This window comes from Helianthus annuus, chromosome 8, assembly GCF_002127325.2.
Source record: "Helianthus annuus cultivar XRQ/B chromosome 8, HanXRQr2.0-SUNRISE, whole genome shotgun sequence".
In the NCBI taxonomy this organism is placed as follows: domain Eukaryota; kingdom Viridiplantae; phylum Streptophyta; class Magnoliopsida; order Asterales; family Asteraceae; genus Helianthus; species Helianthus annuus.
In genome coordinates, this window is record NC_035440.2 from 4,896,351 (window position 1) to 4,968,439 (window position 72,089).

At 33.2% G+C, this 72,089-nt stretch overlaps 4 protein-coding genes and 1 long non-coding RNA gene across 5 annotated transcripts in view; 1 reads left to right on the plus strand and 4 right to left on the minus strand.

The window, feature by feature from the left end:
- Nucleotides 1-5,890, minus strand: part of LOC110869449 (probable pectinesterase 29) — a 6,599-nt gene extending 709 nt beyond the window's left edge. The window contains exons 1-4 of the mRNA XM_022118701.2: nt 5,451-5,890; nt 4,310-4,344; nt 380-532; nt 72-287 (exon numbers count right to left, since the gene is read on the minus strand). Of these exons, the coding sequence (XP_021974393.1) occupies nt 72-287; nt 380-532; nt 4,310-4,344; nt 5,451-5,733 (687 nt within the window). The 5' untranslated portion in view covers nt 5,734-5,890. The remainder of the gene's footprint in view (nt 1-71; nt 288-379; nt 533-4,309; nt 4,345-5,450) is intronic.
- Nucleotides 5,891-9,936: 4,046 nt separating this feature from the next.
- Nucleotides 9,937-11,312, minus strand: LOC110870768. Its single transcript, XR_002553223.2, has 2 exons — nt 11,251-11,312; nt 9,937-10,222 (listed from the first exon to the last, which is right to left on the minus strand). It is a non-coding gene; the product is annotated as an uncharacterized LOC110870768 (long non-coding RNA).
- Nucleotides 11,313-14,972: 3,660 nt separating this feature from the next.
- On the minus strand, nt 14,973-21,442 carry LOC110871849 (26S proteasome non-ATPase regulatory subunit 1 homolog A). Its single transcript, XM_022120602.2, has 4 exons — nt 21,274-21,442; nt 20,445-20,905; nt 15,920-16,055; nt 14,973-15,377 (listed from the first exon to the last, which is right to left on the minus strand). Exons 1-2 carry the CDS (start codon nt 21,403-21,405, stop codon nt 20,477-20,479), a joined length of 561 nt encoding a protein of 186 aa, XP_021976294.1. The 5' UTR covers nt 21,406-21,442; the 3' UTR covers nt 14,973-15,377; nt 15,920-16,055; nt 20,445-20,476.
- A 27,271-nt stretch (nt 21,443-48,713) lies between these two features.
- Nucleotides 48,714-49,205, plus strand: LOC110869448 (probable calcium-binding protein CML46). The gene has a single exon (XM_022118700.1). The coding sequence runs from the start codon at nt 48,714-48,716 to the stop codon at nt 49,203-49,205; it is 492 nt and encodes a 163-aa protein (XP_021974392.1).
- Nucleotides 49,206-54,320: 5,115 nt separating this feature from the next.
- Nucleotides 54,321-56,978, minus strand: LOC110871848 (transcription factor CSA). Its single transcript, XM_022120601.2, has 3 exons — nt 56,336-56,978; nt 55,289-55,669; nt 54,321-54,889 (listed from the first exon to the last, which is right to left on the minus strand). Exons 1-3 carry the CDS (start codon nt 56,625-56,627, stop codon nt 54,450-54,452), a joined length of 1,113 nt encoding a protein of 370 aa, XP_021976293.1. The 5' UTR covers nt 56,628-56,978; the 3' UTR covers nt 54,321-54,449.
- Nucleotides 56,979-72,089: the final 15,111 nt, after the last annotated feature.

Here is a 72,089-nt window from a genome sequence, read left to right on the forward strand (position 1 = left end):
TAAAACAGAGGACTTTCAGCGACCCAAACAGTTTCATAAAAAAATAATAATAATCTTTGTACTTTAATCACCTCGTATATAGATTGACCGGACCCCATGATGAAATCAACCGCACCTCGTATCGAACACAACTTAAAGTAATGTCTACCGGCATCATCCCACAAAGTATCTTGAACACCCATGAAACCGCAACGATAAAAAGCCGATTTGTCACCGGAGATCTTTGCCGCAACCGCGGGCATAATGGGGTTGTGGCCATTGCTTGCCAAAGGGTAGTTGTAAGAATTCTGATCAAACAACAATAACAATAATTAGTTAATATTAAAATAAATATGTTTAAGACATAAATTAATGTAGGACAAAAGTGTTGTGTGCGTACGATGAAAGTGATACTCTTGACAACAACATTGTCAGCTTCCGAAATAAAAGTTGCATCGGTTTCAATGGAGTTATGGCCATTCCAAACAACATATGTTTTTCTTTTTCCACCTCCTTTTAGATAAATCATTGGTTTATCATATGGGATTTTAACCTGTTCACTACACAAATATTAAAACAAAATCATTAAAAAATTAAAAAATCCATAAAAAGATAATAGATAACTTCCGGTTTGCTCCATGTGGTTTGGTCACTTTAACGGTTTTACCCCAATTATTTCAAAACGACCATTTTCCTCCTTGATGTTTCGATCTTGTCGTCAGCTTGCTCCCCGGCTCTAACTTCTTCCATATTATATGTTATAATGTTAACCGGAAGGGAATTTTGGTAATTTCAAGTATAACGTAAGGGTGCTTGGATCTTGTATGTTAAATTGAAATTTCAAAAATGCCCTTTCAGTTAACATACAATATGGATGGAGTTAGAGCCGAGGAGCAAACTGGTGACAATATCGAAACATTAAAGAGGAAAGTGACCGTTTTCAAATGATTGACGAAAAACCGTTTAAGTGACCAAACCAGAGAGAACAAAACAAAAGTTAACTCAAAAGATAATATCGCAACAACACACTATTGAGACACAACTAACATGTCCACTCTCCTTAAAGATAAATCATGTATGTTTATCATATGGGATTATAATCTTTTAACTAAAATGATATTTATAAAATCTTAAAAAAACAAATGTTTGTAAATCCTTAAATTGAGTGCTTAACGCCAAACAAAAACCATTGACACTAGGGGTGTTTATGAGCCGAACCGAACCGAACGGAGGTCTGCTCGTGCTCGGTTCGGTTCGGATTTAGGAAATCGAGCGGAAATCTTATGCTCGTGCTCGGTTCGGTTTGGAACCGAGCCGCTCGGTTCGGTTCGCTTTTGCTCAGTTTTATTTAGCATTCATACACAGCCATTCATTCACCAAAATTCACCAACTTATATGTCTCACACACACATAACAATTTAACAAAATACAAACATAAAAAGTCCCACAAAAATAAACACAAAATGTCATCCAAATGTTTAATGTTTACGAACATCTAAAATGCAAAATAACTTCAAAGACCTCTAATTTTGAATGGCCGGCGGACAGTGATGCTTGCGGACGAGGGATCTGGATGGATGTGAGAGAGATTAGGGTTTTTTTTTTTTTTTGAACTGAAGATATGAGGATTCTAGGGGCTGGATATGTTACATGTTTATTATATTTAATAAATATAATATATATATATATATATTTAATAAATATAATATATATATAATAATAAAAATAAATTCGATCAAAAACGAACGAGCGACGAGCGAGCGTACCTATGCTCGTGCTCGGTTCGTTTTTAAACCGAACCGAGCTGCTCGGCTCGGTTTTAACCGAGCAAGGAATCGAACGAGCAAATTTTCGAGCTTTTTCGAACGATCGTCGAACGATCTTCGAGCGCCGAGCAGTTTGGACACCCCTAATTGACACACTATTCAGACTATTCAGACATCATTAACATGTCCTTTTAGATAAATCATGGGTTTATCGTATGGGATTTTAATCTTTTCACTACAATAATATGTTTAAGATTTTTACATATATCCCCTTGGTAAAAGGCTTTATTACATATTTACCCAACCCGTTAAATTATACCCTTATACAATTAGCAACTTGGGTTATGTTTCATTTGTTTAAAAATCACACCCTTTTATTTTACTCACACCCTACAAAATTTTATTCATTATATATTATATATTATATAATACTATAAAAATTAACCTAAGACGCAATGGTTTGAATCACACATCTTCAAAAAGTCACAACCCTTCAAACTACTTTTAAATATATCAACCAACTTGAGGTTTGTACCCCTTCGTTTAAGTTGTGTTGATTAGAAATTATATATATATATATATATATATATATATATATATAAGTTTGTAAATTGTATCTCTTCAATTAAAAATTGTGTCGGTTAGAAATTAAGACCTAACAAAATATTGTCATTTATAAGTTAAGAGACGCCACGTTTGAACCATCACCTATGTTCATGAAATGGTACGTCTCATCTTTTATTTAAAACAAAACACATCACAAATTCCGCTCCGTTTGCACGCATGTTCAACACAAAAGTGATGCCGGTTTGAGACGCCCTACCGACCGTTTCGTCACTCTTTTTCTCTCTTTACCAAATGCCACTTCAAAATAATCTATTGAATATAATCTGAAAACAAACCCTTCTCATTCCTTCATACTCCATTCCAAATCATCAACCACGTTCCATTCTCAGTTCATCAAAACTCATCGCAAACTAGAACCAAATCATCATTCGCATTGGCCGTCATAGGTGACACTTACAAATTTTGCGAAATCGACTCAATCATACGTTTTTACATGCTTATTTATCGACTTTGCATCTCAATTAGTTTAACAAATCCGATAAATCGTTCATTTTATATTTGTTATAAAATTGGATTATGCCTTGTTAAAATCTGGATATATTATTTATTAAGTAATTTATTTATATAAAAATCCTTAATACGATGATTATCAGAGCGGTTATCACTTTTGGGAAGGAGAAAAAATTGAAGGCTCTTTAATTGAACAAGAAGGAAGCAGAAGTCAGTTCTGATCATTCGAACATCAGAGGGGTGTTTGGTCTTTTGAAGATCAATCGAAAAAGGTAATGATTATTACTTATTCATTGACGCTCAGAAGAAAATAGGGCCATTTTTCTGTTGTTCATTAAAAATAAATACTTAAAAAATGACTTTTGCTAAAAAAAAAAAAAAAAAAAGTCGCATGTATTTGTGGATTATTATTGCTTTTGGCAAATCTAAAATTAAGAAGTCAAATACACGTTTGAAAGGTGTTCAAATTAAAGATTCTTTTGATTTTTTAAAATACTAACAGTAATTGTGTTTTAAGTTTGAAAATTGTCTACAGTTAATCAAGGAAGGAAAATAACAAGATGTTGGATGAGGATGAATGCTCGGCTGTCACAAACAAGAGGAATTAGGGTAACAATTCCGATTCATACGATTAAATTATATACCATTAGCGTGTTTAATATTTCTCCTTTTTTATCTGCATAGACAGGTTAGTATTGCGTTAAAATTTGTAAACATTTATTGACCAATGCGAATGGTGAATTTCGCATCCCATATTTTCTCCTTTTTTCATCATTCCATTTTGGCCGTTTTTTGTTCCTTCTTAACAGGGCCGGCCCTAGAGGTGGGCGAGCCGCACTCTCGGCCGAGGCCCGTTTTTCCAAGGGGCCCTAGATTAAAAAAAACAAATATATTTTATATATAAATATTTCTAGCTGCAGCTTAAACATAAAAGTAGTATGGCTTGGTGGCTCATGCGCTCTATTCTCAATTAACATGGCCTGGTTCGATTCTTATTTTCAATAACTAGATGTAACTTTTTTGTTAATTTGATTTTGGTTAGCCTAGTGGCATCTTGGTGGTGGGATAAGGCTTTGGGACCAATAGGTCCTGGGTTCGATTCCTACAAGGGGGGTTTTCCCATGTTTATTGGGTTTCCTCCTGAATTGGTGTGGCATTATGCCTAGTGGAGATGGATATGATCGGGTGGTTCCTCTGGTGGCACGATGATACTCCAGTGGTCCGTCAGTGATCCAAATTTGCCGTTCAAAAAAAAAAAAAAAATTTGATTTTGGTTAGCACTGCTTTGTTAATGTGGAATCACTGAAATGTTTTCCTAAAATATTGATTTTCGTAATTGCCATAATTTATTTTATTTTTAGTAAACTAAACTTAATTGAAAATATTAATGTATTTGGTTTTTTATTAGAAAAATATAAGTTCGAAAATCAAACTATAGAAACTATATTAATTGTTGAGTAATAAAAATTTTGAAAAGTACTTTATACAAGAGATTTATCAAGTTCCCGTAAATAAGATATTTCTGAAAATAAAAAACAACCTAAAATTATATTAAAAAAACAACTTTTTTTATATAACAGTCGGAAAATATACACAGTTGCATAAAATTGAATTATAATACACCTAATAATTTTGATTAAAGAAAATACTACTATTCACTAAAATGTTACTCAAAATGAAAATACCAACACAATAGATTAATGAAACTAATTAAAAAGTAAACGAACACCATTAAGAAATATATCAGCCAATTTGTTATCAAGAAGGTTAGCTATTACGCTATATTATTCTAATAATATGATTTTACTATGTGTATTGTTATAATGTTAATCGTCGTTTAAAAAATAGTTTATTACTTCGTTAGGTGGTAAGGGCCCTTTTTTCCTTGGTGGTACAGGGTACTTAAATTCTCAGGACCGGCCCTGCTTCTTAAATCACCTAAACTAAAGAATTTTCGCATCCCATACGACTCAAGAATATTCCTTTTCCATTTTGGCTGTTTTTCTTCCTACTTAAGTCACTTAAACTAAAGAATTTTCGCCCCCCATACGATGATACTAAAGGCTTTTATAATCAACACCCCGCCGCAACGCGCGGATAACGTCAACTCGTTAATTACATATTTCACCTTTTCATATGAAATTACTCTATTACCCTTTTCTTATGTCTATCCTCCTACACATCAAAATTCAAACGACTGTTCTTCTCCTGGTTCTCCTTCCCTTTGGCAACCCTACACATGTTCTCTTTCCCCTTCGCAAACCCTACACGGGTTCGACTCCTACAAGTAAGTCGGTTTGTATATCGGTTTGTTTGGCCAAAAATTAACCCTACACTTGTTACGAGGTCTGGTTCGTAGGGCAAAAAAATGGTTTCTTTGTTGAAGCTACCAATGTGTAGGGCCCTGGATTGTTTCTAGAATACCATACCATTTGAGAAACTAAAGCACTCTCATTATATTATTTTAAGTGATGAGAAATTAAAACAGAAGACCATAAGGAACCAAATGCTAAGTTGAAACCTTTCATTACTGGGATTTTTAATACATGGGATTTGTTAAATTTACTCACAACTATGCTTGTAATTTTTGTAAGTGAAAAAAAATGAAAAGCAACATAAATTAGTAACGAAGAAAAAAAAAAGAATAGAAAAAAAAAACATACTTGTAAATGCCAGTTTTGACATAAACACAAATCCATTGCATATTATCAAAAGGAATGGCATCAATGGCAGACTGAATAGTGGTGTAGTTCCCCCCACCGGATTGATCAACAGTGATGGTTTGATATTTTGTCGCCGCTGCCGCTGCTCCGCCGCTAACCCACGATGGTGGTGTTTGTACACCACCTTCTGATCCTCTCAAACAGATGAACAAAACTAGAACAAGTGCAAATCTTGCAAGAATTGACATGTTTATAGTTTATGGGATTTAAATGTTTAGTTGTTAAAAAGGTTTTTATAGTCTTTATATAAAACGAGAAGATTGAAAGGTTTTTATAAATGTAAAGTGAATAATAAACGATTACTTTCTTGTTTTAAAATGATTTAATTAATGAAGATTTTATTTAGAGGAGATGTCAATGGAAACATATTAAGTTTCTTTAAATAATTGTTTTTCTTAAAACAGAGAGTTTGTTATTTTCATTATTATCTATATCTATACTATATAATAAAAGAAACTAATAAAAGACACTTGTCATTATTTTAGACCATTCTTATTGTAGATAATTATTATTTAATTTAAATTATTAAAATTACAATTGCATATAAATGATACGATATCTTAAAGCTTTTTAAATTTTAATTTAGATAAAATACGATATCTTAATTATTTTAAAATAAAATAAAGTAATAAACACAATCGAACTCCACATGCAACATTATCGAAAGACAGCATGTTGAGTTATTATTTGTTTGGATTTGATTCACTCAAAGCTTTGTCCCAATTCTGCGGTATTCATAAAGCCTCTTTGGGGGCGTTATATGACACTTGTCATGCAACGTCACACATGAGTTTTATGGGTCGTTATGTCACTAGAGCCCGTAGTCATAAATCCCCTGCCTCATCATTACTCAATTAATTAATTTTCAATTTTCAATTTTTTAATTAATTTCTAACTTTTTTAAATTATAAACCAAGTTTTCTTCTCCAAAACTTTCAGGGACCAAATATGTTTTAAAAACTTTCAGGGACCAAATGTGTTTTAAAAACCAAGTTTTAAAAACCAATTTAGATATTTGAGAAAGTGCAAGGACCAAGTGTGTCTAACCCAAAAACTTTCAAAATCAAAAATCGCTTCCTGTCTTCTTCTCTGATTTTCCGGCCAACTTTCCTATCTTCTTCTCCGATTTTCCGGCCAATACCGCCTTCAATTATACATATGTATGTATATTATATATGTGTGTGAGTTAGGGGAAAAACAAGAAAAAAAATCAAACCCAACATCACGCCGCTATGAGCATGGCGCCACCCACCAGTTTGACCCCCATAGCGCCGCCCGTCGTGGTGTTCGGGGCGCTATCCATCAAAAAAAGTCACACACCACGCCCCACTACAGAGGGTCTTAACGAAGAACAAGCTCATTTTTCACATTATTTTGTATTTTTTAAGTGGTAAGAGAGGGTTTTGTTAGTCAACGTCCATTGGAAGCCAATATGTTAACAATTGGGACAACCGGTGGTTATTTTTGAAATTGTAACTGTTAGCGGCCAACGATGAATAGTTAGATTATTAATATCCAATTTTTTTTTTTAATTCAACGTTTCCCAAGTTTTGTGGGTGTGAATTTTGATGACTTTGTTTTTTATTTTATAATTTTAGGAGGTTTATCCCATGAAATTCAATGTTATTATTGACAACTTATGAATTTATCATGTATGTTCAATCAAAACAATCAAGAGTAGATTAAAAATAATAAGTATTTACAAATAATAATTTATATCGTTTTCATTAATCAATCCGTGTAACACACGGGGCCATAACCTAGTTATTATATATAGGTGTAACATTGAATATTTATTTTTGCTTTAGTAACACTATTTTAATAGTCTTTATATAACTATAAACTCGAATAATTTGTAAATATAACTATAAACTTGAATAAAAAAATAAACAAAAGTTGTACTGTTTACACTAACATGAGCCAACAAATAGCATTTTATGTTGCATCAAATTTAACATTACTTTTTTTATTTTCAACCTTTTAAAATATAAATCAAATAAAAAAAAAATTATATTTCGTTGGATGTTTTATAAATATGGTAATTTTCAACAAAATTATTACTTTCTCTTACGTTACAAAAAAAAGAATGATTACTATATATTGAAAGAGCGTATGTATTCAGTCTATTACAAGGTAAGGAAAAACCGAGATAGCAAAAATCATTATAAATAATTATATGATATTTCATATTTTCATATTTTATTTGTCATGTCTAATATTCTATAATCATTAAATACATGAAATTATTTTATATATCTTCTTTAAATTCGCGATTATAGCTTAAATATCTTATAAACACAAATTTGACTCACTTCTATTATTTTTATTATATGCTGAATGTTTATTAAATAAAAAATAAAAAAATATTACTTTCGTGATTTTATAAAAAGTAATATATTTAAGAAAATAAAATTGGAATTTAATAATTGTTGGACGAAGTCAAAGAATAGTTAAAAATAGTATCGTCTTGATCATAGCTTATTATAAACCATAAAAAAAGCTGTAATTGTATAACGTGTGATTTAGGAATAAATTATGGAGATATACATGGAAAAGTTATTAATTATTAATATTATATGATTGAAAAAAAAAGTTACTCGATATTAATTTATGTTTTCAATATATACATGGAAAAAAAAAAAACTAAATACCTGCCTATTTGCTAAATCTACGACGGTAAAATGGGATTTGTTTCTAAAATTAAAATCAGAAGAATTGTCACATAATCAATGGGATATTTCTATACAAAACTTTATAGCCGTTTATTTGTATGTTTATTAATTGTCACATAATCAATGGGATATTTCTACATAAAATTTTATAGCCATTTATTTAAATGTATATTTTCAGTGGCAGATAGATGCAGGATTTTATTCTAATGGGTTCCTTTTGGTAAATTTCTCTTTAATTCTCACTAATTTTTTCTAAATTCTACAAAGTTCCTACTAATTTTTTTTCCGTTTTTTCCAAACGCACTATGTTCCTGGGAACCCACAAATGTGGGCTGGATTCGCCCCTGTTTATTTTCAACAATATTTTTAAAACTGGACCTACCATCGAGCTCGCCATCTTATCAGTTCACTAGCCGGATTGATCGGATAACATATACATAATTTAATATAAATATGTATAATAATTATATTAACGAAATATGAAACTACTTTTATCTTAGGCATGTTACATATATTTGCAACGTTAACAAAATATAAATGTTGAAATAAACAATATCTAGCATGAAATTGTAAATTAGTCAGTGAGATTTGTAACCCATCAGTTCAAATGGACCGGTGATGTAGCAAGTTCCTAGACAGAATAGATAAACACCTTTTCTTTATTTGTTAAATATATCTCTCGGCCTCACTTTGTTAAATCAGTCACATCATCTCTTTACTTTTACTCACAGAACATATATGAAGTATAATAATAAGTACATTTAGCCTCACCCTATCTTATATTCTTATCAAATATGTGACGAACATGTAAGATAACTCCCCTTTAGTTCTTTCGTTGAAGGAAGTTGTTTCTTTGAAGTGTGTTTTTGGTTAAAACTAAAGTGTATCAACTTTTTAGATTCAAAGTTCTTTTTCATTTGGTTAAAATAAAAGTGTATTAACTTTTTAGATTCAAAGTCCTTTTTCATTATTGTTTTTAAACACGGTTGATGTAAATATATATGGTAAAAAAAAGTATGTAATGGATGTAAAAGGTAATATATTTTTTAAAAAAACAAAAGGTAATATTGAACTTTTAATAGGTTTTGCTTCTTATTTTTTAATTTCTGTTCTTGTATAAACTAGAAATGGGGCGACAGGTTTTCCACCTCGCTTCTCTTCGTAGACACTATGGCATTCTTAGGGATGACAATCAAACACGATGGATAAACTCGAAATATCTAAGTTAGGTTTGTGTTATTGTAATCGGGTTTGAGATTATTTATTTATTATTTTTTTTTGCAGGTTTTGGGACGGGCTTGGGATTTGGTGATATACACCATTTACCCACCACATCTTCACCAACCCGATTATATATCCGATATAATTTCATTTATTTTTTTAAAATACGTATATGATATATCTAGTTCTTCTATTTGTATTATGGATATGAAAAGTCACCACCAAAAGGCGTATACACATTTACTTGTAATCTTATGATGAAACCATTATGGAACATCTAGATTTTCAATTTGTTATCTTGTGCTAACATCTAGCATTTTTTATATACATTTAGGTATTTTATAGGCGTTGTAGTTATTTGATGTAATTTTATAGTGATAATGCTAAACGTAATTGATTAGTAGTTACCCAATAGATATCCGACAGGTATAGCCCAAGTATACCCAGTGGGCAATACCTGATGGGTATTTACTCAAATGGCGGCCGAAAAAGTGATCATAGTTGGTAAAAAGCTTTCACATGAAATGTAAAGAGATAAAAGAGTAACTAAACAAACACAATCTGTCTTGACAAAACATCAATGGGAAATACCTACACTTGACTCGGTTACAACGTTCTCCAGCGCACCACATAAACCCCATGAATGTAACCGGCTAACTCACTAGATGCAACTGTGTCGACTGAGATCAAATCAAACCGACTAGAACAGTGATCATGAGCTGTATTCAAACGGCTGGGGTGGTTGAGGCTCATCATCCACAGCCATGGCGGCAGCATCATCCACCTGTTGGATGCATAGTAAAAGATTTTACATTTTGTTTAGGAGTGCAATTTTGACCGATTCACTTACAAAACGCGGTTGATATGAATTTTAATGAGTAAAATGCCATTTTCATATTTGAGGTTTGGTCAGTTTTGTGACTATCGTCCAAAGGTTTGTTTTTCCGCATCTGGATTCAAAAGGTTTGAAATCTTGTCGTTTTCATCCGTCTCGTTAACTCCATCCATTTTTCTCCGTTAATTCAGGGGTATTTCCATCCATTTGGTTAACTTAAAGGGCAATTCGGTATTTTTCATCGGTTCTCGGACTTTTTACATAAAGTGAAAAAGGCGAAAGGACGAAAATACCCCTCGCTTAACAAAGAAAAATAGGTGGAGTTGATGAACTAGATGAAAATGACAATATGCGGAAAAACAAACCTGGGACGAAAGTCGGAAAACTGGCCACACCTCAAAGACGAAAATGGCATTTACTTGGGGGTGTGAATTTTTTGACACGACCTAAAAACACGACACGAACCTAACACGAATATCGCGGATTTGGGTTTAGTCTAAATGAGTTAAGGGTCAGTTTCAGGTTGAGCCCATGAACCCGTTTAGCTAAAGGGTTAAGTATCGGGTCAACCCGGTCGGGTTGACCCGTTTAACCCATATATATTATATTATATTATGTTTTTTTATAATATGTTTTATGTCATAAATTAAATTAGGTGTGTATTTTATGACATAATTATAACTTAATTAGAAAAATTGACATAAGATTTTATAATTTAAATGTAATTTTATTATATACATTTGTGTTTTTTTGTAGTAAATTTTAATTTTAATATATTATTTCTGGGAAAAAAATAAAAAAAAAAATCGGGTTGGACGGGTCGTTTTTTGGTCAACCTGCAAATATTCAGTTTGTGTTCGGGTTCATATGTATAGTATAACATGATTTTCGGGTTCGGTTCAGTTCGGGTCGACCCGCCAACCCATGAAAATGACCCGTTTAGCACCCCTAATTTTACTCAATTTTATTATCCATACCTGCATCGAGTCGGCGTCCTTTTCACCGGAAGCTTTCCCTTTGCCGGAACTGGATGAGTCAGCAGCACCGGTCAACTTTTCATAATATTCTAACAATAATATTATTTTTTGTAATCATGTTTTGCTTGCAAGATGTTCATAGAAAGATTGAAAATTTACAGTTACCCGACCTGTCCGGCAGCTTTTTTACCTAGACCCGGTCAAACCGTTAAAAAGTAAACATCTATACTATATAATAAAAGAAACCACTTAAGGGACACTTGTCATTATATTAGCCAATCTCTTATAGATAATTATAATTATAATTTAATTTATTCTTATTAATTTTAAATAATACTCCTACTAAATATTATTTATTTTAATAAACGAGCATTTGAATTGTGAATTGTTTATATAAGTGTTTAAAAATAACAATTCATTGATAATCACTATATAAATATATATGTGTTGTTGATTGGTCGATTATTTATAATTAGTATATATGTATGATTATAATAATGTATATACAGCAATTTGATTGCAAAGATTACCTTAAATATTTAACAATTCATTGATAATCACTATATAAATATATATGTGTTGGTGATTGGTCGATTATTTATAATTAGTATATATGTATGATTATAATAATGTATATACAGCAATTTGATTGCAAAGATTACCTTAAATATTTATGAAATATTTATGAAGTGAACAAAAACCTAACACATATATCTACTAATACAATCACATAATAATTTATAAATAACAAAGATAAAGATGATGAGTTGGCCGTCAAAGTTATATATACAAATATTCAAAGATTATTTATGTATATGTATATAATTATTGAAACATATCTAATAAAATAAAAAAACTAACTTTTAGACATGTGTTATTCATTGAAGGTATCTCAAATCTATACTTTTCTTATATTAACTAAATAAATAATAAATTAATATTAAATCTTATTATATTTTAATAAAATATTATCCTCAAATCTAAATTGTTAATTTAATATATTTTTAAAAGAAATACCTCTCTTTTCTACTTATCTTATATTAAACTAGGTTAGAACCCCGTGTATTACACGGGTTGAATAAATATAATTTTATATATTAAATAATAAAAAGTTATATTTTTATGAACCTGTATATTGTACGGATTAAATAAATGTAATTTTATATATCAAATAATAAAAAAAATATATCTTTAGAAACCATGTGTATTACACAGATTTAATAAATGTAATTTTGTATACTAAATACTAAAAACGTCGTATCTTTAAAAAAACCCGTGTATAATCGGGTTGAATAAATCTACCAAATAATAAAAAAAATTACATTCTTAAAAACCCCGTATATTACACATGTTGAATAGATCTAAAAAACAGTTATATCTTTAAAAAAATTATATTACACAGATTAAATAAATGTAATTTTGTATATTAAATACTAAAAACATCGTATATTTAAAAAACCCATGTATAGTCGGGTTGAAAAATCTACCAAATAATAAAAAATTATATCCTTAAAAAAACCACGTGTATTACGCGTGTTGAATTAATCTAATTTTACATAGCAAATAATAAAAAGTTATATCTTTAAAAACTTTATGTATTACACGAGTTATATAAATGTAACTTTGATAAAAGAAATCAACTTTTAGACACGTGTCATTCATTGAAGGTATCCTCAAATCTATATTTATTTTATATTAACTAAATAAATAAATAATAAATTAATATTAAATCTTATCATACTTTAATAAAATATTATACTCAAATCTAAATTGTTAATTTAATATATTTTTAAAACAAATATCTTTTTTTCCTACTTATCTTATATTAAATATATAAATAATAAATTATTATTAAATGTTATCCTAATTTATTAAAAATATAACTTTTTTTATTATTTGGTATACAAAATTATATTTATTCGACTCGTGTAAAACGCGAGGTTTTTAAAAATTTAACTATTTTTATTATTTACTACACAAAGTTACATTTATATAACCCGTGCAATACACGAAGTTTTTAAAGATATAACTTTTTTTCTCATCTGCTATGTAAAATTAGATTTATTCAACGCGTTTAATACACTGGGTTTTTAAAGATATATTTTTTTTTATTTGGTAGATTTTTCAACCCGACCCCCTATACACTGGTTTTTTTAAAGATAGACGTTTTAGTATTTAATACAAAATTACATTTATTTAATCTATGTAATACACATAGTTTTTAAAGATATAATACAGGGTTTTTAAGGATGTAAACTTTTTATCATTTGGTGTTTTGTGCATTAAAACATACTTTGGCCAGCTTTTGATCTATTTGACCTGTTTTGTTTTTTAAAACGTCCCATGTACAAGGTTGGAGGTAAATACACTCGAATCAATCCAATCAACTAAAGTGATTGGGTTTAGATTGCCACTCTACTCATTACTTAGTTGTATAATATTACAAGCACATTACAATAATTTTTTAAGTCAGGCTCTATCAAACATATCATATTTACTGGTGGAAACTAGCATAACTGGAGCCTTGGCTGGAGGGATGTCAGATGGGGCTGCTCTATTGTTTGTTGCCCCTGCCATCGCATTTGCGAGGCGGTGGCAACTAAGAGAGTATATAATAACAATCATCAAAAGTCAAAACAGTTTCTCTTATGCTTCTATATATTTTTATAAATAGCAAATACAACGAGGTTTCATTCTTTTAATGCCGTGTATCCACCATTGCCATGCATCTAATCATGAACCCTATAAATACAAGGGTGGGCTCAAGTGTTAAGGGAAAATGTTATGGGGTTTGAAGGGTGGAAACAACTGAATTTGGATCATATATGAGGAAAAGCATAGCAGAAGCAAGAGACAGAGGAAAAGAAATGCTTGGTAGAACTTACTTTTTCTAAACCTAATTTCGAATTTCATTTCTTGATTTGTAACTTTTCTGGGCATATACTTATGTAATCCTCACTTTGATTTCTTTTTTTCTTACAGAATCTATATTCATTACAGGTTTATAGTTTCGTGGTGTTTATCAGCACTTAAATTGAATCGATTTATGTTTCATTGTATTATTTCATTTTACTTATATTATTATTTGGAAGGATGTTTGATTTTAGGCAAATAATGAATACTATTACTGTACTGATACTCTTAACAGTAAACTTCAAATACAACTTTATACTGCACGTTTTAAAGTTTAGTTTCATTTTAGACAATTAAACCTTTAAAGTATTCTCGTTGGTTAAACCGCGTGTACACGCGGGGTTTAACCTAGTATTGAATTAAAGAGAAAATGGGTTGAAGTTGCCCTCATTTTTTTAAATGCATAAAACCTACTAAATTTAGTTAAATCAAACTAAATTATTAAACTCTTATGATTTCTATAATAATCAAAATGAATTAAAATGTTAACTCAAGTTTATTTATGTAAAATACAAAAAACTAAGTTTCATTTTTATCTACCAAAATTAACTAGAAAAACTAATTTTTTTTATTAGTCTTAGTTAAGGTTACAATATAGCTATTGGTGGGATTTACTGGGTATGGTGGGATTTAACGGTAAGGTTCATGTTTGTTCTATTCTTTTGGTAATAATGAAACTGAGAACTTTTTCGGCAGGAAGTTCGTTTATTTAATAAACGAACGAACATGAACAAATTTTTTTGTCCATTTAATTAAACGAAGTTTGTTTAAATTTTAATATATACATAAGTAGTTATACTTATATAAATATAAATAATTAGTAGTTAAGCTTTCTAGTATTAAAAATAAGCTTTACAGTGGAACTTATCGTAATTGATCACTAATTTAAATATAAAAAAAAAAACTAGTTTTGGTTCATTTGTCTTCATTTATTTTATTCCAATTATGTTCATTTGTGTTCGTTTACGTTCGTGAACTGTTAATTTAGTTTTAAACGAACACGAACATACCCATTTTCATAATGAACAAACATGAATTAAACCCAAAGCATAGAGGGCCCCACCTTCAGAATAGGGACTACCACCACCGGACCCACTTTGAGGAAGATAAGGAGCCATGAGCGATCTTCCTTGTTGAATATGGCCTCGATGAATAACACCTAACCCGGCTGTTGCACTGAATTTAGCGCAGTTTGTGGCTCTGCTCAACCAATCCTATAATAATCATAAGCAAAGTAGAAGATAATAATGATAAGACTTAGAACTGCTAATAAAACTTGGGAGTAAAATGCCATTTTCGTCCCTGAGGTTTGGCTAGTTTTGCAACTTTCATCCAAAGATTTGTTTCTCCGCATCTGGATCCAAAAGGCTTGAAATCTTGCTATTTTCATCAGGCTCGTTGACTCCATCCATTTTTCTCCGTTAAGTCAGGAGTACTTCCGTCTTTTTATTAACTTAAAGGGCAATTCGCCAAAATCGGTCTTTTTCACATTATGCTAAATGCTTGTACACAAAGTGAAAAAGACCGAACCGCACTTAAGGTTAACAAAAATGACGAAATTACCCAACTTAACAAAGAAAAATGGATGGAGTTAACGAGCTGGATGAAAATGGCAAGATTTCAAACCTTTTGGATCCAGATGCGGAAAAAACAAACCTTTGGATGAAAATCGCAAAACTGGCCAAACCTCAGGGACGAAAATGGCATTTTACTCTAAAACTTGATATTATAGATGGAAAAATAGAAACATATCTACCAGATTTTCTCTTAAAAATGTGTCTACGGTTGTTCCAGCGTGCATAAGGGCGTTAGCATATATTGTTGCACTGTGGCAAACGCTGTTTCTCATCTCGATTGATTGCTTTATTGTCTTGAGAATAAGCAGATCCGACCTATATAATACAGAATATTATAAGAATCTTTCAACAATTAGGAATAAAGACCAAAAACAGAAGAGACAAGAAACCAAAAGATAAGAGATGGCAATTTCAAATGGGTGATCAGGAATCTAATAACATGATCTTAGTAATAACTAGAAAAGTAACCTGCCGCGATGCGGCGGGGGCTATATTTTTATTTATGTTAAGTTGGTTGTCATTGAGTTACATCCATTAGGTTAGATACACGCCCATTTTGACAGAAAAAAATGTACACAAATTGTTTATTGTACCTGCAATGCAAAACTGATGTCGGCTTCATCTACTTGCAACATCACTCTCCTTAATTTATCATCTCGGGATTAACCGAGTTTTAGAATTCCCTATAAAATGATAGCAATTTATAAGAATTTGCAACAAAAAAGACATTTTTTTGAATATTTAATAGATAAAAAGTCGATTGATAGGTGCAGATGGTTGGTTACCTGTTCACCTAGCACTCTACAAATGCATGAAAGTTCCATTATACCAACTGGTGGTATCAATGTGGTTTGCAGATATCAATATAAAACTTGTTCAACTGTAAAATAACTAATTTTGATTAGAATATATAGATATTTCATCTTTTATCATGAAAGAAAGATGATATGGTTATACCTCTCCTATTGCTGTATCCTTCTTTCCTTTATGAAACAGCTTCACAACAGAACATAGTACAATCTACACCAGACGGTAGGAAATTAGTCTACTTCAAAGGAAAGATCGGGTTGACCATTGACCCACTAATCTTGTTTTGGCTTTTGACCATTCTTAGTATATAGATAATTGAGTTTAGTTGTGTTTACAATGCAATATAAAAACAAACAGTTATCTAAATCTTTGAATGAAATGACTTAGACGTTTATGACCCGTTCACTTTGACCTAATTAAATGAAAACACTGAAACGAATGTGTTTAAAACGGTACCTGTTGATGCTGTGGAAGGGATTGTATAGTGTCGATTATTGGTGATTTGTAAGCCCTCGACAAAGCAATAGCCATATGATCAACCCTCACCTACATGAAAATGAAGTAGAGACAATTAGATAACTATTTAAACAAGCTTATGAATTTTACTTTTCATCAGATGAAAAAAAAAACATAAAAAGTTATTTAATGAAGACTATTACCATGGATGTCAAAGTTGAAGTGCATGTAGATTCTCTAAGCTCAGTTTCAAGCATCTCTATCGCACCCCTGGAAAGCGAAATAAAAGCTCAAGATCAATTTCCGCCTTAAAAAATTTACGAAAATTTGTAGACCGTAAAACAATTATAAATAATTATAAAGAAATACCAACCTGCAGATACCAAGAGCTTTCCTCATATCACCAGATGTTGCCCCTACTTTCTGCATACATTCATTCAAATGGTGCATCTTAGAATTTATAGCAACCTCAAGTCTTTAATCACTTACAAACACATGAATTAAAACATTAAGTCAAAGCAAAGATAAGTAGATAATATTATGGTGTACTTACGCGTGCACAGAGTTCCAGTGCTTGTGGCTGGAAAACGGTGTAAGGAAGTGCCTGATGAAACAAAACACCCTTAATATAATTTCTTTTGTTAAAAAATTGTTATAATTTCTAATTAAGTAGCTAAAGAGAAAGCGAAAGACCAATAATGCTCACCATCAGCCGTTGTTTGAGAATCATGATGATTTGATCCATCAAGTAGGCTCAAAAAGACACAACAGCTGCCTTACCTAAAATAATAATTAAAAGTATAAGAGATATTAGAAGCAGTGTGTGGATGTCGAGTGTAATGGAGAGAAACAAAGTACTCACAATTTAGAGATTGTAGTTTCCCGATACCTTACCAACAACAACCTGAGATATCGAAGAAGAATGATTCAAAACTTGGTTCAGGAACTTCTGCATTCATGCACGTGACATTTTAATTGTTAGCTTACCAGTCTATAGACCTTCTCCTGTTTCAGTACTTTTTTGTTTGCTTTCTCAGTCTACATAAATTGGGTCACTCTTGCTTTCCTTGTACCGCGTTATCTATCAAGTATCAATAAAAGTCATTGAGAAGTTTCTGATCTCATTGCTTTTCTATCTTACAATATTTACTGTTTAAGCTCTAAATACCAAGTACAAATATATTGACAAAGTCATTGAAAAGGTCTCTGTGGTTGTGTTTCCTACCTCTCACTCCAGGCACAAAACACCAATGAAGCTACATGTATACATGAGCAAAAGGCAGAACACACCAATGAAACTACATGTACAACAACACATTGCATCAATTTTTTTTCAAAGTATTGAAAATTTTGTTTGGGAAACATTTTTCAAAACCGTTTGCATCATCGTTGGCGTACCTCCTAGCAGTTCCGATTCGCGGAGATTACAATGGGTACTGCCGTCTTGAAAGTGAGGGTTCACTGGGGTCGTCGCTTTACTTCCTGGGAAGACATTTGTGAGATTGGGTGGTCTGTGTGCGTTTAGTGGTAAAGATTGAGAAGAGGGTGCGACACGTGTGATGAATCATGCACCGCCCTCACTGGCCAATATAAGAATCAAGCCTTCAAAAGTGGTACAACCAAATGAAGCACATGGTACAACTCCTATTGCACACAAATGTTGCAAAATAGAGTATATATAAATATAAATGATCAATCAATCAATAAGTGAACCAAGCAAATCTTCCTATTTATACATGAGCTTCATAAACAAATTGAAAACAGTCTGAAACTTTATACATGAAGTTCATAAAAATTTAACTTTGCAATCTGAAACTAATTAATTATACAACTTCAACATTTCACTAACCTAATTCCAATGTCAGTCTTAAGCAAGGCGCTATAGATGTATCATGCGATAGAGAGGATGCTTACAGGAGGATTTGCCAGACCTCGCCGGAACTCCCGATATCCGACTCATCACCGTCTTCTATTCTGTTTTCAGATACATAACCCTCTTTGTTGTTACCCAATAACCAACCGTTGGTAGGGTTCTCTCGAGGGACGACACTGGTGAACAGATTGCCGGAACCCTAACCAGTGCTCCGTCCGCTTTCACTTTCTTTCTGTAATCCACCGCTGTTATGAGCGTCACATCCCCGTCGTGAATCACCACCGCCTCCGTCTGTTGTCTCTTCTCTCTTCTCTCTTCTCTATCTGTCGTTGCTGGTTGGTGAAGAGGGTAAAAGGAGGGAAACCTAATACTGGTGAAGAGGGGTAAAAGGGGGACCTAATGCTTTGAACATCACTCTTGCACAAAGTACAACCGTGTTATGCCTTTAATGTTACAAATTAGGTAGCGTTCGTTTCATGGAATGGAATGGGATGGAATTGGGAAGCTTTTCTTTGTAAAATTGATCTTGGTTTGGGGAGGGAGGAATTTGAAATCCAATGAATTTCTTTAATCAATGAAATTTGTGACTATTTCTACATTCCATTCCATTCGTTCATTAGAGTGAAGGATTTCTAAGGAATGTTGAAATAGTCACAAATTTCATTAGAGTGAAGGATTTCAAATTCCTCCCTCCCCCAACCAAGATCAATTTTACAAAGAAAAACTTCCTAATTCCATTCCATTCCATTCCATGAAACGAACGCTACCTTAGAGTATTATATAATATATAATATATAATATCTAAGGGTGTAAGGGGCACTCCCCTAAGAGGGGAGTCCCCTCTCTTACGCATAACCAATCCTCGTGTGTCACGTCAACTCCCCTCTTAAACTCCCCTAACACCCTAAATTGATGGCGGCACTCCCCTCTTAGGTGACTTGGTTTTTTATTAAAAAAAAAAAAGAAGAAGAAAAAAGAAAACTTTTCATTGGTCCACTCCTCCCTCTCTCTTCCCTCTCTTCGATGACTTCCCACCGATTTCACTCCCCCAAACCACTCACCTAAGTGATGGCGGCGGTGTTCCCCTTAGGTGAATGAGGTCACCGAATGGGGTCACCAAAGGTGCCCCTTACACCCTAATACACTGTAACTTACTCAATAAATTTGAACAGAAAGGTGTTTGAGGATCAAGTGATCAACAAAACCCCTACCAAAAAATAACCCCAATTGGCATGTTGCCCAACCCGCCCATTTAGCAAACGAGCCGAGCCCGACCAGGCTCGAGCTCGGCTCGTTTATTATCTACTAATTAACTCATATAAATAAAAATAATACAAATAATAGACTAATATTACACTAAGGCTCTGGAGAGCTTCACATGCCAAGCTCGAGCTCGGGCTTGATAAACAAGCTTTATTTTAGGCTCAAGCTTGGCTCGGGCTCGGCTCGTTTCAAGCTTTTTCTCGAGCCGATCTCAAGCAGCCCGCGAGTAACTCGGCTCATTTGCACCAATAAGAAAAACAAAGAGGTCTAGATAACATCACAAAAATGAAAAGCTTGCTCACTTGTTATGACTGTATAAAAACTGGAGAGTCAACTAAATCGAAGTTTCACTAGACAATATCCCCTTCAATTTAGTCAACCTCTCAGCATATGTCACTTCAGTTGGATCATCAGATTCAGGCACTGTAACCTCTGTAGCAATAAGTGGTTGTGTTTCATCAGCCATTTGAGTGTCCTCTGACACAGAGGGATTTCGCTCTGTGACAGCTGGCGTTTCAGGTTTCAACTTGGGACTTGACAACTGGTCTCTGACACTCAGTAGAAAAGCTTGGTGCTCATTTTCAATTAAATCAAAAGCGACTTGAAATGCCATCATCGCATCATCTTTGTTTTCGGATCTTAAAAGTTTCTCGAGTATGCTTGCAACACCATCGGGTTGATCGAGGAACATAAGGCACTGGCAAATGTTTAAGTAGTCGGGGGATGCAAGATCTTGGTATACTTTGACAAGAAGAAGAAGTACCTACCCAAAAAAAAAAATTGTATTTTTTCATTTTAATACATAACTGAGCTTATATGTCCATTTTGTCATGATATGTACAAATCTAGTCATCTAGTTATACAGTTTACTTCTAATCTAGTAACTAAATAATTTAACACAAATCAAATACTTATATTTGCAAAAATAAATAGATAAGCATGAAAAAGGATTAAGAAAACTTAAAAAAAAAGATCATATATAAAATATACATTACTTTGTTAGTTTTGAAAACCTTACAATTTATTAAAACAACTCTTTAAAAACATGTTTTCTTTCATTCGGACCATTCGGTATCTTGATTCGTATCTCAAATGTACAAGAGAATATGTTAAGCAATGAGTGTATACTACCTCACGGCGATATTCTCTCCTATTGACGAAAGCATGAGATACATCCGTGCAATATGACAGAGTTGCATGAACATTTTCACTCTTTGTAATCGCTTCCTTAAGTTTATCCAACCTTCGGCATTCAATTGACATTCCTATTGCTTGTTGATACTTTGCATCGGTTATACACCTTCAAAAAAATTATTAAAAAAAGGAATAGACCGAGATAAGTTATACACCTTCAAAAAAATACTTTCCCGAAAGTTGGTTAACCACTATCTTTTGCAGGTTAACAAAGTTTAAGAGTTGTTTGTTTAGGTTTTATTGAGACTTTTAATGGTTCAGTACTTTTATTGGTTATGAATTTAATGGATCACAAGCTGGTAGTTTCTTTTGTGTTTTGCACCTTTCTTTTATATGACCGAATTGCCTTTCTTTTAGCATAATTACATAAAAAATGAATGAATTGTCCTTCTAGTTAACAGAAAAATTGATTAAGTTAACCTAATGGACTAAAATGGCAACGTTTGAAACTATTTGGACTAAAATGACAACGTTTCAAACCTTTAAACCAAACTAATAAAATGACCAAAACCACAGAGACTAAAATGGCATTCGACTCAAAATGTTATCAACACATGTAGAGTGTCAAGTGTCAACCTGTAGGGGATTGAGTGGGGTATCTGTAGTAGTGTTATCAACATTTGATAGCCACAAGGAAAAAATGTGGAATTCTAAGGGACCTATGTCATGTGATACTTTTAATGCCTCTTTAATGATCTTTGTTTCTTTTCTTGTATTACTTTATTTTCTTTCTTCTTTCTTTCTTTAAGTAGAAAATTATTTCTTTATTTTAAAAAAGTCATTTTTTTAGTATTATCCAAAACAATACTAGCAGACCAAAATCTATAAATATTCTTGAATCTATATATGATAAAATGGAAACTGAATGAACAGTCATTTACTATTAAATTAATATTAGAATAAGAATTTAGAATTATTTAAAATTAGAATGGAATGAATACTAACATCATTAAGAGATGAGCAAATGGTATCGGGTATAGGTATCGGTCTCAAATTTACCAAACCGGTGTATTTTCGGTACCGGTTCTGCACAGGTATTCACCGGTTTTACCCTCAAATACCGGTGCCGTACCAGTACCGACCGGTACCGAACCGTACCATACTAGGTATATTCGGTACGGTACCCACTTTTGGGGATTTCGGTAACGGTATTTTCGGTACCGGTTGGTACCGAGCTCATCAAATCCTGTGGCAACGCAGCAATGCAAGTAATTGCACCGTTTAGATTACTCTTCATACACACAGTAAATAAACTGTATTTCATTTGAATGAGGTTTTATATACACAACAACTTATTTTGCTTTCTTTTTTGTCTTTTTCTGTAATGAATGAATTGTAGTATGTAAAATTAACATGGATATTTAGAATATTGATGAGCAAATCGTATCAAATCCTGTAAACGAACCGGTATCGTATCGGTACCAAATTTACTATGCCAAATCATTTTCGGTACCAATTTGGTACCCATCTTTTGGCGTTTTCAGAATCGTTATTTTCGGTTCGACACCGATCTAGCACCATACCTGTATTTATTGATTTTTACCTTCAAATACCGTACCGTATTGTACCGAGCATTTTCGGTGCCGGTACCTAATTTCGATGATTTTCCGGATCGGTACTTTCTCTGCCGTTACCGGTACCGAGCTCATCCATATTTTAACGTGTTAACACCGTAATAACTGAACTGAAAACAACCGAATTTCTAACGTATAGGACATGTGGGTCCTATTATTATATATTAGGTTATTTAAAATCGCCTTTTTATGACGGAGTGACTATCCTTACCACGTCATTTTATTTATGTTTTGATATTCGGTATCTGTTTACCGTTGCTGACACGCCTTTTATAGTCATTGGGTCCCGCCGCAACACGCGGACGGAAAATAACTAGTTATAATAAAAAAAAGCTTTATGAACTTTTCTGCAAAGTGGAAAACATGTTTCAATTATATATTGAGTAAATCACAAAAATCGTCCTTTATGTTGATACCATATTGCAATTATATCCTTTATCTTTAAAAAGTATAAAAAACGTACTCGATGTTTGCAAATTTTTACAAGTGTAACCCACATAAGGGTATTTATGTTTTACTAATAAAGAAACAAAACTGAAAAACTAGTTGCCGGAAATGAAGAGCCCGCCGGAGAAGATGACCGGAAAACATGGGGGTGTAGGAAAGATGAAGCCTTGAAACTTTGTAAAGTGGGTCCCACCTTTAATTGTTTTGATTAATTTTTAAAAACAAAATAACTAAGATGTAATACCAATAATACCCTTGCCTTAAATAAACCTAACTGAGTAATTTAACTCAGTTTGGTGTAAAGGACTTAAAGTGATATAAAACATATGTTTTTTGGACATAAAATGAAATTAAAACTTTTAAAGGACATGTTTCAAAATTCGGATAATACATAAAGGACAAAAAATGAAATTTACTCTTTTTCAAAAACATTTCACATCCAACCTTCTATCTCTATCATACTAAAAATACTTATTTTATTACTTTTTTCTCTTTCTTTTCCTGTACACTCACAATAAAAATATAAAGGGTTGATATGAGCCTCTAAATGTAGAGGTTGTACTTTACATTCTATAAATATTTTTCTATTATTGAGATTCTAATGTTGTGGTTTTATTGTTTTCTTTATTTTTTACTCTATATTATATAAAATATATGAATAAAGAGTCTTCAATATGAATGCTCTGAATAATGCCAGTGTTAAAGTCACATATGTGATTCTTATAACCCTTAGCTTTATAGAAAAAAAAAAAAACAAGATTGTACATGAAACCTCACATTTGATGAGACAAAAACATATTACATTTATACATATGGTATCCCACTCTAAGGGTTGTTTGACAATTTCTAAACGGGTAAGTGTTGAATTAGTAAGAGATTTAAACCATTAAGTGCTGAACTAGTAAAAGATCTAAACTATTAACAGTCGGTATAATGCTTAACCGTTCAGAGACAAATGTCGGAGCAATTCAGATAAGAGATCTTAACCATTCAAACCTAGTATAATGCTTAACCATTCAAATGCAAATGTCTGAATCATTTAGAACAAAGAGCACACCACCTTAATCATCTGTTATTGTATTAATATGTATTAATGATTCTTTTGTTTTGGTTTTTTATTTCAGTTTTTCTTTTTCCATGATTAAGTAATAAATTTTATATTGTGTTAATTTTGAGTCCATTAAAGATTATGTAAATTTTTAGTGTGTGATATGTTTTTACGGAATATTGATGGTGTTTCTAAAAATAAATAGGCTTTAATTTTTTTTTGAAACCGTTCCTTTTTAATTATTTGTTTTAGAAGTTTATCTCGATATTATAAGTTTGTTTCTATAAATAGTTTACCGTTTTAATTTTTAAAAAGCTTTCATATTTAATTTTTAGATATGGATCAGAGAAACAATTGTCCTTCATTTTTAAAGCTTATCGAGGAAGATAACCCATTATTTTTGGTATGTTTATTTGTTTTCTAATTATTTTTTTTGTCATTGTTTTTTTTTCTTATTTTGCTTAATTTAATTACTATTCATATTAGATTGTTAAACATTTTTTTCCCTTATATGTAGTTCAAAAATGATTGGGATAAACTGTACCGAAAGGGAAAACAAGTGTTCTTTGTGATGAAAATCAAAGTTCAAAGGTTTGTGTTCATTTACTAAATTATAGGAGTTTGTAATTAGCTGAATTGTTTTACCTTTATTTTTTTCATTTTCAAAGGTTAATGTTTTATGTTTCTTAGGATGATCCGAAGGGGAAATCAAATGTTGTTGTTGATGAAAATCTAACTTTGAAGGTTTTGTTCACTTAGTTTAATTTTATCGTTTCTTTTGTGTTTTTTGATTCGGTATAATGATAGTTTTCATCGTTTATGCTAATCTCTATAATTTTTAAGTTATTTTGTTTATTTTTTTTTTGGCAAATCTAACTATGATATTTTTTGAAATTTGAAAATCTTTGTTTTTTTACTAATAAATTTTGTATTGTATTAATATTTATTAATGATTTTTTTGTTTTGATTTTTTATTTCTGTTTTTCTTTTTTCATGATTAACTAGTAAATTTTATATTGTGTTAATTTTGAATTCATTAAAGATTATGTAATTTTTTAGTGTGTAATATGTTTTTACAGAATATTGATTGTGTAACTAAATATAAATAGGTTTTAAATTTTTTTGAAACCGTTCCTTTTTAATTATTTGTTTTTAAAAAGCCTTCATATTTAATTTCCAGTTATGGATCAGAGTAACAACTGTCCTTCATTTTTAAAGCTTATTGAGGAAGATGACCCATTATTTTTGGTATGTTTATTTGTTTTCTAATTTTTTTTGTCATTGTTTTTTTTATTATTTTGTTAAATTTAATTACTATTCGTATTAGATTGTTAAACATTTTTTTCCTTTATATGTAGTTCAAAGATGATTGAGATAAAAAAACTGAACCACCGAAAGGGAAAGCAAGTGTTCTTTGTGATGAAAATCAAAGTTCAAAGGTTTGTGTTCATTTACTAAATTATAGGAGTTTGTAATTAACTGAATTGTTTTACCTTTATTTTTTCATTTTCAAAGGTTAATGTTTTATGTTTCTTAGGATGATCCGAAGGGGAAATCAAATGTTGTTGTTGATGAAAATCTAACTTTAAAGGTTTTTTTCACTTAGTTTAATTTTATCGTTTTTTTTATCCGGTATAATGATAGTTTTCATCGTTTATGCTAATCTCTATAATTTTTAAGTTATTTTTTTTTTGGCAAATCTAACTATGATATTTTTTGAAATTTGAAAATCTTTGTTTTTTTACTAATAAATTTTGTATTGTATTAATATGTATTAATGATTATTTTGTTTTGGTTTTTTATTTCAGTTTTTCTTTTTCCATGATTAAGTAATAAATTTTATATTGTGTTAATTTTGAGTCCATTAAAGATTATGTAAATTTTTAGTGTGTGATATGTTTTTACGGAATATTGATGTTGTTTCTAAAAATAAATAGGCTTTATTTTTTTTTTGAAACCGTTCCTTTTTAATTATTTGTTTTAGAAGTTTATCCCGATATTATAAGTTTGTTTCTATAAATAGTTTACCGTTTTAATTTTTAAAAAGCCTTCATATTTAATTTTCAGATATGGATCGGAGTAACAACTGTTCTTCATTTTTAAAGCTTATCGAGGAAGATAACCCATTATTTTTGGTATGTTTATTTGTTTTCTAATTATTTTTTTTTGTCATTGTTTTTTTTCTTATTTTGTTTAATTTAATTACTATTCATATTAGATTGTTAAACATTTTTTTCCCTTATATGTAGTTCAAAAATGATTGGGATAAAAAAACTGTACCGAAAGGGAAAACAAGTGTTCTTTGTGATGAAAATCAAAGTTCAAAGGTTTGTGTTCATTTACTAAATTATAGGAGTTTGTAATTAGCTGAATTGTTTTACCTTTATTTTTTTCATTTTCAAAGGTTAATGTTTTATGTTTCTTAGGATGATCCGAATGGGAAATCAAATGTTGTTGTTGATGAAAATCTAACTTTGAAGGTTTTGTTCACTTAGTTTAATTTTATCGTTTCTTTTGTGTTTTTTGATCCGGTATAATGATAGTTTTCATCGTTTATACTAATCTCTATAATTTTTAAGTTATTTTGATTGTTTTTTTTTTTTTGGCAAATCTAACTATGATATTTTTTGAAATTTGAAAATCTTTGTTTTTTTACTAATAAATTTTGTATTGTATTAATATTTATTAATGATTCTTTTGTTTTGGTTTTTTATTTCTGTTTTTCTTTTTTCATGATTAACTAATAAATTTTATATTGTGTTAATTTTGAATCCATTAAAGATTATGTAATTTTTTAGTGTGTGATATGTTTTTACGGAATATTGATTGTGTTTCTAAAAATAAATAGGCTTTAAATTTTTTTGAAACCGTTCCTTTTTAATTATTTGTTTTAGAAGTTTATCCCGATATTATAAGTTTGTTTCCATAAATAGTTTACCGTTTTAATTTTTAAAAAGCCTTCATATTTAATTTCCAGATATGGATCAGAGTAACAACTGTCCTTCATTTTTAAAGCTTATTGAGGAAGATGACCCATTATTTTTGGTATGTTTATTTGTTTTCTAATTATTTTTTTTGTCATTGTTTTTTTTCTTATTTTTGTAGGATCGTTTGCACGACCAAACGAGTCGATCAGAAGAGATCTCGTCCAATACGAGAGGCGGAAACAAACGTATCGGAGTTATTTCAGCTGTATGCACACTAGAATCACTTAATCTATCTCTTGTATTGATTTCAGATCGATTTACAGCCTGGATATACTTCGGCAGAGCTTCGCTACCGGAATCCAAATCGTTACAAATGAATTGAACAAGCCCACTATATATAGAGAATCCATTTCGCACGGAATAGCTCATGCGGTCTGGACCAGTTCCATTTCGTACGAAATGGACACATCCATTTCGTGCGAACTGGATCTTCAACTCTAAAACCCTATTTTATAGTACACCGAGCTTTGTTCTTTCTATTCTATCTACAAGACTCGATACAAGACGAAGTCGACAGACATATGCACCAACAGACTCCCCCTTGTATGTTGACGAAGTCTTTGGTGTCGAGTCTTCAGCATGACAAGTCTTCAGTCTTGATCAGTCTTCTTGCTCTTTCCAAAGTATCTGACAATGTAAGCATCCTCAATCTCTTTCTCTTCTTCTCTCTCTTAATCTGACTCTTTTCTTCACAGGATCAGAATCGCAACCTGGCTCTTGAGCTTTCTAATTCTCTTGATCAGGTCTCTTGACTCCTTAAGTTCTTCAGTATCAGCAGCTGACGTGAACATCAGGATTCGAACTTGGCTCTTTACACAGTTCCACGATCAGAAACTGGCTCTTTTCATCTTCAGACTCCCCCTTTCGATAAGCTGGGATCGCAGTCTGGAATGCACAAGATCGGAAACCTGGCTCTTTCAAAGCTTTCACATATTCAAAAATATTTCCTAGCTCTCCGTAGCAACAGGATCAGGAACCTAGCTTTTGCATAGCTTTCAGAATTCTTAACCTGGCTGCTTCTATCTGCACACACTCTACCTCACAATAAATTTCACAAATTTAAAAATTTGTCAAATTTAGAGACCACTTGTAGGTGTTGACCAGAATAATTTTACATTGATAATCTCTGATGACCACTTTTAAAATCAATCTCAAACCATCAATTGTAAAAATATCATTTTTCTTTTTTTTAAACAAATTCTCCCAAACCTGTTCATCATGTTTAGCACTTGGAATTTTGAAAATCAGCTTTTCAACATCAGTTGTCGAAAATAAGGTGAAATAAAAGATGATTGGGATAAACATTTTTTTCCCTTATATGTAGTTCAAAGATGATTGGGATAAAAAAACTGAACCGAAAGGGAAAGCAAGTGTTCTTTGTGATGAAAATCAAAGTTCAAAGGTTTGTGTTCATTTACTAAATTATAGGAGTTTGTAATTAGCTGAATTGTTTTACCTTTATTTTTTCATTTTCAAAGGTTAATGTTTTATGTTTCTTAGGATGATCCGAAGGGGAAATCAAATGTTGTTGTTGATGAAAATCTAACTTTAAAGGTTTTTGTTCACTTAGTTTAATTTTATCGTTTTTTTTTTTTTGGTGTTTTTTGATCCGGTATAATGATAGTTTTCATCGTTTATGCTAATCTCTATAATTTTTAAGTTATTTTTTTTGGCAAATCTAACTATGATATTTTTTGAAATTTGAAAATCTTTGTTTTTTTACTAATAAATTTTGTATTGTATTAATATGTATTAAGGATGTCATTTATAATCATAGAGTGGTGATGTATTAATATGTATTAATTGTATTGTTTCCATAAATTGTTTAAAGTCTTTTTAAAGATAACATATCTAAGCATAAAGTGGTGATGTTTACAATTTAGATGGAGGCTCAAGTATGTCTGATACTACAACCGAAAGAAACTTGAAGATCGTTGAGGATGTTAGCAATAAAGAAATTAAGTTTCATATTTCAAAAAGTGAGAAATAATTGAGATGTTTGTTTGCATTTTGAACTTGGTCTTTTTATTGTTTTGTTTGTTCAATGTTTATTTTATAATACAAACTAAACATTTGTGGTGGATAAGTGAAAAAGGATACTTTAGAGGTTCAAAGTATTATTTATGTACTTTTATTTGTTGTAAATTAAATTTTTCTTCCCGAAAAATTTCCGGGTTATTGGTTTCTGGTTCTTTTAGTCCTTTTTATTTATTGTATTCTGATGGATTGTTTTAGAGTGAATCTTGAGAGGGTATTAATAACTTTATTGAAAATACTAATCTTGAATATGTGATAACAAGTCATTGTATTAAGAACATGATATCTTCCACAATAATTATATGACATACTGTTTTTCTAATTAGTTTCAATTCCTTGAGTTTCTGACCAAATTTCTCTATATCCATGTTTCAACAAATTCAGTTGTTTTAGTATTTGTTTGATAAAGAACTTTGTTGGGATTGAACCCTACCAGAGGAACAGATAATGAAAGCCAAAACCGGATCACAACAGTGGATTCAGAATAAGCAGCTGTTTACACTTGGCTTTCCCCTTGACAGTGGTAATCAAACAGCTGATGGATCTTAAGTACTGCTCACTATAACAACTGATGAACCAAACACTGATGAAACTCTAAAGACTGCTGAAGACAAAAACTGTCGCTCTATCTACTGTTGTTTCCTAAGTACTGCTGAAGACACAAGCACTGCCCATTCAAGGACTGATCACCCTTGAAGAAAGCACTGATGCTCAACATCAGTTCTCAGGCTACAACAGCGGAACGTGAAGCAGTAGTTATCTCTTGTTTTGTATTGTACTTATAATCAGTTGTTAAACATCAATAGTTTGTATAGAACAGTGTTTGTAGGTTGTTAGGTTGTTAGATGTCACTATCATGGTGACGTCAGCTGAGATGCCTCAGTGGTTTGGTTTGCCTATAAATGGAGCAGTACCCTGTACTGTTACATTCGATTGACTGAGTGGATTCTTCTTCTCCAGTCCAATCCTTTCATCTTGTGCAACCAACCTTGGGGTATCAGGCTGAGGGGGAGCTTAGTAATGTAAGCATGCTTGTAATCATTTGCTTTGTAATTCAATCATTTGACTTAATGTGAAGCAATTGTTTATCATACTATTCTCTTCTTTGGATTGTGTTTACAAAGTTTGTATTCATTTCCGCTGCACTTTTCACTGTTTCATATTCTCTGAATGTTCAATTTATACAAACAAACACAATCATGAGAGCCTCCGATCCTAACAATTGGTATCAGAGCCTGGACAGTCAAATTCGATCTAACAATCAATTTGACGTAACAGTTCAGCTCAAAATTCATTGATACTAAGGTTGATTGTATCTAGTTGAAAAACAGAGCAACGGGAAATCATGTTCAAAATGATGAATCTGATACTCTGTAAAACAACCAAGATGTCATAAGATTCACAAATTTCAAATAACAAGTGTTTTCATGCTCAAATCACTCATAGTTTTCAGATCTGACAACATGTCTGGCAACTATGTATGACTATCTTCATTCAAAATTGATTTCAACTGTTGTTATGGAATTTGTGATGATTTTATCATGTTTTATACTAGAGTATGAACCTCAAATTAACTAAACCTATGTTCATGTAAACATTAGTGTTTTGCTAACTTAGAAAGAGGAAAATAAAACATTAGTCACGAGATCTTATGTGTTAAAAGGCAGATTGAGAAACAGAATCCTCAAAAGGACTAATTCAACTCTGTCAAAACACATTAAGAAAATCAGGGGTCAAAAACAATCCAAATCATAAGTAATGTAAGATTTGGTAATAAAACATGTTCACATGTGGCCAGATCTCTCAAAACATTGCTGAAAATGATTCTGGATTAAGTATTTTTTCATTGAAAACCTCCCAGTAAGTATTTTCTGTACTTATAAATGGGAAGGGTAAAAAGGGAAGAAGATAAATTACAAAAACTCAAAAATGTGTTTATCTCAAAACTTTTGAAATTAAAAGAAAAGAGTATAAATCCAAAACACTTAAGAGTACAAAGTTGGGAAAACAATGGTCATCATGCAACTGTGTGCATTCATTCATTCAGGAAAGTTCAGGTAAAATTAGTATTCTAGTGATTTAACTTTGAAGAGGATTTTGCAACCAATTGATAAGAAAATGATCCCAAACAATGGTCATAAAACTTGAAGATGATAAGATTGTGAACTTATTTGAAAAGTTGTCAGTTTCCTTTGATGTTCATTCTTCAAAATATCCCTTGAATTTTTTTCTTCAAGGTGTTTCTCTCAAATAAAACCAGATATATTATTTTTTATATTTTGTACTTTTACTCATTTTTGATAGTAAAAGTTCATCTCTGAGCAGGATGTAATTTCCTTATTTTTGTGTGAAATTACTTTTCCTTAAACTGATCAAAAAGGAACTGGTACATATGTCAAGGTCATTTCAAAATCAAGTTTGTTCACAAGTCAAAAATTGATTGCAAATAGATTCTTAAACTACTAAGATACTCATGTTCTAATTCAAATGATTAGACATAAAATGAGTGGCATTAGTAAAGAAGTCTTCATCATCTGGGATGCTGAACCACTGTCTGGAATAATGAACAGTAGGTAAACCTTGAACATAATTTCCTAGAAAAATTGCTGACAAATTAATCTTGATAATTTGCATCCAAAATGTAAATTGTTGAGTATAGCATTTCTGCAGAATAACAGATGTTGGACATGATATTGTGTTTACGCAAGACAAAATCTCCACATCTGAACAAGCAGATGCTCAAATTAACTGTCAAAAGTTCAACCACTGATGCATTAACAGTTGTTATGTTAATCAACCACTGTTTTCCCTTAACTGCTGTCGTGCCTCAACATCTGCTCTCTAATGTCTGTCCACTGCTGAAAGTCAACCCCTGTTCTCATTTTCCTCTAATAAGCACTGATGTTCAAAATCAGTGCTGTATCCACTGATATGCTATCCACTGATGTAGTAAAAGCATCCACTGATGGTGAAAATCACCCACTGCTTCATTTATTACCGTTGTAACCACTGATGCTTGTTTCATCAGTGGCCACCAAAAACAACTGTCCTCCATTATTTACTCTTCCATCAGGGGTTGGCACGTGGTCAGTTTTTAGCCGTCAGATCATTATAACCGCTGCCACGTCAGTATTTCCTTTTTCCCTGAATAAAACCCTGATCAAAACCCCAAACAGGGTTTCACTGTCGAATTGAATTCCAAACATTCTCTTCACAAAGCAGTTTCCCTCTCATAACTCCAAAAACATTTTTCGATCTTCTTCGTCAAAAATGACGAAATCAAAGTCGAAATCAAAATCAAAACCGTCTTCTTCCTCCGCTCCCACTGACGCCACTCAAATGGCCGCTGAAACCACAGAAATTCGTTAAAAATCTCCTCACAACTATTTGGGTATACTCACAAAACCCACAACCGACAACACATTCGACTCCATCATTGACACCTTATCTGCATCAAAGTATAAAACTTTGTAACAGCAGACGCTCCCATTTATCTACAAACCCAGAGAGAGTTCTGGAACAATGCCACCCTTGAAAAACAAGGAGACACTGTCACAACCATCAACTCCTCGATACAGGGTAAAAAGATTCAAATCTCTCCACAATCTATTTCTGAAGTCTTCAAACTCAATGATCTGGAAGGTAAAACCTCTTTTTCGAAAACTGAGTTGAAAAAGGATTTCATGAATAGGGGTTATGCAGAGCAACCAAAAAGGGATACCTTACAAAAAGGTTTCTTCTCTTCTGCACCAAGGATTTCACACTCTATTGATATGTGTTTCTAATAAAACAACTTCTTTTAATGAAATACCATAAAAAATTCAATGCCTGGGATATGCAATTTTAAATAATGAAAATTTTAATTATTCCCAGGAGATTTTTGATGATTTAGTAAAGAATGTTGATAGCAAAGCATTTCTGCTCTTCCCAAGGTTTTTAAGCTATTATTTCGAACAAAAATTTGTAAAAGAAGATGCAGAATTGCCCAAACAAGGTGTTCATTTTAAAATAAACTGTTTAACGCCTGAAACATTCTCTAGAATGTTGGCACCTATAAAAACAAAAGCAGAGGTGCCTGAGCAGAATTTAGCAGATGAAACTGCTCCTCAGGTATCGGCTGCTGAGCCCACTGCTCCAGATGATCAAAGCAGCACACCCACTGTTTTGAAACCCACACCTGCCACCACCAAAAAGACCAAAAAGACCAAAAAGAAAACATCCAGAAAGCCCCCCAAACCCAAAACAAAGGCACCTCTGGAAGATGAGATCCCAGAGCAAATGCCCGTGACAGCACAAAAGTCACCAATAACCACTGCTGCTACTTCCTCACAGCAGATTGAAGAAAGATCTCAACCCTTGCCTCAAACTCCTCCTGCATCCTCTCAAAAGGATCAGGTTATAAGCACAGGGACCCCACAATATGAAGCTCTGGACCCACTCGGATCCATCTTCCACAGTCCTGATCCCAAGGACATGTCTCTTTCAACCCCTTTACCCTCACCCCCCACATTACCACCATCCATTATACCTTTGTTGCATGCAGTTGATGTTACACAGACACAAACCAGTTCCTCTCAATCACCTATCACTGAGAGTATACTCCCACAGGTGACTGGGTCTGATGCTGACATCTCTGCTATCCCAGCAACAACTGAGGAGGTTACATTACAGGAGTTACAAGTAATTCTTGTCAGTAGTTCAAGCGGAGCAGCAACTACAAATGTTGGATCAACAGATCTGCATTTGGCCAGTTGTTTCATTAGTAAGACTCCCTTGAAGGCAATTTCTACAATAACACCTATGATAACCACCAGTGAGTATGTAGTGCCCTCTGGTACCCTCAAAAGGTTATATAGTGTTGAAGAAAGAAGTCCCCAGTACCAAGAACAAGGGGCATCAATGAATGACTTTTGGGACTCTATTCCTAAGTCACACATTGGTACAACCACTGCTGGTGGGGATTCAAATGATCCTGGTAATTCGGGTGATGATTCAAAATATCAGGAATGGACGGGCAGGGTTGAAAACCTGGAAACCTCAGTGTTGCTGAAATAAAGGATATGGTGCAGCAGCTGTTAAAAGCTCAGAAAGCCCAATCCACTGCTGCTCCAGCTCAAGCACCTGCACAACAGGCACCTGCTGTAAATGAGTTATGGAACATGTTCCAACCACTGCTGGAAAGACAAAAGCAGATGGCTGATCAGCAGCATGTACAAAAGCTGACAAACATGGTGGAGTCAAGATTTAAAGATACTCAGGCAGATATTAAAGCTATCAAGGCTCATATACAAAGTGCTTCCGGAAAAGTTCCTCCCACTGTCCTCTTCATGAATGAACCCTTCCCAGATAATGCCAAAAGGGGGAGAAGATCAAGTGGAAAAAGAAAGGAATTCATGATGGCATCTTTATTGAGCCAGAAAATAGTCAAACCAAAGCTACTGTATCAACACACACCACATCACTACACACCACCATAACCACTGCTCCACCATCATCTGTGATCACATCACCAACAACAACTTCGCCATAAAAAACAGCCACCCCATCATCACCTCCTGCCAAAAAGCAGAAGACAGCAGATGTTACAACATCTGCTGTAATGACAATAGTGGTTGAAACACCAGTTGTTCCAACTACTGTTAGTCAGTCACTCATCACCACTCAAACCACTGCCATCACAACCCCTGCTCAAAAGCAGAAGACATCTGCTGACATATCAGTAGTTGTAATGACAACAGTAGTTGAAATACCAGTTGTTTCAACCACTGTTAGTCAACCATCCACCACTGCTCTCACCATTCCCACATCACAACCAGCAAAGCTCTATACTAGAAAAAGAAAACTTACTCAGGCAAATGAGGACAAATATGATCCCATTGCTGCAAAATATCCACTGGAACTAGAAGCTATCAAAAATGAGATGAGGCAATTCTACACTGATGATGATCCTTCAAACAGAAGATTTCCTTCACTCATTGGCTTCATAGTCCCAGAAGACATGGATGAATACCTTGAGCTCAAAGCAAGACAGGCTAAGATAAGAGCTAAGGTTGAATGTGAAGATCAAAGTGCTGAAGCCATTGCTGAAAGATTGGATTTCTGCTCATAAAAGTCAAACAGATAAAAGATTTTGCACAAGAGCTGAGCAAAGAAAAGGCAGATCAACGAAAAGAGCTGAGAAGAAAACTTCTTGCATACATTATGCAAGAAAAATTTTATCCTGCTGAAGAAAACCAATTTGAAGAATGGCCAATAGTGGCTTTAAAGCATGAGGCTGATAGGATTGATAGAATCAAGAATGATCCTAAAAAGAAGAAGAATGCTCCAAATTGGAGCAAATACAAAAAGCTCATCGCTGACCTAACTGCTGAGTACAAAAGAAAGAAAAAGGAGTTGGTGGATGCAAAAATGGATACTGCTGAAGCCATATCAAAATGGTCAAAGCAGCAGACTGATGAAGCCTATGAAAGGCTGAAGAAAAGGAAGATAACTGTTTCAGGCATATCAAAGAAGCATGAACAAATGATGAAGCTTGAAAAGCAGATTGAAAACCTCCAAAAACTATTCAAATCAGCAGATAATCCTATTCTTGTGTCAAACCAAGAAGAAGGAAAACAGTTGTCTAGTGAAGAGGTAAAAGAAAAGGAAGCTGAGTACTTCAAGGATACCATCATGAAAATGGGTCTAAAAGAAGATACGTCAGCAAAACTTCAAAACCTTTTTAAAGAGGTATTAACCAAACCTGCATCACCAAACACTTCAACAGGCATGACAAACACTGAGAGGCAAGAGCTAATTGAAAGAGAGACTGCAGAAGACATAGCTGCAGCAAACAATGTCATTGAAATGGCCTTCAAAAGAATGTGTGAAAGTCTGTAAGTGTTCTCAAGGCCAACATCTCCAAACTCATCAAAATATAAATCTCTCCCAAGAAACCCATTAGGATTAAAAGTACTAAAGTGGATGTCTGATCAAAAGACCTTCGTATTGACCTTGGTCAAATCCAATGGCGAAATGAAGTATATATCAAGGAAAGAAGCACTAGGCCTTAGTGTTGAAGATTTGCAGGATCTCCTTGAACTTACATTGTGTAGGGATGAAGATGACCTGAGTTCCAAGGAATTTGAAGAAGAGTTTAAAAGGCAAGCTAAGGAACTTCTGATGAGGAATAAAGGTCCAGAATAATGAAGGGTTTTGGCATTATCTGTTTCAGGGGGAGATTGTTGGGATTGAACCCTACCAGAGGAACAAATAATGAAAGCCAAAACCGGATCACAACAGTGGATTCAGAATAAGCAGCTGTTTACACTTGGCTTTCCCCTTGACAGTGGTAATCTAACAGCTGATGGATCTTAAGTACTGCTCACTATAACAACTGATGAACCAAACACTGATGAAACTCCAAAGACTGCTGAAGACAAACACTGTCGCTCTATCTACTGTTGTTTCCTAAGTACTGCTGAAGACATAAGCACTGCCCATTCAAGGACTGATCACCCTTGAAGAAAGCACTGATGCTCAACATCAGTGCTCAGGCTACAACAGCGGAACGTGAAGCAGTAGTTATCTCTTGTTTTGTATTGTACTTATAATCAGTTGTTAAACATCAGTAGTTTGTATAGAACAGTGTTTGTAGGTTGTTAGGTTGTTAGATGTCACTATCATGGTGACGTCAGCTGAGATGCCTCAGTGGTTTGGTTTGCCTATAAATGGAGCAGTACCCTGTACTGTTACATTCGATTGACTGAGTGGATTCTTCTTCTCCAGTCCAATCCTTTCATCTTGTGTAACCAACCTTGTGGTATCAGGCTGAGGGGGAGCTTAGTATTGTAAGCATGCTTGTAATCATTTGCTTTGTAATTCAATCATTCGACTTAATGTGAAGCAATTGTTTATCATATTATTCTCTTCTTTGGATTGTGTTTACAAAGTTTATTTCCGCTGCACTTTTCACTGTTTCATATTCTCTGAATGTTCAATTTATACAAACAAACACAATCATGAGAGCCTCCGATCCTAACAAACTTCATGCTAATTTTGGAAGCTAAGTTGTAGTCCTCTACTCATTGTGATGCTTGATGATTGAATAAGCCCACCTAAGTTGAAGCACATGCCCTTTCAGATGTTGTAACTGACTCACCTATTACATTCATCATCATAGCTCTAATTTTTCTTAATATACATATTTTTATGTATAAATATGCAGAAAGAAGAAGATGATAAGTATAAGGAGTATGATTTGGGATCTGATGATATTGATGCTTCTCTCCCCCTCACTGCTACATCTCATGTTTGTTCCCTTACTCCTTTTACGTTATTTTCGTACCATTTTATTGTTGGAGTTAGTTTTGTTTGAAAATTTGTCATGAATTAATGCCCTAAATTTTGCTAACCAGTAATGTATTTCAATTGTAGAAATACGAAGCCCTGTTGTGTTGTATGTGTGTATGATGTACTTATAAAAATAATTAAGTGATATTGGTCGGGTGTGTGCAGGTATTGTATATGTTAGGTGATATAGCATACCTGCTATATCTTTCTTTTTTAGGGCTTCCCCCTTTTTGTTTGGCGCATAAAGCCGGATTGTACGTATTTTTGTATGTGGATCTCCATTATGTCTTCAATATTTGATTTATGTTGTTAATGCTCTTTGATTGTTATTTGGATAGAAGCTTTAGTTTGATTGATGATTGATGAAATTTGGTCGACATTTCAATGTGTATCCAAATGGATGGAGATTATTGGTTGGCTTTATGGGAAATGTTGTGTTTGGTATGGAAACCTTGACTCATGCTTTTCTCTATATTTTGTCCCGATTGGTAGTGCTGTTGGTGCATGGCGATCTACAGCTGCACTTATCCAGGTATTTCTTTTATTCATCTTAGACATTCAGAGGGAAAAACTCAGATTTTTAAACAAAAACTTATATGATTTAGCTATGCATAATAAGATATCTGGTAAAAGAAAGTTATTTCATTTTATTTGTGGTATTTTGCATAGGTAAGTACAGAATCATCTGTTTTTGCATCAGTGATACTTTCATACACGTTAAGAAACAATGCTTCCATCAATCTTCAAGGTAATGCTTTACACTAAGTCCTGTATTTTGGTAATTATCAACCAAACTTTGCATTTCTGCATATATATTACTAGATACAACATATATATATGTTTTAAAATTGGTTCATAGTAGAACATTCATCACTTTGACCAATCTCTTCAAATGAGTTCTTCTTTCTACAAGATACTGCTAAAGCCAGAGTCCAAATAAATGGTTATCATCTTATTTGTTTGCTTTCATTTTGTTTTATTTGTTCTTATATCTTTCTTACTATAAAATGGGTTATTATGCAGTTGTTGCCATCTTCATATGTGAATCATTATTTTTCTAACAATCTTCCAAATCAGCCAATGACCGTTTGATTTGTGCAAGTGAGGTTCATCAGTGGAGTGTCAGAATGAAGAAAAAAAGGGAGTTTTTACTACTTCAGTGAAGGAGAAGGAGTGAAGGATGGACATATGTTTCACAAGATATGTTTTTATTCAGTGGAGTGTCAGAATGAAGAAAAAAAAAGGGAGTTTTTTTACTAACTATAAAGAAATACACCGACTCCAGTTGTTCCGTTATGGCCTTTATAGTTTTGAGAGATCTGATGGAACTCTGCAGTTATTCTTTTAGATCTTTTTTATTTTTTAGATTCATTTTTATTTTTAGAATTCTTTTAGATTTTTTAGATCTTTAGAATTTTTTTATGTTTTTAGATTTTTTGAATTTTTTTGATTGTACATTTGATCAAAATATATTTATTCCTTGTTAGATTAGTTAGTAATTATTTGATGGACGTAATCATCCTTATTATCTAATCAAGGGTTTCCATTTGGATGTATATAAGGAGAGATAACTAGAGAGATAAAGATCACACAATTACAATAACATCAAGAACTCACGAATTCGTTCATACTCTCTCTCTCTCTCAAACGTGTTCATCAAAAACCTTTGAAAGCATGTGTTTTTATTTTATTTAATGACAATTCGATTAATGCAAATTAAATTTTCCGATCCGCGAGTATTCGCGGGTTATAACCTAGATGTTCTAAATGATTCTTTTATTTGATTCATAAATGACTAATACAAAAGAAACTACCAGCTTGTGATCCATTAAATTCATAACCAATAAAAGTACTGAACCATTAAAAGTCTCAATAAAACCTAAACAAACAACTCTTAAGAGTGGTAGTTTCTTCTTATTAATTCTTGGAATTCATATAAAAACTTTGTGATGAAACATGTATGATCAACTTATCCTATGTGACAATTTGATACTTGGAACTGTTGAACCGACCCAAACAACAAATGGTGTTAAATACGTTACCGACACTATGACCCTCATATCGGACTTCAAGAGAAAACCAAACACACCCCTCAAACATTCTTTAATTACTCGAAGTATCGTGTAACTTAATATATATGGGAGAGTTAAAAGATAACATAAACAATTATTTATGCGACAAATGAGAGGGTCACTAAAAATATTCATTTATTAGTGTATTTATTTGTCTAATGTAACTATTGTCATGCGTCATAATGATGTACTTAAATTGATATATACATAAAAATGAATTTATGTGAATTCGTATATTATAAATATCTACACAAGTTTACATTGAATATAGTTCTCTGATATGCATATACATACGAAACTTGTTATGAGGAAGAGAGATCATGAAATAAAGTGAAGAAATTTAGTTTTTTTTTTTTTTTTGAATGGTTGAAATTTTATTATTTAAAGAGATTAATCCTTTATTTTTTTTCTCTAATTTCACCTTTTCATTTCTAAGATGGAAGAAATAAAGGCCTGGAAATAAATAGGTACTTGTTAAGGTCCGACTGGAAGAACTATGTTGTTTTTTTAAACGGCAAATTTCATTAAAAGTTTCCCGTTAACAAGAAGCTAGACAAGGAAATAAAAACAAGATACAATGAAATTAAACATCAAAGGAAGTTAAATGCTTTAACGTCTCTAATGATGCCGTCCAGCTTGAGAGGTTTGTTATTGAAAACAATACTATTCCGAGTCTTCCAGACGATCCAACACGTCACCATTACAATAACTTGTACCGCTCTCTTTCTTTGAGACAAGCCACTAGCAAACTTATGACTATCCAAGAGATCATACATAGAGAATGCAAAAATAAATAGGTCCACGGGCAAACAATATGTTGTTGGTTTAGTAATTGTCAAAGTATATATGATTTATGTTGAATTGTATGTTGCCATATCATCAAGGACATGTAAAGTATTGGTCAAATTATTAAATTATTAGTATATATATATTATTATTAGCCAATGAGTTATAGTCACGATTAATAAAATTCATTATGTCGAAAAGCAATACCAAGTAGATATCGTACATCACTAGGAGCACACATAGTTATTTCTTTTTTAGAGTGGATTACACGTGACAACAAAAGTTAAAGCTAGTAGTGTTTTGTAAATTGTAAATGTAGATTAGTGTCGGTCGGATCATAGTTCAAAATATTATAATTATAATATAACATGTGTACGAAAAAATCAGATTCATTTTTTTAACATTTATAAATTATAAATTATTATAATATTATTTATTAACCAAAATTGACCCGTGTACGTAAAAATCAGATTCAATTTTTTCAACATTTATATTTATTAATATTATTTATTAAACAAGATTGAGCTTTTAATATTGTAATAAAATCATTCTTTTGCTTTCAAGAGGTGGGGCAGAAGAAAACCAGTTAAAACAACTTGAGAAGGAACTTCATATTGTGTCCTGGTCTATAAAAAAAATATATCTACTTTATATCATAAATGATTCCTATTTTTAATAATTTTTTTTTTGAAGTAGAAGTCTTTAAAAAGAAATTCTGATAGGATAACAAAAAGGAGTAATGGTAGCATTTGTACTACACTAGGGTTATGCGCTGCCCGCGTTGCGGGACGCTAAATCAAACATTTCTTAGTTTAATAACATATACGCCTTTATTTCGGTTACTTATACATGCTATTTATAACACGATATCAAAAAAAGATATATCGAGTCAACTAATTAAACTAAAACACTACCATAGTTATGCTTAAAAATAACTAAATCGATGGCAAACATGTAATTTAGAGCTGGGGCAAAACAATAATTTGTCATGACCAATTAGCGAGTGCTAGGCAGCTGTTTGACACAAAGAAAAAATACATTGAGTCAACCAAGTAAAATAAAACACTATCATTGTTTTGCCCAAAAAAAAAAAAAAACGATGGCGACACTGCAATTTTGAGCTGGGGTAAAATCGTAATTTTTAAATGGAGGCAAAATCATATTATGAACTGAGGGCAAAACCATAAATTTATTTTAAACTGGGGGCAAAATCGTAATTTTTAACTAAAGACAAAATTGTAATTTTTAGCTGAGGGTAAAACCATAATTTTACTTTTAACTAGGGGCAAAATCGTATTTTTTAACTGAGAGGAAATTCGTAATTTTTAACGGAGGGCAAAATCGTAATTTAAGCTAGGTGGAAAACTAAAATTGTATTTTAAACTGGGTGCAAAATAGTACTTTTAAATTGAGATAAAATTGTAATTTGACATACTTATAGATAACTATTATATGAAAAAAAAAAAAAAAAACCCAAACATGTGACTTGCCGCTTGCTTTGGCCAATCCCAAAACAAAACTATTCCTCTTAGGGGAAATGTATATATAGTAAATGTGCAAATCAAAATCAAGCGGATTTTTACCCGAAGTTAGAGCATAAACCTACACACATTAAAGAGGCCCATCTAAGACCAAGAAAATGACATCGTGATTTAGATTGGATTTCGATGAAACAATTCTCCAATGAGAAGTTAATTTGATAAGTTTAATGAATTCTTTTTTGGTATGATATGTTATAAGGGAAGAAAGACAAAATCGTATTTAGTGAAAAATCAAAGAAAATCTTGCTATGAAAAAAAGCAAAAACACCATTCGAATCTACACATTGATTCTTTTTTTTAACTGTATGTGTCAAAAGGCGCCTATACAGTTCCGAAGTGATACAGTTTGACCTAATCAACCAGCTTCGTGGAGAAAGATTGCTTTTTATATAGGTCAAGAGGTTGATAATCTAAGTAGTTATTGCGGTAAAATATCAAATATCGGTCAATGACCGATATTTGAGATATCAGTTATCGCGGCAGGATATCGGTGGGATATCGGTAATTTTAATATCATGCTAAATTTATATATATAGCAATTTAACACTAACAATTCAGTATACTCTCCTACTATTAACATATTAACCTTTTGCAACTTGCGAAATATTAACAATTGCAGTAAGTAGGAACTTACTAAGACTTAAAACACTAACATTTAACAATAAGAACTAACAATTAAGACTTAAAACACTAATAGCAACAATAAGAAAAAAGACAGATAGTAGAACTAAGAAGAAAGGTACTGATATCGGGAAAATCGGTGATATATTGGTCAAATCTCGGTCCAATATCGGTCAAATATTGGTTAATATCGTTGATATTATCGGTACCGATATTCTGATCGATATTTTGTACCGATATCTCGGCAGGGGACCGATAACCGATATATCACTGATATATCGGGATATTAACTGTAACACCCCAACCTGAACAGGCTGACGTGTCACTCATACAGATATCAAAACTAAACCAATCCATAACGTTGAAAACAAAGATCCTAATTACATTTTCATTACATTACCGAAATAAAAAAAATCTTTATCTTCAGGACACTCTTCACTTATTCCCCACGTTTCCGCAAATTACCTGTCAAACACATAAGACAAACACAAGAAAAAAAACTACGACTGAGGCAAAAACTTGCTCAGTAACGGAGAAATCAACAGTACATGTAAAGGCGAACAAATGGGAACGAAACACCACTTAACGGAAGCAAAACAGATCGGTACTGACACTAACAAATCCAAAACATGGCACTGAAACAGATACCTTTATAACTTGAATCCCAAAACTTATACTGAACAGATAACAGATACTGAACATAATCAGATGCATATAATCGTATCAAACGTATCATAACAGAGACAAGACATACGTGACAACAAATAACAATAAAACAAGTCACGTAATATAGAAGCATCCACGAGCCTAAACTGAGGCATACATGGCACTAGTCCATGTGCCGAGATGGTGCGTGTAGGCGCACACACATTATTCCATCTCAACAGGAGTCAGGAGTCAGGAGTCAGAGCTAAGATCGATCTATTCGCCTCTAGGGGCCATGTGCTACACAAGCACAAACTAGAAACGCCGTGAACTTTAGTTACCCACCGTCACGATGAGTGCCATGTCGTTGACGCCCCAACGACAAGTAACTTATAATTGCTCGGGTGACAGAGTACAAAGCGTATCAGAAATAAAAGTATCTTGACATAAGTCTAAAGGGAACATGCAATAATGAGCACAAGGTATAAGGTCTATTGCATGCTACAATACACACTAGTCATATAAGAATGCGAAACAGAAACTACTGAGAAAAACATCCGTACTACAAAGTAGCGGATTTGAATAAAAATACTATGATGAAAAGAAAACAGAATCCGTACCTTATTAGCAAACAAAGCAAAAATAATCAAGCCGTCCTCAAATAGTACGTGAACCTATATTTTCGTTATTAAATTACAAATATTAATACAACTGTACGATTCATTGGTTTATCAATTGTCCGGCCACGAAGACCTATAAGACTCATGACTAATTACCGTAATGGATTATATAGGTTCATGGTTTTATTAAATTACCAAATTACAAAACTAAAAAGGTTTATAAATATGAAGCTCTTGCTTCAGTTCGAAATTGAAGTTAAATATCAAAGCATCAGTTAGTGACTTGTTATTAAAATATGTAATTCCTTGGCTACAACCATCTCAGCAGCAACACAACGGATAAGACAAATAACTACATCACCAATCATTCAAATCACTTCTAAAAATATACTCCCTAGTCGCCGGAAACCAATATAACAAACCAGAATTTAAAAGTCTAAATTCGAACCGGATGAGGGATCGACTGGTTACCTTAATCGCCAAACGGAACTAACCGGAGACAAAAGACTAGAGCTTCGGATGATCAAACGGAACCAAGTCAAGCAGCTGCAATGGTTGCGGCCTGTTGTGTAGATCACCGGAACGAATCAATCAACTTTTTAATCGCGTTTCTAAGATGGGGTATTCAAAAGAATAAACTGGTGGTAATCGGGTCATGACTCAAACTGACCTGAACGATGCACTAATAGAACGGCGGAGTACGAAAGTAGTATGACGGTTTCGAATAAGGGCTGGTACGCAGTGACCTGTGAACCGGCGGTAGCGACTGGAACTATGGCGCGTCGGAGTGCGAGGACTGAATAGTGGTTGCTGTACGCCCCGGCGAGTCGTGATTGTCTATGCGGAACTTTACTTAGCACGTTAACAAAACAAGACGAAGAGGTTGATGATAATTTGGTACATGGTCTTGATCGGAGAACTAAAGTAACGGAACCGATGGTACGATGAAAAGCTCCGACAACAATGGTGGCCACAACGGAATACGATGGGCGGTGCGGCGGTCACGATGGACTGTGACGGTGGCTGAGATGGAAACTTGAGAAGCACAATGGAGTAATTTCAAAGTGGTTTCTATTGTTTCGACGAGTTTAAAACGAATCGTGAACAAGTATCGCATCCCCACGTATCGGTTTGTTAGTTAAAATTTGAAAGTTTGAATGATATGGATGAAGTTGAACATGATGATTTGCGGCTAAACGGATAGAAACGATATTAGAACTTTGAAAGTTTAGTTTATGGCAATCTATTTCCATTGTTAGATATGCTTATATATTGAATCTTTATTTTTTTTCCTTTCCAACCCAACGTAGAAAGGCATGCATACATGTGTATGCTTGTTTAAATAAAAAAAGTATATATATTATATTTTATGGCAAAAGATCAAATACAAATAATCTTAACATACTAAACATACAAATTGAAGGAAAACTCAAAAAGACAAGGTGACATTTTTGTAATTACCACCAACTATCAAAGTTACAACCAAAAATACCTAAAAAAACACAAATTTTTTTTTAACATTTTTTATTAAAAAAATCGCTACATTTCGTTAGCAAAAAAAAAAATAAAAATAAATAAATAAATAAATTTTTTTTTTTGCTGCTATTAAAAGTAGCGATTTTTTAATAAAAAATGTTAAAAAATAAAACAAAATAATTTGTGTGTTTTTTTTTTTTATTTTTTTAGGTTTTTTGGGGGTTTAGTTTTTAGCATCTTAGCTTGGGTGGAGGGGGGGGGGGGGTTAGGTTTTTTTTAGGTTTTTGGGGGTGGGGGGGTTAGGTTTTTTTAGGTTTTTGGGGGTGGGGGGGGGGGGGTTAGGTTTTATTTTAGGTTTTTGGGGGTGGGGGGTGGTAGGTTTTTTTAGGTTTTTGGGGGGTGGGGGGGGGTAGGTTTTTTTTAGGTTTTTGGGGGGTGGGGGTTTAGGTTTTTTTTGGGGGTGGGGGGAGTGGTTAGGTTTTTTTAGGTATATTTGTAGAGTAACTTTGATAGTTATTGATAATTACAAAAATGCCACCTTGTCTTTTTGAGTTTTCCTTCAATTTGTATGTTTAGTATGTTAAGATTATTTGTACAAAAACTTTACCCTATATTTTATTTTACATGAAATCAAAACTTGTAAGGATATCATTATTTTTATTTGTTATAGAAAATATAACAAATCATACTTATTGTTTTAAGGTATTCAAACTTTCGGGTGTTACATTAACTATATAGTTGATAATGAGATCTCAAATCAACTGATTGTTCTTATGGTATATCTCAGTATTGAGGATGATACCCAAGATTGTATTTGTTTATGAACTCTCCTTGCGGAATACTGTGAGTTGCTCTTTATGGTACTATGTACGCATTTTGTGCAACCAAATGTGCATACCATATGCATGGTATCAGCTGCTTCAATAGGATCTTTTATCATAGCCAGACGAGAAATTACCAAACGTGTAGTATTTCCTTACGCTTGGTGCCAATGAAGCTTTTATATGAGATAAAAAAGAAGACTATGCTTTCGCTATTCTGTTAGTGATCCAAATTTTTTGATAGAAAAAATAATAATAGCATGGCACTTTGAATTTTAACTTGATATAAGAAATTTTAGACACTAAAAGATAGGGCCTCCATTTGCCCAACTTATATTCATTATTTGTATCTGGTGGAAGTCCAATTCTTTTTTTCTTTTTTTACTTCTCTTGGGTTTTTACTACTGTTGGAACCCACGCAAGATTGAACAGGGGTATGGGATAGGTCTGGCAAAAAGGGTTAGACACGTAAAAATAAGACACAATAATATGAGATTCTAGACACGAACATAACACGATAACTTATCGTGTCATTTTTTCCAAACTTAAACATGACTTGTTTAGAAATAGGTCACAAAACGCTTTGAAAACAATCCCTTAAATTTTCATTTTATTTTAGGCCTTTCAATAATGATTGATTCGAACCCGTATAAGATCTTTCATTGCATTAAGAATGAGGTTCACTTTTGAGGGTTGGGTTGAGGAACTTTAATTTTTTTTGAACGGCAATATTTTTACTTTCTTTATCTGTGAGACTTGAACCCAAGACCTTTCCTCCTAAGGTGTTTAAAGGCTTTGTTTATGAACTCTCCTTGCTGTGAGTTGCTCTTTATAATATTTAATAACATATCTTGTGTTACATAATAACCTAACAAGTACTAGAATGGGCAATAAATTTGAAATACCCGATCCACATCTTCGCAATAATATTTCCAAGAAGAATTCAAGATGTACAACATTAAAGTCATGGTCCTGTTGACTTGACGATTTCATCTATGCACATATAACGTGTTGTCCCCTGTGCTTTTAGGAACCTTCGATCAAAACACTATCTTATTTCGGTGTAATTGAAAAGAAAACTAAATTCTATAAGTTTATTGATCTATAAAAGAGTTTCATTAATAAATTTCTTCTTTTTTGTTGCTTCACTTTTTTATTCCTATAGAAAATGGTATATAATTACATAAATACATGTAAAAACAAATCAAACCCAAAATTTCTACCAAAAAGTATACACATATAGAGGTGCACAAATAGGATTTTTTTTTTTTTGAAAACCGAATCGAATTTTATTTATCATAGAACATAATTGCTTACTACGTTTTAGAATTTAAAAACAGAGACGATTACAGACTAATGGCAGGTAGACGAGCAACAAGTTGCGCCGCTACCCTCTTTTGAATAGCATACCCTACCTTGCTAAACACAAAATTCTGCCCCTTAACATGCACGGTGTTACTGCTTACCACCTGCTTGGATTTTATCCGGTTCTAAGGTCCATAAAACTCGATCCTACACACTCGGATCGGATTATCAGAAAACCGGAATTTATAAAAAAAAAAAGTTCCGGATTTCGGATTTAAAAAACATATAAAACATATAAATATATAACTTAAACTAAAAAAATCATGTATTATTTGTTCTTGAAATTTTTATTAGTTATATAACATAAATTCGTAAAAAATATATAAAAATTAATAAATAAACAAAATAAACTCACCAAAGTTATCTTTATATATTTTTACAAGCAATATAATATAGCTTGATAAAAAATGTACCAAGTAAATAATACATATATAAGATAAACTCAATAAAATTTATATGAAAAAATAAAAAACCGGATTTTTTTTAATACGGATCCAAAAAATCCCGATTGGATCCGATGCAAGAAGATCCGGAAAAAATCCGGTGGGTTGAAAACTTTGAAATTCTGATTGGATCCGGCGGATCCTACCGGATTGTATCCAGTTTTATAAAATCCTGTTTCCCCATCAGATTGGTTTCGAATTATTTTTTGGACCGGTTTCAGATTCAGATTTTTTGTACACCTCTATACACAAACCGAACCAAAAGATTTTTGTAAAACTGTTACAAAACAAAATTTATAATTATATACTTTCTGTTTTTCTCCTAAAACTTAATTATGGATTTATGGGTGTGGGTTTCTTGGGTTACCTTTCACTCAGCTTCATAGAAATTTCTATGAAATTATGTGATAGGCAAACAAAAGCAATGCTAGCATATTCAATTCAATTCAATATATATAGAAGGATGTTAAAAACATAATCCTTCATTCCATATTATAATCCATACTTAAAGTCGTATTGTAACGAATTTTTTGTTGCTAGGTCAATCAAGCACTTGATCCACAATGGGCGAAATCGCACATTATGAAATAAACAATTGTGAAGGTTTGTTGAAATCCCTTCAAGCTTCGGTCCACTCTTTATTGACCCGTTATTTGGTCTCATGGAACAAGTTAATTACGACTACTCCCACTTCCCGTGACCGAAAAGACACCATCAAGAAAGAGTTTGTGACCCTTGAAGAAATAAACATGGTCATGGCTCAACTAGGGTTCCAACAATGTTGCGGTTATGATGCCAATATCGACATTGTGTCAATGTTTGATGATGAGGAGCCAAGTTTGGGTGAAGTTAGGATGGCTTTTGATGTGTTTGATGAGAACTCAGATGGGTTCATAGATGAGTTTGAGTTGCAGAGAATGATGTTTAAATTTGGACAACTAGAAATGGCAAAGTTGGAAGAATGTAGAAATATGATCAAAGGTTTTGATATCAATGGGGATGGACTCATTGATTTTAATGAGTTTGTTAAGCTCATGGAGTCATGTTCATTTTGAGAGGTGGCTTTTATTTTCTTTGGTTGTATTTTTTTGTTTATGGTATCATTTCAATAAATGAAGATTATATGGATCAGAAAAAAAAAACATATAGTTAATAATGCAATTTACTTGTTGATAATGATAACTCAAATCATAACTCAATCAAACTCGATTTTATGAAAATTCTTATGATTATTTGTAAACTGCCGTTGTTAAATAAAAGTTTTAAAAACAAAAAATTCCATCTTGATGATGAATTCTCCAAAAACAAGACACAGAAATTTATCATTCGATGTCTGCTCGTTCTCCCCTCTTCGATTCCTACTTATTGATTATGATAACAACAATAGAAACACCGAAGAAAATTACACATTAATTAACATTAGGTTATAGGGTTATGTTCATTTGTAAGCAACCCCCTATTGATAGTGAACACTATTGAACTAATCGTAGCCCATATTATTAATACACAAGTGTAACTCAATGAACAGGATTTGATGATGAACATACACTAGTGTATTTTACGATTTGATGATGTAAATCAAAGGTCAGGATTTGTTCACTCAAGTCACAAATACACTAGAGTTCACTCTAGAACCCAACCGTTAGGTTATATTGTATATAGTGTTTGGTTTATATTTTTTTAATCATTAACATTATTTTTCTGGCATTTGATTATCTATAGAAGGCTATGCGTTTAAGGGTTTTTTTTTTTTCTTTTTAATATTTTGGCCAAATTCGATACATTTTTTTTCGCTTTTACTAAGTTTTGTTCATTATTCATACCTTGAGAAGAACAAAGCTGAAGCTCGGCCCGTTCCATGGCCTAAAGAAAATACATGAGTTAAGCCCATTAGTAAAGCCCAGGTAGGTCCATGATGTCCATCCAGTTTTTTACTAAAGAACAAGCATGGGTTAAGCCCATTAGTCTTTACACTCCGTTTGGATTTTTTTTAAATAATACATTTGCTTAACGAACTATAAAAAAAATGATCATATAATAATTTGGTATCTAAATTATCTAATAAAAAATGATCATATAATAATTTGGTATCTAAAGTTATCTAACATATTAGTATTACAGTTTGGGTCATCAAACCGTCGTTTCTTGAGGTTGTACGTTGTGGTTTGAGAAGAGGCCGGGCTCGGGATGCACCCATGTAGGATTAGGGAGGAGCTCGGTACCAACCGGTATTGAAAATCCCCAAAAACTGGTACCGGTAATGGAAATACTCGGTACGGTATGGTTCGGTACCAGTATTTCAAGGTAAAATCTGGTAAATTCCAGTATTGAAAACGTCAAAAGTTAGTAACAAAGATATTTTGGTTCAAAAAATTCGATACCGGTACTTGATACCATTTGCTCATCTCTACGTAAGATCCAGAGGGTAGGAACACTACGCCCTCTCACCTATATCCCGATCATCATGTGCCATTTTCAATTTTAGGAACGGTTAAAGAAGGAAAACGCTTCATATGGTATCAACATATTTTATTCTAATAACATGTGAGCTAATTAATAAATCATTTATGGAATAGACGAGATAATGGAATAAATCATTACCATTTCATGTCTTGTTTGGTTACCATATGAGAATGAAATGAATCATTACTTTATGTTGTTTGGTAGAAAAGAATAGACGAAGGAATAAAATTAGTGGTGACTGGCGGTAGTCAGTGGTGGTGGGTGGTGATAGATGGCAGTGGTAGCAATGATCGGAGTTGGCGACAGTGACTGTGGCGGTGGTGGTGGGTGTTGGCGGGTGAAGGGTAACAGATGTGTTGGCGGGTGGCGACGGAGGTGGGTGATGTTGCCAGGCGACGGTGGTGGGTCGTGGCGGGTGACGACAGGGGCGGAGGTGTCAGCGGTTGGTGGCAGCAGAGGTGGAGACGGGTGGTGGTGAAGATGGGTGACGCCAACGGGTGGTGGCAATGAGTGGCGGCAGGAGACAAAGGGAGCGGAGGTGATTGGCGGCGACGGTGGTGGTCGGCAGCAACGGTGGTGGGTGGTGGCGACTTTGGTAAGTTGTGAGTTTGTTAACACAACACACAACTGGAACAGATTCAACAACAACATCAGCAAATCTATCACACAAAGGCATCGATCTAAGCAGAAAACACTAGGTATCAATAACAGAAACCCTAGGTACTACAATCAAAACAACAGTTCAACTATAAACTCACAATCGGCAAAATTGAAATGATTTTAGTCGACAAAACAGAACAGTTGAATTATAAATCATATAAGTGCAAAATGAAGCGAAAAAACCCTAGGTACTACAATCAAAACAACAGATCAACTAAAAACTAGAAATTGGCAAAATCGAATTGATTTTAGTTAACAAAACAATTGAATAAACCCTAGGTACTACAATAAAAATAACAGATCAACTAAAAAATCGAAATCGGTGAAATCGAAGTGATTTCAGTTGACAATACAATTGAATCAAGTGCGGAAATGAAGAGAGAGTGGAGGATTTGTACCTTACGAGTGGACTTCCATGGAGATTAGGAACCCTAATTACGAGAATTTGGGGGGTTTTGTGTCTCTGTGTGGAAAGTGTAGTGACCTTACAGTGAGCTTTGATGAAGGTTCTGTGTGGTGGCTAAAAGTAACAAAGGATTAACAATATCATTGATTTAGACCTAGGGGATCAGGTTCTTTGAAATTGCTTCTGCAAGAGGCTTAGTTCTTCGATTATCAAACATATGGGAGCAGAGTTCTTTGAATGGCTAGACGTGGGGGAGCGGGGAGAAGCAGGGATTAAAATTTTGGGAGAGGAGTTATTTGGTTGGAACCCAAATTAATTGACTTTTGAGCGTGCAGATCCCTAAAAAAAGTAACCCAATTTATTTGAATTTTCATGTTGTCACCGATAATATGGTCACAATTAACAAATACTTTTTTATTTTTCGTGTTTTTGGGTATTTTTCCCACAAATTGCCACCGAAATAAAATGGTGGCAAAAATTGCAACCACTTTGCTACCATATCATGATAAATACACTTATTTTCATTTCCATGGCAAATCAGTGGCTAAATTTGCTACCATTTTTTTCGGTAGCAAATTTTGGTCACAACTGCCCAATTTTCTAGTAGTGTGCATGTCCACGGAAAAGTGTTAGTCTAGCAAATTCTTTCTAGTTCGCTCATCCAAATTAGTTTCATCCAAAAGTGTTAGTCTAGCAAATCCTTATCCCCTCCACAATGAGACATTCTACTGTTCTAACCGTCGCTGTCTTTTGTCTCCTGCTGATATACCCAAACCATCTCAACATCTGATCTCTTATCTTTTAAGATATACTAGCTACTCCTAACCTCTCCTTAAAAACCTCACTTTTTATCCTATCCAACCTGGTGTGCCCATACACCAACCTCAGTAAGCTTACGTGCATGTGTCTTCTTGATAGCCGGACAATCTGCTCTGTATAACATAAAAGGTGTAACTGTAACCCTGTAAATTTTTTCCTTTAATTTAGTTAGAAATCTCTTGTCACACAATACCCAGTGGCTGCTTTCCACCTACACCATCCAACTTGGACGCAGTGGGCTACATCATCATCCAACATCTCATCCCTTTGTACAAATGATCATAAATACTTGAATTTAGTTTCCTTTGGGACTACTTGCCTTTCAATGGTCATCTGAGTGTCTTCGAAGTCGCCCATGTACCACTGAATCATAGTAAAGGTACTCGGTCTTAACGTGACTAATCCTTAAACCCTTGCCTTCCAAGGTCGCAAGCCACTCCTCTAACGTCTCATCCAGTCTTTGTTTACCCTCCGCAACTAGCACAATATCAGCCATAAACAACAAGCACCACAGAACTAAACTTTGACAACTCATCTAAGACAATAACAAAAAGAAGCAAGTTTACCTTTGATGGAGTCCTACCTCCACAGGGAAGAAACAATTATGATATTCCATTGTTTTTTATTTTTTTAAATCCAAAAGTCTTTGGTCAATAATCTTACCATAACACAAGGTTTAGGTATAAGGGGGTTGATGATGTGGTGCTAAAATGGCAGTGAAGAATGAAGATGAAGAGATCATAACAAAAAGCCCGATCCTTGGTCCCTAACTATTGCCTTATCGTCACATCACTATATATCCTTACATTCCTCACACCCACTACTCAACATATGTTATAGGTATCCCTAATCTTCTTTTCACCATTTTTTTGTATTTTTGAAAATTAAATAAAGAACAAGGAGAGAGAGAGAGGAAGGGGGGATAGAGAGAAAGAATGGGTTGGAGAGATCCGAAGCACATTGGCGTGAGCCCTGGAAAGTCACGACACAGGGGAGAGGTGGGGTGGTATTACCCACACTCCCACCCATCCCCCTCATCTCCCTAGGGATAAGGGAGATATACTCCACAACCTCATATTCGTGTTACATTTTTTACTAATATTTTAAGTTTCATTAACCGTAAAGTCGTAAACTTATACCTTACATACTTTAAATATGGGTGGATTTAAATTTTTTTTTTTTTTTGTTGATTTGTACTAAAATTATCGCCAAAATATTCAATAGTGATGCACACTAAAAATGGGACCAACCTCATGTAACTTAATTCTGTTATGTTTCCACAGAAACATATGTTTGATGATGACAATGTTGTTAGCTTGTTACAAGCCCACTCCCATGTGAATAACATGAACAATCACACCAGCGAAGATTCTGCTGAGGAAAGGATGTTTGGCCGTTACTCGATTTAATTAAGAATGAATTTCCCACAACACAACAAAACTACACAAAACAAATAGTTGATTAATTATTAATATGAATTCATTATCTAAAGCTTACCCTTATACTTAAAACCCCATCTTTACCAACAAGTCTTCATGCATACGGTTTGTGTAAACAAAATCATTGTATTATTGTGGAGTTAAAAAGTGACGCATTAATATTTATAACATCCGTCTCACTATACCAACCAATATTGTCTCGTGTGAAAATAATATATTTTTGGTCTAAGGTGTCACACTATGAGTCCAGAGGTCTTGAATTCGGATCTTGCGTTGACTATATTCTACCATAACCTCTTAAAGGTCACCTGCCCAATGCAAGATGCGGTATATCTTATCTCGTTGGTTGGCATCACCATATATTGTGAAATACAAAATGGAGGGAAAATAAATGGGAATGATTAATAATTAATAAATTGACAAACAATTCAATTTGACATAAACTAAAAAGATTAAATAGAGATAATATAACTAATATTAAACACAAGTGATAGATTATAAAATATGAATTTTCAAGTGGCTCCGACTCCAAGAAAGTCTATAAGAGGTGGCGAAATGTCAATATTAGCTTCAGAAAACTGCTGGCTTTGTAAAACTTGTGGTGGTGGTGCTGCTGCTGCTTCTGAAGGGGCAGTACTAATGGTTGAAATATTATCTCCAACTGATGAGAAACTGCCACTACTGTTATAAACAGAATGATGATGATAATGGTAATACTCATGACTAATACCAGCACTCCTCATCACCATTGAAGCTGCATGTTGTTCATGATCAAGATCATGATATTGTTGATGGTGATGGTCATAGAAATCAGTAGTGTTGGTGCTATTAGTGCCCATCATCCATGATGTGTTTGATGTTGATGATGATGATGATATGTTATCCCAACATGTGTTGTTCTTGCTATTGAAGATGTCCATCATCATCATCATCTGATTGTTGTTTTTACCACCTGAAAATATCCCCATTTTGTAAACGGAAATGGTAAGCTATATCTATGACACAAAAAGAAAACAAAATGCTAACATGGGTTCATGTACTTTCATGCTTTAATAACTTGTACATCATGCATTAATATCCATACCAAGTTTAGTCTTTTCACATTTGAAAGTACCCTAATTGTCCCTTTAGATTTCAAATCCACATGAAAAAGAATGTGCTTTAATAATGATCCCTTTTTCTTTAATCACAAGTGAAAATAAAAAAAAAAAAACAAGTGCTCTATTTAAACAAAAAGTTTCTTAAAAAATTTAATAAACTTTTAGTGATGATTTTTTTATTACACAAACACTAAAAATTAGGGTTTTGAAGGGAAAACTGAAAACCCTAAAAAAAGAAGTAAAAAACTAACCGGAGATGACTCCAAACGGGGGTTGATGAGGATACATGGCATTGTAAGGTGGCGGAGCATCGGTGGCGATTAACATCGGTGGTGGCGGTGGTGGCGGAGTGACGGTGTCGGATCTTAAACCGGTTTGAATTTGGTTTTGAATGAGCATTCTTCTTTTCCGATGAGCATTTGACTGTTCTCTATACTTTCTAGCCATGATGACATGCCAATGATTCTTGACAGCATTATCAGTTCTACCTGGAAAAAGTCTTGCAATCAATGCCCATTTGTTTCCGTACATTCTGTGAGCAGTCATCAGTCTTTCTTCTTCTTCATCACTAAAAGCTTTTCTGTTAATTCTTGGATCTAATTGGTTAAACCATCTTAATCTGCAACTCTTCCCTAAAAAATAATAATAATCATCATAAATAAATAAATAAAACAAGTTACACAAGTTGTCACACAAGAAAAACAAACCTACCAAGTAAAATCACACTCGTAGCACGGTAAACAATAAATATGAAAATTAGGGTTAAACTTAAAATTAATAGTTTTAAGTTTAACCCTAATTTTCATATGTTTTTTTCTTATTTGACGTTATTTGGATTACTATACTTTACTTACCCTATAAATAGCTATGCTATGAGTGTGATTTTTAACAATAGATATGAAAATTAGGGTTAAACTTAAAACTAATGATACTCCAATGGTCCGTCACTGATCCAAATTTGCCATTCAAAAAAAAAAAAAAAAAAAAAAAAAAAAAAAAAACTAATAGCACACACAGTAAAATTACACATAGTACAGCTATTTGTAGGGTAAGTATAGTAATCCAAATAAAGTCAAATAAGAAAAACATATGAAAATTAGGGTTAAACTTAAAACTAATAGCACATCAAGGAAAATCAAACTCATAGCAGAACTGTTTGTAGGATTTGACGAGGTAAACAGGACAGTATAGTATAGTAATCCAAATAACGTCAAATAACAAAAACATAAGAAAACTAATTAGGGTTAGAATTAAAAGTGTGTGTTTAAACTTTAAAGTTTAAACTTTAAACTAAGTACCTGATCTTCCTTGGAGTTTTTCAGCAATAAGGTTCCAATTTTGGGGACCATAAAGAGCAACAAGTTCTTTAAGTTTAGCATCTTCAGCTGGTCTCCAATGGCCTCTTGCACAAGTCTTTGTTGGTTTGATTATTCTGCCATTGTTGCCACTGAGGTTAAGGTCAAGCTCTTCAGCTTCTTCTTCATCCTCTTCATCTTCTTGGTTATAGAAATTGTGTTTAGGGTCTGATGATGAAGTGTTGTGAGTGTTGAGAGAGAGAGAACGAAATGAGTCTGAAAAAGTCATGGCCATTGAACAAGAAACAATAGTTTCATTTCATTTGTTAGTTGTTGTTATTTAAGTTTGGTATATAAAGCAGATGTCTTGATATGTGTGTCTCTGTGTGTGTGAGTGTGTGTGTTTGTGATCTAGAGAGAGAGAGAGAGAGAGAGAGACGTGCGAGCGTGCGGGTGCTGCTACAAAAACGTCATGTTCTGGTTAAAGAAATCTTGAAATAGAGAGGTTTTTTGTGTGTGTTCGTGTGTGTGAATTTTGGAGCAACAAATAGAAACAGGAAAAGCATTAGTGACAGAACAAGTCTCAATTTCATCTGAATCCACTCGTGGGGGTAGTAAGTAGTAGTAGGGTGGGGAAATACACGATTTTAGTAACCATTAGGCTCTAGTAGCCTAGCAATAGATTAGAGACATGTCAATAAGTTGTAAGTTGTTATATATACATGATACACTTGATTTGTGTGTTTAATACTTAAGTTTGAGCCTTATAATATTGTTATACCTTCAACCAAATTTGTTAAACTAAGGTTGTTGCAAACAAAAATAAAGCAATAATAAAAAAAATTATAAAAATAATAATAGTAAGTATTTGGAAAGTTTTGATCTGGACGTTTTTGTCTACTGGTAGAAATAACTTGCCCTCATTGCCAAAAGATTCTTGTTTTTGTTTTCATTTGAGTTTTAAAAGTATTACCCCTATACTTTTAGTTAAGTTGTATCTAGTCCCTTTGTAACTTAAATAAATGACCCTCGAACATAACTTACCAAATGATATTGTGTCAACTTGGCTGGTCGATAACCGTTGTATGTAATTCCTATATATTATTCTATTTATTGGGTAAGGATAGTGTAAAAAGGGTCTAAAGTGTGAGAAGTGTATTATAACACTATATATAATACTATATAACACCATATAAACACCGTATAACAATATGTAACACCATATAATACCATATAACAGTATGTAACACTATATAACATTATATAACAAATATAACACTACACATCTATCATAGACATGCTATCAGATAAACTATAGTGTTATATTTGTTATATAATGTTATATAGTGTTACAGAGTGTTATATGATATTATATGGTGTTACATATTGTTATACGGTGTTTATATGTTGTTATATAGTATTATTTGTAGTGTTATAATACACTTCTCACGCTTTGAGCACTTTTTACAGGATCCTCTACCTCTATTTATATATTGCATATGGGAGCTAGTATATAATTAATGTATTAGTGAATAAATCAATCAATCATATTTAGTATAATCTCCATTATAATCAGTGGTAAAGCTTGACCAAAGTTCCGCAGAGGCAGAAGGTAATTGGACTCCAACTTTTTTTCCTACCGTTATGTTTTGGGTCATATTTTCGGGTCGGCTATTCGATTCGGGTTGGTTCAAAACACGGAATCTCATACAATTAAGGTCTAAAACTCTAGTAATGCCCAAAATTTTGATTCAATATTAACCCTAATTCACACCCTACCATGAAGAAATAAACAAAAGTGAATTAGAAACTAAAAAAACGATTACGTTGTTTAAATTCGTGATTAAAGCCTCCATGCAGCTCGATTTCAGCCTTGTTGAATTTGTCGGATGATGATGGATGATTGAAGTTGAGGTATCGAACACATAACCTTTTTTGTCGTCTGTTTAAATCAAACACACAGATGGGGCGCAACTCAGCCATATATTGTTTTTCTTTTTTTTTGTTTAAACAACTTTCAGTTAAGACAAAAATAACAAAAATGAACTCTCAAGTTTCATTTATATAAAAACTAGTTTCAAACTGTATTTAAACCTACTTCAAGTTTAAAAACAATTATAAAAATTTACTAATAACCTCACTTTTCAAGTTTTTTTAACTCGATACGAAACCTTAGACCTGCTCTCTTACTCACTAAAACCTTAGACCTTTAAGTTATATTAATATAATGTTTGATTTCCATAACAACATACATCTACACCTGAAATTACACAAGATAAAGTGTTAAATGCATTTTCTTCATGAGTTGTTATATTTAACACTCGAATAGTAATGTATGAATGGTCACCCAACCAACATTACGAGATTCATATAATTAGTAAGCTCCACCACATTAGGTAGAAGTTTGAGAATGTGATAACTTTCTTGATTGAAAAAAAAAAAAACTATTTGGTGATTCCTATAAGAAAAAGATTGGTGATTTCTATCATATTAGATTGAAGAGATGTAGATGTAAGGTGGATTAGTTACCACCCACCAGAATAACAATAGATCTCACATTCATGTGTTGACATATTGTCTTGAACAAATGTTTTCTCTACAATGAATTGAAAAAATAGTATTTTTTCCTTTTGTAGGTTATTATGGTTATAATATATAATATTGTTGTGCTTTTATTTATATTGATAGAGGGGCGGACCTAGGTGAAGTTCAGAGTGGGCGGGCGCACCCCTTGACAAAAAAAGAGTTGGTGTATTTTTAGGCAAAAAAAACCCAACCGCACCCCCCTGAAAATATGCTTGAACCACTCATCCACACCCCCAGCAAATAATTTCTAGGTCCGCCACTGATTGATAGGACATGTGTAGAACCCTAAATGGGTTAGTTACACAATAACATAGTTGAGTGTTGGATTTAGGCTGTTAATGAGCCGAGTCGAACTACGGCAAGCTCGGACTCGGCTTGAATATAAACCGAACCGGCTCGGTCCAGTTCAGATTTAAACCGAGCTGCAAGTCTAAGCTCGGGCTCGGTTTGGTTTTAAACCGAGCTAGCTCGGCTTGGCTTGGTTTGGCTCGAATTCAAAAAGAAAAATTAATACATAATTCTTAAAATTCAATAGTCTAAAATATTATTCTATACTTTAAAAGAGCACATCCAAAATGAGTTCAACTTTATATATTACAAGCGAAAATCAATTTTAGCAACACAAAATAAGTTTCAAATTTCAACGAAATACAAAATAAGTATATTAGCATGGTAATCGACCTTCAAATATACCATAGACATACAATTACACTCATTAAAAAATGTAAATAATAATCAGTTTTTTGTAATATATTATAAAGTATATAAAAATAAAAATACATTAAAAGTAAATAATCCGAGCCGAGCTAAAAAGCGAGCCAAACCAAGCCAATTTGGCTCGTTGCGAGCCGAGCCGAGCTAGGCTAACTTTCTTACCGAGCCGACTCGAGCCGGCTCGGCTCAGTTTCAAATCGAGCCATATTGAGTGAGCTTTTTCCAAACTAAACCCGAGCGAACTCCGAACCGCGAGCTTTTTGGACGGCCCTAGTTCACTTATCATCATATGTTCAATAGTCAAAGCTTCTTGAAGATACAATAGATGTTTTGTGTACGGACTCTTTGCATTTTTACCTTAACTTGGTTGAGGCTTTTAGTTCTCAACTGAAGTGACATTGTTCGTATCGTTAGCATTTTCATTTCCGGTAACTAGCTATTACGGGCATCAATTTGACATTTGAAATTTTCTTTTAAAGTAATATTCACACACCCAACTCCCTATTTCCACACCCTTCAAGACGCTTCGTATAGACCTATACGAAGCGTATTACCTTTTTCAATTTCCAAGAGAATCTCTGATTATGTCATATTTTGTCTTATTTGCCTCGTATATCCCTCGTATAGGCCTATACTGGGCGTCTAGGCGTAAAAAGACCATTTAACCCCTGATTTAGGCCTATACTGGGGGTAAATTGGTCTTTTTTGCCTCTCATATATGCCTAGTATAGGCCTATATGAGGCGTATGTATATAATTCAAATTACCATTTTACCCCTGAGTTAGGCCTATACTGGGGGCAAAACAGGGCTATAATGGTCTTTTGGACACCAGTATACGCCCAGTATAGCCCTATAGTAGGCCTATATGAAGGGTCCAAAAGACCATTATAACCCTGTTTTGCCCCCAGTACAGGCCTAATTCAGGGGTATAATGGTCTTTTGGTCCACATAGACGCCCAGTATAGCCCTATACTGGGCGTCTATTTTTATTTTTATTTTTTTCACTTTTTAAATATCAATAACACTAATATTAACTATAAAAAACTCATATTAATATCAATAACACTAATATTAATTATAAAAACTCATATTAATTATAATAACACTAATATTAGTTATACGAGACTTATATTATACTATACGATACGATACAACACGATAGGCTTATACGAGACTTATACTACACTATACGATGCGATACAACACGATACTATAGGATACGATACTACATCCATAGGCCCATACAATGCCTATACGAGATTTATACTACACTATATGATACGATAGTATCGTATTGTATTGTATCGTATAGTATAGTATGGTATCGTTATCGTATAGTGTATAGTATAAGTCTCGTATAGGTCCCATATAGGTCTATACGAGAGTTATACTATACGATACAATACAATACGATACGATACTATAGGATAAGATACAACGCCCGTATACGTCGATAGGCCTATACAAGACCTATAAGGGACCTATACGAGACCTATACTACACTATATGTTAAAAACAATGTAATATTTCTACGATCGGATATTTTAAAGGCCGATCTTGAAAACGGTAAAATATTTTTATAAAAAAATAAAACTTTTCTTAAAAAACAACTCAAATCACCCCACCAAAACACCCATTTTTTTACTCAAAAAAACATCACCCTCCAAAAACAATCAAATTACCCTACCAAAACATTCATTTTTCAACTCAAAAAAACACCAACGAGGGGTCCTAATATTAATTATTTAAAATAAAAAACTTGTTTTTGTATAAAAATTTGCTAAAACGATTAATATTGTATAAAATGTTTGTTAAAAAAAAAACCCTTATATACGCCCAGTATAGGCCTATACGAGGCATATAAGGGGCAAAGGGTCATATATGAGACCTATACGAGGGGCCCTATACGCCCAGTATAGGCCTATACGAGGCATATTGAAGCAGTCAAACCAGAACTGACATGAGTCAGACACTGATTTTGATGTAACCCTATACGCCTCGTATAGGCCTATACGAGGCATATACGAGACACAGGGTGTCTAAATAGGCAGATAGGGTGTTTGGATAGTTTGAGCCATATAAAATAACCAAATTTTTGTTGGTGCATATCTAATGTGACAATTAATCACTTAATATTCTAAGGGATTTCACAAGTGCACTTAGCTAGTGTAGTTAGCAGAGGTGGTGGAGTTAGTAGAGGTAGTGCAGTTAATAGTGAGGGTACAAATAGTTAAGTTTTAGCTTGTAAACATAACATTTTGGGTGATTCTAGAGGGAGTGCATGCAAATCATTGTAGTACGTACAATTTCTATGTAGATCTAAGGTTTTCACGTTCATAATACAAGTTTTGATTGATATGTGGATCTCGTATTTGTGTTTGTTTTTGTTTATTGATTTACCACATTGTGTTCGTTAGATTCTGCACGTCGAATATGTTTATTGAACTTATCAGTTCATCACGTGGACCTATGATTTTTATTGGTTTTCGTTGTTTTGCTTCATGTATTTTCATTCTTATTCTTTTCCCTTTTTTCTTATTCTTCCCCTTCGTTCTTTAACCTCTCTCCTTTCTTTATTTCATCCATATATTATTTTTAATTTTCCTTAGTTTCTTCTTCTTCTTATATCTTTCATGTATACTTTCTTATAACCTTTTCATTCTTTTACGTATAGGGATGCGTTATGGTAAAAGTTTTTGGGATGCATTATGGTATAAGTTATGACTCCTTCCAATTGTTTTTGCTTCTTTGCTTTCTTCCGAGCTCTTTGGCTCTTCTATCTCAGTGATTCTTTTCCTATCAATCCATCCCTAGTAATCATCACAGAAAAATACCAACGATTTTTAATAACTTGAACCTATGTGTGATAGCTTGATTAGAGTTTGAATTAGGGGTTCAGTTTTGACTTTTGCATCTTGTATTGTCTATGGCATAATTACATCTTTCAACTTGTGTTCACGTTAAACCTATAAGACGTCTATGCAATATATTCTATGCTAATAGTGATGTAACTCAAGATGATAAGGTGTAATAAAGCATATGGAAAAAGGTGTCGATCAAACATCTACAACTTAAATATTTAGATGATGCTAAGTTATAACAATTTTTTTTACAGTTGCAATCATGCTAGACATATACACGAAACCATTTATAAATGGAGTAACGTGCATGTCAACGTAATTGTTTGTTTTAACTTTTCATTCCCTTAGTTACAATCACTTTGTTCCAATGTTAAGTTTAAAAAGTTAATCTAACCTACCCATTAGTGAAAACCATTTCAAACTCATTGTTTGTTAAGGGCTTTTTGTTATGCCACATGCAAGTGGCATTTTTAACCAACACATCTAGTTACGGGGAGACATCCATTCAAGGTGAAAATCTAATATAAGAATTGTCTTACATAAATTTTCATGATCAGTATGCCTGTAAACGAACCAAACGTTCGGCAAACAGTTCGTGAACTGTTCGACGGAAAGTTCGTTTGTGTTTGTTCGTTTATTAAACAAACGAACACGAACAAGAAATTTCGTTCGTTTAGTTAAATGAACAAACATGAACAGAGGTCGTGTTCGTTCGTTTATGTTCGTGAACGTTCGGTAACGTGTTCGTTTGTGTTCGATAGTTCATTAGTGTTTTCAGTTTTTATATTTATTTAAATACTTCAACATTCCGACAAATTAAATATCTAATAAGTGTCAGTATATTATATATTCTGTTCATAAACGATCGTTTGTGTTAGTTTGTTTCCATATGTGTTCATGGACATTAGTTTGTGCTCATTTTTGTTCGTTAACTCTCGTTTTTGTTCGTTGCCTAAAATTAACAAACAAACACAAACGAACACGGACAAATTCATTTCCTTAACAAACGAACACGAACATAAAATCTCGTTCGATAAGTGTTCGTGAACGGTTCGCGAACACATATATTTCTTAACAAACAAACACGAACAAGGTATTGTTCGTGTTCGTTCGGTTCATTTGCAGCCCTAATGATCAGATATATTGATTGTAATGTAATAGTTAATATAAGAATATGGGATGTGGAGGGGTTTGCGTTGGGGACATTCCTCGACACGTGGCGAGTGTGGGATCCACAAGGTAATATACTCAAAAACTAGCGGTGTAGTGTGGCATGGTCAGCCATGTTGATTTTTGTTTTTGTTTGGAAACGGCTATCCCCGACGGTTAGATCGAACCAGCCAACCAAAGTCAGTCACGTCCCCCCCCCCCAGTCCGCCCCACGCCAGGTTCAATCCCCACGCTAAAGGGGCAACGCCATGCCCAACGCTTATCCGAGGTGGAGCAACCGGCGTTCAACCCAAACCGCCGCCCCAACCCACACCCCACAGTGTAAGTTACCTTCCTTCGTATTTTTTGTTTTTGGAGCATCTACATCAACAAATTCTTATAAACATTTATCTTAGTATCAAATAAGATATCAAACTGTCTATAAAAATACTCTTTTTTTACATCAACAAATATATATAGACCCAATTAAAAACTTAGAGTTAACTTTCGTTTTTCTTCATTTGTTTGGTCATTTTAACGGTTTTGCTCCAATAGTTTAAAAATAGCCATTTTCCCCCCTGATCTTTCGAGTTTGTCGCTGGTTTGCTCCATGGTTCTAACACAATTAAAACGTTCAATTAAAAGTAGGGGTATTTGGGTAGTTTACTCCCTGATTCTAGCTCAATTAAAACGTTTAGTTAAAAGTCGCAGTAGTCGTGGTCGATGGGTGGTAGTTGCAGGTTGTGGATGTTGGTGGCCGGTAGAAAGAGTGGTTGGAAAGATGAGGGATCAGAAAAGAATTACTTATATACATGTAAATAAACAAGTTATAGGTTTATTTAGGTGAAAAGACTTACATGCCCTATCTTTTATCTATAAAATAACCAAAATACTCTTCTAGTTAATGATTTTTTTTGATGGAGTTAGAGGTGGGGAGCAAAATGACAATAAGTTAAAAAATTAGGGAGGAAAATGACTATTTCTAAACTATTAGGGCAAAACCGCTAAAATGACTAAATCACAGGGATCAAAATGGAAGTTAACTCAAAAACTTATTAAAGTTGCAATATATAAGTAAAAGATAAAACGAAAACCCACTTGAGTTGAGAAAACTCAAGAAAACCCTATGTAACTTTTTTATTTTTATTTTTTCTAAAAAAACAGGGAATGTAACATAAATATATTTGAACATTTTATAAAAAAATGTAAAAAGCGCCTACTAGTTTTTTTAAATGTTTAAAATTTGTATGTTACATTTTTTTGGACATATATATTATGTAACATGAAATTTTTAACATTTTTTTAAAAATAAACTACTTGGCATTTTTTTGTTTTTCATTTATAAAAATGTTACATAGGGTTTTTACAAAGGTTTTTTTTAGTTTTCTCAACTCAAGTGGTTTTCGTTTTATCCTTTCCCGTAATATATATATATATATAGGCAAAAGATCAAATACAAATAAAGTTAATGTACAAAACGTGCGAACTGAAGGAAAAGACAAAAAAACGCGGTGACATTTTCGTAATTATCAGTAACTATCAAAATTACTTTACAAATGATCCTGTAGAATAATTTTGATCTTTTGTAGAGTAATTTTGTAAAATGTTCTTGTACATTAATCTTGATCTTGTAGGGTAATTATCAAAACTACTCTACAAGTGTGTAAAAAATATTTTGCATCAAAATTACTTTACAAGTGAATCAAAATTACCCTGGAAATTTATCAAACAACATACAATTCAAAATTACTCTACAAATGATCCTGTAAAGTAATTTTGATCTTGTAGAGTAATTTTGTAAAATGATCAGCTAAAGTAATTTTGATCTTGTACAGTTATTTTATAAATTTTTTTTAGCGTTTAGTTATGGGGTTTAGCTTTATGGTTTAGTTTTTAGCTTTTAGTTTGAGTGCATGAGGGGGGGGGGGTTGGTTTTTTTTTTTTGTGGGGGGGGGGGGGGTTAGGTTTTTAGGGGTTTTTTTGTTAGGTATAGTTTTTTTTTTATCAAAATTACTATAGAAGAACATTTTACAAAATTACTCTACAAGAACATTTTACAAAATTACTCTACAAAAGATCAAAATTACTCTACAGTATCATTTGTAGAGTAATTTTGATAATTACCCTACAAGCAGATAATTACAAAAATGCCACTGCGTGTTTTTGTATCTTCCTTCAGTTTGTACGTTTAGTACGTTAACTTTATTTCTATAGGAACTTTCCCCTATATAAATATATATATATATGTGTGTGTGTGTGTGTGTGTGTGTGAGAGAGAGAGAGAGAGAGAGAGAGATTCGGTTCAATTAAAAACCACCACGAGTTATGAGAACAATGAGAACTCCTACTTCCCATGCGAGTTAGGGCACCATTTTTTGCACAAAGGTAGAAGAAAATATTATAAACACATCTATAAAAACAAGAAGAATTGTTTAGTCGATAGTTACGCCCGATATAAATTTTTTTACGCTTGATGTGAATTTTGATTATGGCGGTGTTAATTTTTTTTACTCCTGATGTAAATTTTTGCATGCGGCATTTTTTTAATTTTTTTGCTGGAACGAGTGATTTTTTTTAACATTTTGAAAAAAAAATGATTTGAAAGACCTAGTTCTAATGGTTCTCACAACTTAAGGTGGTTTTAATTTTACCTAGGGGTCGGTTTGGGTCGGTTTTGACCAAAAACCATAATCATAACCGCGATGTCGGTTATTGAATAACCATAACCATAACCGATCGGTTATGGTGGTTATGGTTATTCGGTTTTGATGGTTATAGCGGGTTGGTTATGGGTGGTTAATCGTTTATTTATTTACCTTAGCTAAAAATAACTTAATTTTTTTTAACATGAAATAAATTGTTATTACATACTTGTATATATTAGTATATTACATATTTACATAATATTAAAAAGGAAAATTGGTTTTTAATAAACCAACCTTTGTCCCGTTGGTAAATAATAATCTTACCTACGTAATTGGTATATAATAATCCTACCTATCAACATGTTGGTACTCAATAAACTTTCGTTGTTTTTTTTTAACTGAAGTTAGTTTTTAAGTTTTATTTATTACACAAACAGTCCCTGTAGTTGTAATTTACTAGTTTTAACTTTTTTATAAAACAAAAAACTAACTTCGTTACATGGCCCTTGACGTTTTTTTGTTTTACAAAATAGTTAAAACTAGTAAATTATAACTACAAGGACTGTTTGTGTAATAAATAAAACTTAAAAACTAACTTCAGTTAAAAATAATTAATGGAAGTTCATTAAGAACCAACATGTTGATAGGTAGGATTATTGTATACCAATTACGTAGGTAGGATTATTATTTACCAACGGGACAAAGGTTTGTTTATTAAAAACCAATTTTCCTATTAAAAATATGTATATAATCTATAACGTTAATACCAATTATTATTATTATCGAATAACAAGTAAGGATGGATTTATTTTAGTTCAGTTAAATTGAGAAAGGGTAATTACCCTTTCCTAATCAAACCGAACCAAAATAAACCCACCCTCAGTCGTTATTGGATTTTTTTAATGTTAGTTACTTTATATTGAAAAGATCACTAAATAACTTTCTTTTCCAATTTCAGAACTACTCTATTTAGTCGATCATTAAACAATTAAAAAGACTTAGTTATTACTATCAGAGAAGTCATCTCTTCTGTCATAAGCAACAAACTACATCTACAGTATGTATAGATAACTCCATTATTATATTAAATTAAAAAAGTAGATCAGTGTACAAGTTTTGTTAGATGGAGTACAAGTTACACAACACTGGTTGTATAAAACCAAAACTGAAGAAGAAAAGGTTGAAACAGTAACTAAACTTGAAACAGTAAAAACTTTGATAGAAAATAGTGATTGATTTAAAACACCTGTTAAATCAACGACTTAAATCTCTTACTTTTATAGCATAGACCTCGCTTTACTTCTTTTAAATAACTGCATATGAAGACAATATGCATTTATTTAACTTGCAATTAAGTATTCATTTATTTATTATGCCATTTGTTTTAAGCTTTTGAAACTCGATATATATGTATCAAATGGTCGTTTCAAAAGATCATAAAAAGTGTCACAAAACGCACATAAGACTATGAGAGTATGATGATATAACTATGAATTCATGATTTTTTTCATAGTTGCAAAAGTTGCTAGACGCTTCATATATAGTCGGCCGACTGGGGAGTTGAGAGTACTCGATTTAGGCGGAGAGTACTCAGGGAGTACTCGGATATGTTAAATTATAAAAAAATTAGTTTTCGGAAATTAAATATATGTCAAATAAAATAAATTAACTATATTTATAACAAAATACGTGAAAATCTTTAATATGATAGGCATAGAAATTATGTTTTATTTTTTTTAAGTCAAACTCAGCCCGAGTTGACCTACTAGATCTGATTCTGGCCGGAGTTGACCGTATTTGATCGATTCTGAGTAATTAGGCGGAGTTGCTGAAAGTCGTCTCGGCAACCTACCTTGTATCGACTACTCGAAGAGTACTCGGCATTGGAGACCTTATTTTACAACCATGATTCTTTTCTCATAATCTCCTAAATTATATATTATTATATTTACAATGAGAGGCAATAGTTACTTTTTGCAATTGATGAGTAGTGGCGTTAATTACATGGTAGAGCGAGAAGAAATAGGTAGGCAAAGAGTTTAAACGGAAGGGAACCCACCTTACATTTTAGTATACCCGCCACCTCGTTGACCCAATTCGCGTTCACCTGAATACCATATAAGTTGCTCTTTAAAGGATTCACCCTAAGCCACGAAGCAAGATGAAAGCATCGCAAAATTCTTTGAAGGCATCTAGCATTATTCAATGACCACTCACCAACAAAGACCACATCGTCAGCATAAAGAAAATGGGAGAGAAGTGGACCGTTATTATTGCACCTAATTCCTTTGAATAACCCAACTGAACACGCTTCCTTCATGACTCCCGTTAAAGACTCCATTGCCAAACAAACAAGAACGGGGATAACGGGTCCTCTTGCCTCAAACCTCTATGACAAGAGAATTCTTGGGTGGGAGACCCATTAACAAGAACCGAAGCTCGAGCCGAAGAAACGATTGCCATAACCCATCTCCTCCACTTTTGGGGAAAATTCATTTGATCCAAAACCGACTCAAGAAAGCCCCAGTTCAACGAGTCGTAGGCTTTTTCTATGTCTACTTTAAAGATAGACCCCGCCTTTTTATACCACTTCATCCACGCCACAACTTCATTAAGAATGAGAGGACCGTCCAATATGCTCCTATTGGCCAGGAACGTCGTTTGCTCTTCCGAAATAAGTTTAGGTATAATCACCTTAAGTCGACCCACCAAGACCTTGGATATCACCTTATTTATGCACCCAATTAAACTTATCGATCTATAATCCCCAACCCACTCGGATCATTACACTTTGGAATTAATGCCAAAAAGGATGAAGCACACCCTTGGTTGAACGATTCCTTGGCGTAGAATTCTTCAAAAAGTTTTGCAAGATCCTCCTTGAATACCTCCCAACACTTTTTTAGGAAGCAGAAGTTTACCCCGTCTGGCCCCGGGGCACGATCTCCCGCACAATCCCACACCACATATTTTATCTCCTCAAAGGAAAATGGCATAATCAATGCATTGGCCTCCAGGCTAGACGATGAGCTAAGGTTCGGACATGCAAGTGACGGTCTTTGATGTGGGGTTTCTTCAAATCTAGAAGCAAAGAAAGCCGCCACATGATCCTTAATCAAAGACGGATTCGTGACCCATTCTCCATTAATTTTCAACCCATTAATGCGGTTGTTACTCACGTTTGCGTTCACTACTCCATGGAAATATTTAGTATTCTCATCCCCATCCGTCGCCCACCTAACCCTCGCCTTTCATTGCAAATCCATACTCTTTAACCTGTTCACTTCAAGTATATAATCTTTATATTCCGTCCTTACTTCAAGCTCCAGGTCCGATAACTCCCGGGTTTCTGTCATTCTGTGTCCTAAATAATATTTGTTTACTTTTAAACATAACGGTTTCGGTACTCACACCGTAGGAAAACACCGAAAGTCAGCCACTTTTTTATTATTGTTTTCTTTTCACAATCTCTTTAAAAGAAAAAAAAACTTTCCACAATAGTGTCAGTTTTCTATTGATGTAATCAAATTACGATTTTGTCTCGTTTAAAGTTATAGTTTTGTTATTGCTTTTGTTTTCCCCCTCCCAGTCAAATTATGATTTTACACTCAGCTAAAAAATATAGTTTTGCCATTGTTTTTGTTTTTTATTTCGGTCAATTTACGATTTTGCCACGATGTAAAATTACAGATATGCCATCGTTTTAGTGCTTTTTTTTTTACAAAACTATGGTAGTGTTTTGTTTTAATTGTTTGGCTAGGTGTAATTTTTATGCATGTCAAGCAGTAGTTTTTCCGTCGTTTTATTTTTTTTTTTTAGAAAAAGTATGGTAGTGTTTTCTTTTAGTTGGTTGAGTCGATGTAATTTTTTTTTAGATCGTGTTATGAGTAGTATATACAAATAACTAAAATATAGACGTACATATTATGAGAGAGAAATATTCGGTTTAGTGTCCTGCAACACAGACGGGGACAAAAACTAGAGTACTACATATACATCCCCTTGATGGGGAATAGTTATGTTTTGTGATTGGCCAAAAGTAGTAGCAAGCAAGTAGTTTTTTTTTATATAAGTTAGCATATAATAGTTATCTATAAATACAAAAGGAAGATGTGGAACAGTGTTAATCAATTGTCTACCACTTTTTCATTGCTTTTGCCAAATACAATTTTATGCCAGTTTAAAATTATGATTTTGCCAACAGTTCAAAATATAATCTAGATTTTTACCCCAGCTTAAAATTACGATTTTGCCCTCAGTTAAAAGTTATGATTTTACCCCAGTTCAAAATAAAATTATGGTTTTGTCCCTAGCTATAGTCCTGCCAAATTATGATTTTATCCCCACGATTTCGCTCCGGTTCAAAATAAAATTTTGGTTTTGCCCCAGCTCAAAATTACAATTTTGCCCTTACTTAAAAAATACGAATTTGCCCCCGGTTCAATTTTGCAAAACTGTGATAGTGTTTTATTTTACTTTGTTGACTAAATGTAGTTTTTATTCATGCCAAACAGTTTCCTAGTACTCGTTAATTGTTTCTGACAAATTATTGTTTTGCCCCAGCTCTAAATTACATGTTTGTCATCGTTTTAGTTATTGTTTAAGCAAAACTATGGTAGTGTTTTGGTTTAATTGGTTGACTCCATGTATCTTTTTTTGAGATCGTGTTGTAAATTGCGTGTATAAGTAACCGAAATAAAGGCGTACATGTTATTAAACTAATAAATATTCGGTTTAGCGTCCAGCAACACAGATGGCGCATAACACTAGCTACTAGCTGATTCACATAATCAATCATTATATCATTTTTAGAATATATATACATACACACATGGGTGAGTTCATCTGAAAAATCCAAAAAAGTAGAAAACCAACTCAAACCTATTCTGATTGACCTTATTCCAGCGGCATTGAAACCCGAGCGTTGAATCTCAACGAGAAACCTTAAACAATAAAAGCTAAACCTTAAAGGTAAACTGCAAACTAAAACCTCTAATGCTAAACCTAAAGCTTAACTAGAAACGTTAAACTATAAAAGTTAACTCTTTTATACTTGTAATTTAATAGACTAACTTATAAAAGTTTCCAGGCGTTGTTCCCCTTTAAAAAATCATAAAGCTAGACTTTAAACATAAACCCTAAAAGCTAAAACTTTCAACCCAAAAAACTACACAATATATAGTGTTCGTTCTAATGCTTAACTCTAAAAGCATTCAGAATGAAATCTCCATCCCCATCCATATAATTTAACTAAAAGCATTCACCGGCGGTGGCAGCGGCGAGTGATGGTGGCGGTGGGTGGTTGTCGTGGGTTGCGGCGAATTGGGGTGGTGGCGGCGGCGGCGATGGTCGGTAGAGGGTGGTGGCGGTGGTGAATGCTAATTAAGAGAGGAAATGGAATGAAAAAAGACAAGAGGGCGAATGGAATGAATTTGAGGGTTCTAAAGGAAATTGAAAAGACTAATGTAACAGGTGGTTTCATTATCTTTACCAAGCAAACACGTTTTCTTTCATTCTCTCGCAATAGTCCATTCTATTTTGTCTTTCGTTTATGCATGCCAAACACTACCTTATGGTTCAACGAGTCAGTTCCAACGCCACTGCCGTGAGTTGATTTGAAGTTCGTTTAAACGAGTTCCCCAATTGTTTTGAGTTCTCCAATAAACCTTCATCTATATACATAAACAATTAAACATAGTAGGTTACAAACTCATGCATTACATGGGTTAACAAAGAAAATATTAAGTAGTGAGTAACTAAGATTTAGAAATTTAAAAACGATATACTTGGATAAAGTATGA

What these genes read in the sequence shown, in the direction of transcription:
- LOC110871849 (XM_022120602.2), bottom strand. Translation starts at nt 21,405, where the DNA reads ATGTCAATTGAATGCCGAAGGTTGGATAAACTTAAGGAAGCGATTACA. An exon ending in GGAGAGAATATCGCCGTGAG is followed by an intron (nt 20,906 to 21,273) that starts GTAGTATACACT and finishes TTTTTTGGGTAG; the next exon opens with GTACTTCTTCTTCTTGTCAA.
- LOC110869448 (XM_022118700.1), top strand. Translation starts at nt 48,714, where the DNA reads ATGGGCGAAATCGCACATTATGAAATAAACAATTGTGAAGGTTTGTTG.
- LOC110871848 (XM_022120601.2), bottom strand. Translation starts at nt 56,627, where the DNA reads ATGGCCATGACTTTTTCAGACTCATTTCGTTCTCTCTCTCTCAACACT. An exon ending in AAAACTCCAAGGAAGATCAG is followed by an intron (nt 55,670 to 56,335) that starts GTACTTAGTTTA and finishes ATTATTTTTTAG; the next exon opens with GGAAGAGTTGCAGATTAAGA. An exon ending in CCCGTTTGGAGTCATCTCCG is followed by an intron (nt 54,890 to 55,288) that starts GTTAGTTTTTTA and finishes GGATATTTTCAG; the next exon opens with GTGGTAAAAACAACAATCAG.